Here is a 61,990-nt window from a genome sequence, read left to right as displayed (position 1 = left end):
TCGGCCTGTGTATTTCAAAGCCAGCAGTTGGATGGTTATCCCGCCATCGGTCGGCTTCTTAAGTTCCAAGGTGGTTGTGGAACCTTGTTATCCCTTTGTCGCCTCTTACGACACCCACGGGAAGAGAGGGGGTGGCTAAATTCTTTAGTGCCGTAGCCACACAGCACATTGATTTTTAACGAGTACTTAATACTTTTGCATTATTTTTTTACTTTCGTTTCTTTTAATTTACGTGTCTCAAGAACGAGAATTTTTGAAGAGAAACTTTTTTAGGCGTTGAAGGGAAAAATTTTTACGGATGAAGCGCAATAATAATAATAGCGTCACAAAAATGTACAACGTTTTTGTCAAACAACAGAGCCACCTAGCGCGTACTATAGAAACTACAAAGGTTATTACATTAATATCGATACTATTACATTGCAAACTAGATGGTGCTGGAACGGAAATCTAAAGCTTAAGATTTGTATAAGTATAAACGAGACTAAAAATTAGTTTGCTAAAAAAGTTTCACTTTTGACATGTGTACTTTGGACGCACGTAGTTTTTTTTTTGTGGATTATACACACTTAGCGAAGGTAGGCGTCTGTAATGTCTGCAACACCAGAAGAATGCCTGGACAGCTGCTTGCGAGCAGAGGTATTTATCTATGATTTTTAAGGTCGATGTGCTTCCCCAGTCGGTCTGATCTTGATATTGAACAGGATATTTTCTGTTGTGCTGTACATTAATCTTAAAAAATAATGTTGCGTAAGCGCATAACTCGAGAATGGCTCGACCCATTCGGCTATTTTATTGTGTTCCTTAAGGCCCACGGGACGTTTTAATAATTTAAAAAAAAAAAATTAAAAAAAAATTAAAAAAAAAATTAAAAAAAAATAAATAAAAAAAAAATAAAAAAAAAAATACTCTTAACTTTTGACAGAAACTCTTAACTTTTTGGAGCGGGAAACTTAAACGCGCGCGGTTGTGTTTTTTCTTGTTACTGCTAAAATTATTTTAAATATAGTTCAGATCAGGTGTAAAGTGTATATATTTAGTTATTTAGTTTTAGTTTTGTATTTAGTTTGTTTTCCTTCTATTTTTGGTAAGTGTATGTAAATATTTATACAATGAACGAACCTCCGGACCCGGGTGGCGGGAATGATTTTAATTCACAATATATTCCGCAACCTAGCAATTTTATTACTATTGATTACGATGAATCGAGTATTGAAACTGATCACTCTATGACTAAAAAGCCACTTAAGAGATCTCGACTTCATAAAATTTGCAAACAATGTAATAAAAAAGTTAGAAAAAACGCGGGAAACCAAAAAGTTGGTTGTCATTGTTCGGAGTCTGAGAAATCAGATGAGACGAACAAAAATGAAAATAATAAAAATGTCCCCGTTTCGGTACCACAATCACAGCTCCAACCTGATAACACTGTATCTAAAAATTCCATAGGCAGAAATATTTATAATGAAAATGACGTGTCTCCATATTTAATTCATGTTCAAAAAATTACAAAAGGTGATAACGATGGAACGATTTTACACCCAATCACATTCGGAGATTTCCTTATGAAAAATAAAATATATAATATTATTAACGGCAGCTTGAAAAAGATAGGACGAAACCGAATTTCTGTAGCATTTAATAATTTTAAAGATGCGAATTCTTTTTTAAATAATAGCCTGCTTCTTGAAAATAGTTATCACGCTTTTATACCATCTTTTAATGTAATTAGAATCGGTATCGTTAGGGGTGTGCCAATAGAATGGTCCCCAGAAGAAATTATAAAAAATATTTCTACACCTATTGGTTGTGGTAAAGTTGTAAAGGTTAGACGTTTAAATTACAAAACTGTTGTTGAAGGCGCTACTGTGTGGAAGCCCACACAATCAGTAGTAATTTATTTTGATGGCAGGGTCTTCCCAAAAAGAATTTTTATATGTTACAATTCTCTTCCAGTTGAGCTTTACATCTTTCCCACAATCCAATGCTACAAATGTTGTCGTTATGGACACACAAAATTGCAGTGCAGGTCTAAGCCTAGGTGTTTAAAGTGTGGTCAGGAGCACACATCAGAATCATGCAATGCCAATGATGATAATTATTTTTGCTGTTTATGTTCTGGCAATCATATGGCAAATAGCAAAGCGTGCCCTGAATTCAATAGGCAAAAATCTATTAAATTACATATGGCTGAAAAGTGTGTATCATATGCAGAGGCTAATAAAGAGATACCAACGTCATACAAATCTTATTCAGAAGTTAGTAAAGAAATAAATATTAGCCAAAATCCTAATAAATCATACAAACAAAACATATATATCTAGACCTCGGGATCCTATTAAGCCTAGTATAGGTTATGATAAAATTGCTCATAAAAATATAATAAAAGAATTTTCATTCAATGAATTTGAAAAAAACTCAACTCCAATAGATATAATTAACTCTAAAAATGATTTTGCTAAAATTTCAGATGTGCTTTCACTATTACAGAGTTATTTACAAAACAACAAAAGTTTACCGTCCATCGTTGCCCCTTTAATACAGTGTATCGTAAATATAATTCAAAATGGACAGTTCCCAGATAATAATACAGTGGAACGCCAGAAGTGTAATTAATAAAAAAAACGACATAATTTATTTATTAAATAATTATAAACCTTTTTTATTTTCTATCTCAGAAACTTGGCTTAGGCCAAGTAATAATCTTAGGTTTCGTAATTATAATACTATCAGAGAAGTTAGACTAGATGGTTTTGGCGGAGTAGCCTTTCTCATTGAGAAAAATGTTCCTTTTAATTAATATTCCTGTACATAGTTCTGAACTTTCTATTTTAGCTATAAGTGTACATAACATATCTTTTGTGTCTGTATATATTTCTCATATTTCTAATAATATTTTAAATGAAATAAATAATATTTTAGCATCACTTCCAAAGCCATTAATAATAACAGGGGATTTTAACTGCCAGCATCAGTCCTGGGGTAGTTCAGTAAGTAACAGTTGTGGTAAAAAGCTTTTAGATATTCTTGATGTAAATAATTTGTGTATTATTAATTCTGGAGAGCCTACTAGGCGGACTCTGCCTTTTGAAGGTAAAAGCGTGGTGGACCTAACTATTTGTTCACCACAGTTTATGCCACAATTAACATGTTCTGTATTAAGTTCAACCTATGGAAGTGATCATTTTCCTGTAATCACTTCTTGTGCTTTTAATAATGTAAATATACCAAAACAGAACATAAAACTGCTCCCTAGATATAATCTTAATAATGTTACATCAGAAACATGGGAGCAATTTAGTAATAAAGTAGATACAAAATTGCTACAATTATTGTCTAATGATGCACTTATTGATGCTCCTGTTTTCACGGATGTCTTGATTGAAAGTGCTAATGAAATCTTCCCAGTGAAAAATGAAAGTTCTCATATTCCTAGTCCACCTTGGTGGGATAAAGATTGTACAGATGCTATAAAAAAAAGAAAACAGGCTGAAAAAAAATATAATAACAATATGTGTTTGGAAAACTATCTGTCATTAAAAAATATTGTAAACAGTACTAGATTACTTTTCAAAAGAAAAAAATGTGATGGTTGGAGAAATTTCTGCTCCTCCTTATCTCCTCATACTCCTCCATCAGATGTATGGAAAAAGATAAGAAGATTCAAGTCAGCATATAATACAACCCATTCTGTATCACTCCCCAGCAGTATAGCAAATGATTTTCTAGATAAACTTGCTCCTCCAACAGTTAACATAAATATTAACCTATTAGACAAAAATAGCATAGCAGACGAACATGACGAATCTCCAGGATTAAATTCTTCCTTTAGCAAAACGGAATTAAAAAATGTATTATCTTATGTCTCAGACTCTGCCCCTGGACCTGATGGTATATATTACTCATTTATTTCCCATCTTAATGACAATAGTTTGACAATATACCTAAAAATAATAAACACTATTTTTCAGTCTGGCAATATCCCATTAGAATGGAAATGTCAACTTATTATCCCTATATTAAAAACAAACAAGGATCCTTTCCTCCCATCCTCATATCGCCCCATAGCTCTTTCATCAGTCCTTTTAAAAATAATTGAACATTTAGTTAAAAATCGCCTTGAGTGGTTCGTAGAAAGTAACTCTCTTCTTTCTTCGTCCCAGTTTGGTTTTCGGCGAAATAAAAGCACGTACGACAATATAGGTATATATACTTCGGATATAAGATTAGCTTTTTCTGTAAATAAATTTGTGCTTTCAGCCTTCCTAGATCTGTCGAATGCCTATGATAATGTCATTGTATCAATACTAAGACAAAAATTAATCAGTCTTAAAATCCCCAGCAAAATTATTTCATTTATAATAAATATGCTTACTGATAGATCAATTATTTTTTACAATAATAACCAAAAATATTTAAGAATCCTCACCAAAGGTTTACCTCAAGGGTCAGTTTTAAACCCCTTGTTGTTCAATTTGTATACCCATGATTTAGATTTAGCAATTGACAAGAATGTTGATGTTTTGCAATATGCGGATGACTTACTTTTATACATAAAAGGTAATAATATTGATGATGCGTCTGCGAAATTAACGGAATCTCTGTGTTATCTTAAACGGTGGTTAGATAATCATGGTCTCGATTTATCACCATCAAAAAGCTCCGTCGTTCTTTTTCATCGAATGCGTAGAGTTCCATTACTTCATGTGACTTATGACAATAGTATTATACCGCAAAAAAACCATCATAAATTTTTAGGTATTATTTTAGATGAAAAGCTTTCAGGAACTCCTCACTTTAATTTTATTATAAATAGATGTGAGAGAAATTTAAATATTATGAGATGTCTGGCAGGTGTATGGTGGGGTGCCCATCCTTTTTACTTAAAATTGATATATAACGCATTAATACGTAGCATATTAGAATATGGCACCTTCTTGCTAAAACCTGGGTCAATGTCGGGATTTAAAGCATTGGACAAAATTCAAAGTAAATGTCTTAGGATCATCTGTGGGGCCATGAAAACTAGCCCTATTAATGCTTTACAGGCTGAATGCTGTGACCCTCCTTTGCATTTACGTCGTCAATATTTGGCAGACAAATACCTTTTTCGCTGCCTTCAAGTCACTGATCATCCAATTATTGCAAAGCTCCAACAACTTGCTTACTTTGTTTCTAATAGTTCGTATTGGACAAATAAACCAAACCCGTGTTTAGTTACAAGTTATTTTAAATTGAAATCTCTTTCCGCTCCAATTCAAAGCTCTTGTAATTTACCAATTTTCTCTTGTTCATACAATGCCCTTATTTCTATTCCTAATGTTGTAAACTTTGACATAGAAAAAACAAATTCTTTTAGGGCTGATGAAAAATTTAAAAGAATAATTAAAACACGATTTAGCGATTATCATTATATTTTCACAGATGCGTCAAAACATTTTGCCAATAGTAATGTCGGAGTAGGAGTTTTTCACTTTCAATATAATATTGTTCAAAAAATCAAACTCCCTCCTGAATGTACAGTATTCTCTGGGGAATGCTTAGGCATTTTAAAAGCTTTAGAATATATAAGGTTAGCTAAACTTAAAAAATCCATAGTTTTCACAGATTCATTAAGTTCTATTCAAGCTCTTGTCAAGAATCCTTTTAAAATTAAACAACAGCATCCTTATATATTTGGCATTAGACAATTATTAACGGAGTGCACTGAGAAAGGCATTTTAATAACGCTTGCTTGGATCCCTAGCCATTGTGGAATAGAGGGAAATGTTAGAGCAGATACTCTGGCTAGAGAAGCTACAATAAGTGGTGACCTTTTTCCATATAAAATTTCCTACCCAGATTTATTAACTTTGCCCAAAATTTGTATGGATAAGTCGTGGCAAGAGTCTTATGATCATAGTAGTAGGCAAAAAGGAACATATTATTATAGTTTACAATCTGAAATTTTGGTAAAACCATGGTTTTATAATATGGATTTTAATAGAAAAGGCTGTAGCATAATATCGAGACACTTGGTCACACTTGTTCTCCACACCATCTGGCTAGATTTAAAATTATTTCCAGTCCGTCCTGTTTTTGTGGTTATGAAACGGGGGATATTAACCATCTTTTATTCTCTTGTCCACTTTTCAACCGCTCCCGTTTCCTAGAGTCACTGATTGAATATAAAATTCCTTTTCCTACATCTATAAATTGTTTATTGTCTTCTAGAAAGTATGATATATATAAAATTGTATTGGATTATATATTTCTTAATAATATAGACATTAATATACTGTATATGTTTTTTATTTATTTTTATTTTTTCCTTTTCATCATAAAATATATTATTTTGTTTCTTCCTATCCTGTTCTGAATCCTCTCATAAATTCCTCTTGTCCGTTATCCACAATTTTTGAACATTTTTCTTAATTCCTGCTCGTCATTGGCAATGCACCAACGGGCAGTCCATAAAAAAAAAAAAAAAACTCTTAACTTTTGACAGAACGAAGTCTGTCCAGGCAGCTAGTGATAAATATTTGTGTAGTTTCAGAATTGAAATACTTACAAATTTTGTAGTAAAACTTCTTTACGTACGCTTGATTTGGGGAGTAAGCTGGTGAATGCGTGATGAGAGCGTTACGAAATGTGTGATCGGGCAAGGCGACGAAGTTGAAAGGGAGATGTGAAGGTAGAAAGACAGTTACGTTTCGTATACATATATTACTGTGTGGTCTAAAGCACACTAGTTTCTTTATTTAGTAAAAATATCACAGTCGTCTCATAATTGATGGTCAAAGAAATATTTAACGGTTTTATTATATACAAATAATATAATTTTGTGAAAAAAAAACCATCAAAATCAAATTCTGACTGACGTTTGCGTACAGAACTATACACGAATATTAATTTGCTAATCGTACGCACGGTCACTAACACGCCTACCTTGACGCGTATACAGATTGGTCACTCACAAAACTAAAGGCGCCGCGCGCTCGTAGATAGCAAGATCGATAAATGATTGGATTAAAAGCCTAATTTCATATTTCTTTAATGATTCTAACACAGCCATGACGCCTATGACCATATCATACATGATCAAATATAAAATTATAAAGAATTATACTTACCACAAAGTAAATGTACATTTTTCAGACAGTCAATCGTAAAATATAATCGTAATAGCATTGCCATAATACAATATTCTAAAACGAGAAAAAAATATATTTATTTGCTATCACAATGTTTGACTCCAAGTCCAATATCTAAGAATTTATTACTGTTTTAATTTTTAGAATATACTCTAATACTTCTCAAAATAAGTCATTTTTTAATGTGACATTTTTAAGATTTTTTTTTTTTTACATACAATTAACAGTCGATTTTGTACAATATAATAAATATCACAGGCATGTTTTACGCTAAATAATTTATGAAACATAAAATATACGAGAAAAAAAATTATAGAAAAATTATTGATTTAACTTTTTGGTGTACATTTAAAAAAAAAAAAACAAACTTTTATACAAACATCAACATTGTTATGACTTGTAAATAATTGTCATTACTCACAAAAAAAACAAAACTTGGATTACGTCGACAAGTAATACGACGTAGGTAGACGAAAATAATAATCAATCAGATAATTATGTATATACTATTAGAAACAATTCATTAAGTAATGGTCGATCGTAAATTTAAATGGCACCACACGTCAAAAACCAGCTTTTGAAAAAAAAAAACATCACAATCGGTTGACCATTTAAAAAGTTATCAAGTAACGCACGAAAAAGTTTCGATACACTCTTATTAGAAAATCTAGTCGTTTACTATTTGCTATAACAAAACAATTTTCTTTGACAGTCGTAAATGAAATACTCCTTTTTAAAAATCGAACGAATCGTTACAGAACAGCATACATCGTCACAAGTCAGGTACATGACAATATAAAATAAGCCAAAAAATATATGTACATAAATATAAATAATATCTTAAAAACTAAGTAAACAGTCTTCTTTCTTCAGGTACATTAAATAAAACTCCAATTAGTCTTATCTAGTCGTATTAAATTATATTTTAATACAATAAAAAAATACACTTACAGTAGCTTTGGAAGGGAGATAAGAATGGATGACAACAGATATAATGAAATATGGAATTCTTCGAATATTACTCAGTAATATTTTAAAGAATAATCTCTTTTGAAGTGAAAACTTCGTTTGGCGCACCGCGCACACATTTTTTTTGTAGGTAGTAAGCTAGGCTGATCCGTCACGCTCTGAGGTGAAAGGATCGATCGGATGAACTCGGGACTTATTGCGTAATAACGCTTGATTATGATTGCCAATGAAGTTTTCACTTGTCTTGCAGTCTTAAGAACACACTCTAAATTTTTTATTTGACACTATCTGTGCTTTACCGTTTAGTCGTCTTGTATCCTATGATTAACACTAATACAGTGTCTCCTAAGGGTTCGTCCACTAATCACTTGATGATTTTTTTACAATTTTTAACCCCATACCCTGCCTTGGTGATATGTGGTTATAGTATACAAAAATTGAAATTTTCAGATCATTATTTTTAAACACAGGTATAATTATGTTATTAAAAAAAATCTTATTAAATTTTTAAAAATTAGCATCATGATACAAATTTATATCCAAGCATCGAGGTAGTAGTGTTAAATTTTCATATCATTATTTTTAAACACAGGTATAATTATGTTATTTAAAAAAAATCTTATTAAATTTGAAAAATTAGCATCATGATACAAATTTATATCCAAGCATCGAGGTAGCAGGCGGTTTGTCGGTTATTTTTCTTGTGGTTAAGATTTTGCAAATTCGACGAAAAATAAACACGTGACATTTCAATATAGCGTCCCCTCTCCTTGTGATATTTAGTGATTTTTCCGAATCCCTCCCCCCTTACCTACCCTAAGTGATTAATGGACAATTCCTAGTGTTGTAGTGAAAGTTTATAAAAATTTGAGTTTACTCCTTAAGAAACGATATAAGAAAATACGAAACAACATTGACGCCGTGAGTGACCCTTTACAGCGCTTTTATCAAGCGCCTTTACTGTATTGATACAAATAGTAAGCATCTATTTATATTTTGATTTCAATTTCATTACTTTAGTAATTATTATAATTCACTCACTTATTTCAGCCTATTGCAGTCCACAGCTGGACATAGGCCTCCTAAAGTTCCCGGTTTCTCACAAACCTCACATAGCCCACACCGGCAAACTTACGTAGGTCGTCAGACGTCCATATTATACTTAATTATATTTATTTTATAAAACATTTCAACTTTAAAATACTATGGTAATGGTTTTAAGGAGTAAACAGCATTGTTGGTTCACTCACAGTTTATTTACTTCAAACGAACCCATATTTCTCCATCCCTCCCCTCGGCACTACTATCTCACATATACACAAAATTAAATCTACACAAGCTCTGAGACAGTGACGATATTATTGGTCCGTAGCCCTGAGCGTTGTCGTACAACTCAAAAAGTGGCGCCGCTACTAACTTATAGTTTTTGGGTACAGCGAAAAGAGCTCTGTCTTGCAATTGCACTAGGAACAAACGTTTGTGTTCTTTGGGCTTCGTTATGTGGGGTGGAATGTACGGATATTGGGGGGGTTCGAAGTTTGGCCGCCACCAGTTACCTGAAATTTTAAATTACGTATATATATCTTATATATAAAATTCTCGTGTCACAATGTTAGTTAAAATACTCCTCCGAAACGGCTCTAACCTAACTTTTGTATCGTAATATTCGTTAAGGGATCACTGTGCGACTTAGAATTACAAGCGCGAAATGGATTTAAACAAAATTGACATACCAATGGTGTCTTCGATGAGCCATTCTTGTTTGACGCCGTCTTGCCTACCGAGCGTCTCTGTTAACAGTCGTTTCAAACCTTCGATTTCATCCTGAAAGATTTATTTGAATTATATACGAATCGATTAACATCGATAAGTGTAGTACAATACACTTTATTAGGAATCATTCAAACACAACACCAGCTTTCGTACAAAATAATTGTGTTTGCTCGCAAGACAAGTAATACAACGTAAGTAAACGAAAAAAATTAACAAACGCACTCGTCGTCACTACGGTTTTCGAGGGTTTCCTTATTCTGGTACCAAAATTGGGATATCTCCTTTCCAACAAAAAAAGAAATATCAAAATCGGTTCATAAAAGAAGAAGTTATCTCCGAACATACATAAAAAAATTATATACGGTCGAATTGAGAAACCTCCTCCTTATTTTGAAGTCGGTTAAAAATGTCCCAGCCAAATCGTTTGAATCATAATATATGAGGACGAAAACACAAATGTACCAATATGTCATATTAACATTTGCGTTTCGTCACCTAAAAATAATACAAAAAAAAAACAGTCGAATTTATACCTCTTCCTTTTATTTGGAGTTGGTTAATAATTAATACATTTAGAATATAAAATACACAATAACAAAATATTCTTAGTGCAAATTACCTCGCCAGGATTTAATTCACCGCCGGGTAACTTGAAGAAGGCAGTTCCGAGCTGTAACAGTAGTACATGCGGCAAGCCGTGTTCGTGGACCAACAATACACCTTCAACCGATCTGCAACATTCATTAATATAAATTGTGTTTGCTCGCAAACGAAAAAAAAACTGACTTCAATTACACCGACAAGTAATACAATGTAAGTAGACCAATAATAGCCGAGTGAATATGCGTTATCAAAGATTATTCAAAAAAGTAGTCATCAGACCTGAATCAAATTTAAATGAGACTACATGACAGGTATCAACCTGCTTTTTATTATCTATGCTTTCTGCTCCACGAGTTGCAGGTTCAATTTCTGCCTGAGTCTGTGAGTGGATATTTATATATTTACTAGCAGAGTCCGCGACTTCGTCTGCGTAGAATTTAACAAAAAAAGTTATTATTCAATTCGCAGTTATAAAATAAATTACTAAAATTAAAATAGCCCAAGTTACTCCTTATTACATCAGCTATCTGCCAGTGAAAGTCCCGTCAAGTTCAGTCCAGTCGTTTCAGAGATTAGCCGAACAAACAAACTGACAGACAGACAAAGAAAAATTGTAAAAAATGTTATTTTGGTATATGTACCATGTATACATTTATATGCATTTAGTAAATGCATATGAATGTATATATACATATTTCACTAATTGCAAATTACATCTTTGTGCCGTTTACAGTCGAAACACTTTGACCTTGGAGTAGCAGTGCTAAAAACTTTTTAAATGAGATAACTCCTTGCCTTATTGCCTCCACTGGTGACAAGAGGGCTGGTGCATTTTTTGCCCAGAGAATCGACATAGCGATTCAACGGGGAAATGCTGACAGCATTCTTGGCACAGTTACACACGGACATGATTTATACCAAACATCTTAAATATTTAGTTCTTAAGTTGTGAAATGTAAATATGTATAATTAAACATTATAAACATTGTAATATAAACTATTGTAAATAACTTCTAAAAAATTTTTAGTAAATAGTGGTTGTTATATATTATAAACAAACACTCCAATTTTATTTATTTGTAAAGATATATTACTAGTGGTTGCTCATTGTTAGAAATTAACATTAAATAAAATAAGATATGTGTGTGTCAAATACATAGTAGTGTGTGTTTAATGTTTGATTGATTGATTTATGAATATTAGAATTCTGCATTTCTTCTCTATATAAACTATATGTGCAGAATTTCATACTCCTATACATATTAATATATAGGTTATTTCTAATTTGTAAAAAAATTGTTATATTACCTAGTTGGCTGTTACCTATAACAGAAGTGTTAAGTTCCTTACTATAGGAATAGAATACTGTGTGTGCATATTAAAAAAATGTTAATTAATTATTAGCCTTCCAGAAATTAATTACAGTTTTAGGAATTAATATACAATACTATAAAAACTTAGTCAATAACCTATTACACTAACGTCTGAGATAAAAATTGTAGAGTATATCACTAAAATAGATCATTTATATATTCAAAAATGTAATTTAATGAACGTAGGGCATAGCCGAAAATATCCTGCTCAAAATCTTGAGTTGCCCGACCGGGAAAGTACCTCAACTTTATAGAAGACCAGCTTCTGCCCGCGACTACATCTGCATGGAGTAAGAACACTTCAGTCATACATGATTTTTCTTTCAACTGTTTACGCAGTACACGCAATGGAAGCTCTCAAAAGAAAAAAACTCCGATTTTGAAACATTCTTTATTGGTGCTCTGCTTCTATTGGTCTTAGCGTGGTGATATATAGCCTATAGCCTTCCTCGATAAATGTGCTATCTAACACAGAAAGAATTTTTGTAATTAGATCAGTAGTTCCTTAGATTAACGCGTTCGAACAAACAAACAAACTCTTCAGCTTTATAATATTAGTATAGATATAGATCAGAGCTACATAATATTGCTTTCAAACTATATAGTCGTGATAAACATTTGGCCCGCCTGATGGTAAGCGGGGTAACCTTATCCTATAGATGCCTGCAACACCACAAGTCGCGCAAGCGCGTTGTGATCCACCCCCTCGACTGTCCAGGTGCTCTCTACCTTACTCGCACAGGTTCCAAACACTGCTTGAGAGCAGTCTGAGATCTTCTGTACGGTTAAGGTACTTACATTCGGGCTGCTCCAGATTTTAAATATTTCCTGCTATCCCCTATCTCAATGTAAAATCCCATACAAGTACACAGCAGTGTATAAAACACGAACCATAAGACAAAAACAATATATTAAATATAATAACAGCAATAACCATAATTTAAAGTACAAAACTTACCGTCTCATCCCGATTTTTACGAATTCCTCTCTCATTCTCTGAAACCTTGCAGGTACTGACGCGTCCTTTTCAAAAAGCGGTTCTTTAGTGCCGAATGTGTAGTTCGTTAAGGGATAAAGGTTTATCGATCTATTTAGCGTTAAACTTGCATTGCTTTGGCTATTTTGATGCTGAACCCCAGGTCTGGCAGGCCATTGCTTGTTGCCGGTAGCTTGTACTGCCGCCATTTTAACTATGTAACTTTAGTACACCTTGTAGTTTGTAATTAGTACTAAAAATGTTAATTTTTAATAGTGCTCTAATTTTGCTTAATTATTTATAAAAGTAAGAACAGTCAAAGCTTTACATTAAAGTAAATTAATGAACACAAAACACACGCTACTATCCACCATTTATAAATATACAGATTAAAAATATATAACCAAAAAGTGCACACTGCACAATTTTATTTGTCCAAAAAGTGAAAATATTTATCGTGGTTATTATTTAATATAATAATAATATTATTATATTAAATTGTAATTTTTTTATAAATTATAATTATTTACTATACAGTAAACATAATGAAGGAAATTAATTTCACATTGCTATAATGTTTTTTTTTTTTGTAAAAAAATCGTTCCACTAGTATTAGGTATTATTATTATTACTACTATCATTTTCCATTTTTTTTTAAATTCATGACAGTCTGTCTGAAATCTGAATTTTGACGTTTGGTGATCACAATTGACAATAAATGTCTATTTTAAAAATTTATTAAAGAAATTTTCTTGTTTTCGTAGAAAAATGATATCACAACAATTGGAATTACTATCGGATAGCCCTTCGCAATGGACAACAATCGCTCATGTTACACCGGAAATTCAGAGAAAGGAAATCAAACCATTTGTTCTGCGTAAGTTTAACAAACTTTTAAGAAATAAGTAATTGTGTTTGCTTGCAAACGAAAAAAAAACGACTTCAAGTACATCGGCAAGTAATACAACGTAGGTAGACGAAAAAATAGTCAAGTAAATACGCGTTATCAAAGATAACTCAAAAAGTTTTAATCAGATCTCGATGAAATTTAAATGTGACATGATAAACATCAGCTTTCGATTAAATTAAAAATCATCCAAATTGGTACACCCAGTAAAAAGTTATGCGGTTTAATACAACGTAGGTCGACGAAAAAATAGTCAAGTCAAAAACGCATTATTAGATATAACTCGAAAAATAGTTGTTAGATCTCAAATAAATTTAAATGGGACCAAATGACACGCACCTTTCGATTAAATTTTTTTTATCGAAATCGGTCCACCCAGTCAAAAGTTCTGAAGTAACCGAATTGAGAACCTCCTCCTTTTTTGGAAGTCGGTTAAAAAACAGAAACAACCTAATGTTACGTTTGTTACATATCACGTTATTATTAATAATTTTATTGTAATATTTTTGAAGTACAACTTCTTTATGTTTGGTTCGGGGAGTACACTGGTGAATGCGTTACGAAAAGTGTGATCGGGCGAGGCGAACAGAATTTAAGAGGGAGATATAAGTTAGAGGGAGCTAAAAAAGTTTTACTTCAGTCGTGTGATCTAAAGCACAGTTGTTTAATACTATAAAAGTGATTTTCAACTAATTTATAATACAATTTTTTCTTATCTTTTCTACAGTCGCTCTAAAAGAATTGGAGGGTAATCCTGATAGTAGAACATCAAGCCTACAAAATGCTAATAAATTTGCAGCAGTCAGATCTGTGGTTAGACATATCTCAAGATTACGCTCAGCGACTAAGGAACCGTGGAATGGAAATGATATACAGATATTCTTGGAAGGACTCAGGTAACAAATCAGATGAACTTAAATGTATCGAAATATAAGTTTTTAATTTTGTTCTTTAGTGGGTAGAGTAGTTAATTTTATAGGCTAAAGGCACAACAGTCTGTGATGGGCCATATTTTGCAGTAGCCATCTGTACGTCATTATCACGTACATGGCTCTTTGCTGCCTGACAAAACACTTGCAATGTACATACAAGTAATTTTGGTTAAATAATACTTTCATGTATTATAAAATATATACAATGTATAAAAGTGTGTACCACAACAAAGTTATTAAGTAATAAAATTATAATTATGACAAGTTCTTGCCATCCTAAACCATTACCCACTGTTATGCTTCAGCCTGTAATATCCCACTGCTGGGTACAGGTCTCTTTCCTCATGTAGGAAAAGGATCAGTGCTTAATCCACCACACTGTTCCAATGCGGGTTAGCGGATATATTCCCAACTATGAGTAACAATTGCTATCAGATGTACATGATAACAACCGGGACCGACGGCTTAACGTGCTCTCCGAGGCACGGTGGGGAGACAAGGAGTGCACTACCTACTATCACCTGCCATTACCTACTGCATGAGAAATAACGTGAGATAAACAGCAGTATTCAGCTTGTAGTAAATATTTTTAATTTGTTGTATCTTACATAAATTCGGTTTCATAATTTTCAGTTTCTCACCAGAGTGTGCAGCGGAGCTGACGACACTACTATGCACAGATAAAATATATGAAAATATTCCGAAACATCTACGAGTGAAGCCGGGCGTCGTTGATATGCAATGGAAAATTGATTTATCTTTAAGGTATTTATTTAATACTGTTATTCACTTAGCTCAACTACCAAGAACCCTAGAAGAGCCCCAACCTTACAGAGTATCACTGCTAAATAACTCAACTAGTGTTGTGTTCCCATGTGAGTAAGGTGGAGAGCTGCTGGACCGGGTGGGAGGTAGGGTCGGCATCGTGAAAAAGGCCGTAAGCGCCATGTAAATCGCGTCGCTTACGCGTTTTGAGTATTCTATCTCATTATCGTTTATACATTTATGTGTTTGTTTCTCTATCGTGACGAATTTTCGTTTCATCAAATCACAACGATTCTAAATAAATATTTAAAATAAAGTTATGCTCGTATACGTTTCAGCTATTCATTTGATCGCTTCAGCCTGTAATATCTCGCTACTGGGCATAGGTTTCTTTCCCCGTGTAGGAGAAGGATCAGAGCTTTTTTTCTATCCATTTGATATATATGTCATATGTTTTAACTGGGGTACAGCAGGAAATATCCTGCTCAAAATATGGAGCAACCAACTGGGGTAGTACCTCGACCTTACAGAAGATTACAGCTAAATAATTCTGTTTTCAAGTAGTTTTGTGTACCTGTTGGTAAGCGAGGTGACTAGAGGTCCTGGGGGGAATTGGGGATAAGCAACGGGGCTTCCAATGCTTCTGCTGTTGCAGATGTCTATAAGCTGCGGTAATCACTTAGCATTAGGTGAGCCATACGCTTGTTTGCTGATATAGTTTATATAAAAAATGTTTTTTATTTTTTTATTGTTTCAGTCAATCAAACATACAAACAGAAAATGCAAATGAACAGCGTATAAAAGAGATAATGTACAGAGATACACAGATTATATTAATTTTTAACCTAACAGATGGACAGATGAAAACTTTTAGGTTATCTATAAGTAAATTTCAAGAACTGAGGTTTATTATAGCGAGCGCGTTGAAGAGTATGATCATTTTAGAAAAGAGAAAATGTATGAGAAAGGACTGACGAATGTTTTTCTGGGGGTAAATAGAGATTTGAGGGGGTTGTAACATGTGTTGTTGTAACATCTCTATGTAGATACTATGAAAGATATAGGGTATCCAACAGCTCTATATCCTGTATTGTATTGTATTGTATTGTGTAGTTGTAAGAAAGGAAATTAGATTAGGATTAAATAAATATTTGAAACTATTAGATAGATAGAATATATTAGAAGATATAATAAAGAATGGCTGTTATCAACTATGTAGACACCATTAAAGAGCTCTGTATCCTCTATTGTATTGAGTAATGCTAACAGAAAAGCAGATGGGGGTGAATAGAACTTTAAGGAGATTCTAACAACTCCATATAGATACAGTAAAGAATACAGGTGGTTGTCACAACTAAGTATATATAAAATATTATATGCTGTAATTGTAAGGCAAAATAGTTAAGTGATTACACATTTCCAATAAAAAATAATCTGTAATTAATGTTATTTAGTTACTAATTAGTTTAAATAGAGTGTTGATCAAGTTGTAATATAGAATAAAATTAAATAAAAAATTATTAGTTATGTTACAAGATATATTTACTAAGAAGCATTAATGGGCGTGGCTGGCGAGAAAAGACACAAGGAGAGGAGGGGGCGTTCTCGTTCTAGAAGTCTTTTCTAGATGAATTGTTGTCTTAGAAGAAATTTCTTTGCTTGAGCCCGTGACCCCTGACGAAATTTTTCTGTTAAGTATATACCCGTATGACGCTGTAAATGTGTAGTGTGTTAGTAATTGTGCACCTAAACCTGCTGTACTTAAGTTAATACTTCTTATACTGTTTGCCTCGCTATATTAAGCACTTACTCATGACCATGGGTTGATTGGAAGAAATCTCTTTTCAGAGATAAGTCCACTTTTTGCCATAAACATTATTATGTTGTTTTTATATGTATTTTTTGAGTGCAATAAAGTATATATAAAAAACACAAAAAAGGTTACTCCTATTACGCAATATCACTAGGCTAATTTGGAATTAGGTGGACTTAAAATTCTCGAAAATTCTAGAAAAAGTCTTTATGTACGTCAACACAAGTGTCAACATTCAATATTAATAGGATGTGAGATTCGAAAGGATTATAAGTCTCGGGTCGCAGACCAAGTGCTAAGCTAAGTTACTTTAGTCTAGCTCGCATCCGCTAGCGTGCTCGCAGAGGGATCCTGTTGCCTGCAGATCCGGGACCATCCAATTAAAGCGGCTGAAAGCTCCCGCAGGGGTTTGGTCTGTGGCGACATCTATCACGCGGCATATAAACTAGAGAAAACTGAAGTATCCTACATCGCGCTATTAAAGTTATCAGAGTGATTGAGTATATATACAAGATCCCGGCAACAACCGTTGGGCCAGTAGCCCGCCAGACATAACAACCGTCTGGTCGGAGGATCCTCCCTTTTTCTCACGCTCCCTCAAAGGTCGGTACTGCATCCCCAAGTGCTGAAGCCGACATACGGTCTAGGATTGCCTATCTGGGCGTCCTGGATAACACCCGTAAATGGGTTCCCCTGAGATAAAAAAAATTTCGCATAGCATACGCAGTTTTTCTCACTTGTGTGCAGACTGCAAACTATGCAAACTGCGTCAGCTAACTAAAATACGCGAAGCTAAGTAAGTTGTGTATGCCGATGCGCAGCTACACGTGCTAAGCTGATCCCCTCCCGCCTACCCCGCACCCCCTTCTTGTGTGCCGAAATTGTTTGTGTTGACATTTCCAAGGTCTTGTCTGTTCTTTACCCCCCCCCCCCCCCCCCCCCTCGTACAGAAATCATCTCCAGTAAAGGCAGAATGTGAATATTAAAAAAGTAACTTGCTAGTAACATGTAATTGAATCGATTATTTTGGGAAGGTCACATGTCCAGCTGAATAAACTTTACAGGAGGCACAAAAAACCTTCTGTTGGAAAAAAAAAATGTATGTAAGGTTATTAAACTTTATAAGTTTATCTAACACAAGGTTGCCTGAGTTCTTGTTTTTTGTTTTTATTTATTGGAAGGGACAGAAAATCGCAAAATAAGGTGCTGGACTTGTGCCCTTACCAAAATTTACAAGGATATTTAAATAAACAACTACATTATTTTTTATAAAACACGGGATTTATTGTGATATAAACCTCAATCATGGTAAAAAATACATATTTTTGTTACGGAGCATCTTCTTCAATAGTTTCTGTCTTTTTGGTGGGCCAACTTGTAATGTGATTATAAAATTCCTGATATTTTGATGGAATGTGAACAGACACTTTCTTTATATCTTCTATTTTTTTTTTCATTTATAGGCACACAGGTCATATAGGCCTTTTTGACAGGCAAGACTACATCTTCTCTTCCGTGACAACTTGAAGTCATATGTGACATTATTATCAATGAACTCCCTCGCTTTAACATACCCTGGTTTCTGGGAGTCATAATGAAATTGACTGAACAAAGACACATTGAAGTTCATTTTTTTGTCTCTAGGGACTATCTTCCCTAGAGATTGGATGGCCAGGCAGTTTTTTTTATAGTACCTACGCCACCAAGTTTTGTATTCTATTATATCTTCAGTAGTTACTTCATATACTGAAAACTTGTCTGAATTTGTACTTTGAGTAATCATTTCTTCGTATTGTTCAGGCAAGTAAACACGATCATGTCTTCCTATCTTTTTTTTTACAAGGCCAAAGTCCCTGTCACATGGCAGGAACGAATGACCACGTTGTGGGAAGTAATGGGTTATAACGTTGAACTTTTTTAAAGTAGTCAATGTGAGAAGAAAGCGCACTACTGTATTATTTTTGTTTTGACCAGCACATCCGTCAGAAAACATGTGCAGTTCCTTTATATCTTCAGATATAAAATTATCAAAGTAATGCTTAAGAAATGAACAAACCTCATTGGGTCCCTTGTTGGCAATGCCTTCATGGTAGGAGTAAAACATAGCCTTTTGTGTCTTAAGATTGTGAACACAAAACTCATTCACCCAAAGCTGACGATAGTAAAATATTTCCTGAACGGGAATATGCGGCAATGGTAAGTTCTGCATATAATCTATACAAATTGCCCCAACATCAGGTCTTGTTTTACAGAGTTCTGTGATTTCTTCAATTTTTTTGTAGAACTTTTTTGCTCTAGCTTTATGAATCATCAGGTCACAAACTGCTGCTCTCTTTGCAGATTCGCATAAAAAGGTACTTTTAATTTTGACATTTAACTCCTCACACTTAGAGCAAGCATCCACCTGTGGTCGCCCAAAACGTAAACTTTAGTTGTCTTTAAAAAAACGTCTATAGAAGGCATATGTTATTTTACTACCAGGATGTTTTTCTAGAAACATTTTATGCATTTTTTTATGTCTAGTGAAGTATACAAATATTTTTTACTTACATCACCATAGTGCACAATCTTAACATCAGATGAGTCTATGTGTTCTTTAACTTTTAAAGTTTCTTCTGGTTCAACAGCACGCCTCGATTGTATTGCAGTACCACGCTTATCCTTTGGTATGATTCCATCTCTTTTAAGAGCAGCTAAACGGCGGACTCTCTTGTTTGTCAGAGCATAGATGGATATAAAAGCTTTTTTACATACTTCTATATCATTTGAATTTACTTGCACATGGTACTTGTAGTTTCCAACTCTATTAAGATGTTTTGCAACATCTGGTCTAAGTCGCTGTCTCTTTTTTTCTAGAGGCTTTATTAAACTTTGCAAATATATATCTTGCTCGTTTTTGGACTCATTATTGTGTAACATAGCAAAGCATTCATTACGATTTCCTTCAAGGATTTTTTCAAAACACTTCATTTTGCACCTGAAATTAAGTAATATATTGTTTAAAAACATAACCCTTAAAAATTAAATAATTCAATAAATCCCATTTTATTAATAAATCGCTCAGAATATTCAAAACATTATAACTAACCTGTAATCGTCACCGACAACTTTAGCTGGTATATTTTTCTTGGAATAAAAACTGTAATACTCTTTCCCACTCAATCGCTTCTTTTTTACAACATTCTGCGCGTATTTTTCATCATTTCTTACTCCTCTCTTGCGTTTTTTCACTTTATTTTCCTGATTTTCAGTCTCACTCATATCACTTTATTATTATTATTATTCTTGAAATGGCTCCCTTGCGGATTTGCCAATATCAGAGTATTTAAACTTTGCTTTATTTGGAGTTATAGTGGGAGTACAAGTTCGGTTCCAATTCCCGCACAAGTTTACCTGAAAGAAAAGTTAACTTGCCTAAGACAAAAACATACAAAGATATATAAAAATACAATAGTAAATATATACTTGGAATAGTTAACTTTTGTTAGATATCTCCATCCCGTTATAGTTTTATATTGTTAGTTTCAATGAAAGTGCATAAAGAAGTAATAAACGGGGAGAAAACACACATTAATAAGGATTTTAGGTCAGTAGGACGTGGAATCTCAGGGGGAAGAGCATCATACAAAGAGAATCGTAATTTAGGACAAGAAAAAAATATATGTTCTGGGGTGCCTTCGTCTAAACCACATTCACAAATAGAGGAGTCTTTGATTCGTATTTTGGCCAGGAATACAGGTGTACACGAGTGGCCCAACCTTAGACGACATATAGTTGAGGTAACGGCTTTGCTTGCATCGCGATATTTGAAGAACCACGGCTTGACTAATATTGATTCCTGGATGCTAGCATAGTACTTCCCTTTAATAAGGCTACTACGGGACCAATGTTCACCCCAGTCTGAGAGCATGCGGGTTTTAGAAAGGGTCATGAGATCATAACAGTAAGCCCTATATTGACACAATATTCCATATGCAGTGGCTTCCTTCGCATAGTAATCTGCATCTTCATTCCCTTTAATACCTGAGTGACCAGGAATCCATACCAGTTTGACATGGATCCCCTTTAAGTGACACTTAAAGAGCAAATGCTTTATCTTTAGGACTAAATAGAATTTGACTTTCGATTTAAATTGATTAGAAAGGATGGCTTGAAGTGAGCATTGGGAATCCGAGAGTATAACAGATTTATCTAAATGGTGCGACTCTATGTAGGATACTGCTTCAAAAATAGCCAAAAGTTCACCAGTAAAAACAGAAGAATGTGGAGGCAATTTAAAATTTAGCACCACATTAAATTTCGGAATCCACACTGCTGACCCAATACATCCCTCCTGGGTTAATTTTGAGGCATCTGTAAATACATGTATCCAGTCCTTACAAATTTCATTAATTTTATAATTAAACTGGAAGTTAGCGAGGGAGGAACCTTTTTCTATACCAAGATTTAATACAACTTCGGGGACGCTAGTAATGGCTTCATATGGGATCTTATATAAGGGATTTAGCTTACACTGATAAATTGGACAGGGAAGACTGGTCAATTTAAGGAAAGATTTGATTAAACATGGCAGCTCCTTGTGTCTCCAGTAATTAGAAGAAGAAGTAAGTTCAGATAGGATAGATAATTTTGGAATAAGAGGATGAGAAGAATACTGATATGCTTTGAAAAGAAAACGGTCAGAAAGGTATTGTCTCCGAAACTGAAGAGGAGGCTCCCCACATTCAATCTGAAGAGCGTTGATTGGTGAGGATCTCATGGCATCAATAATTATTCGTAGCGACTTTGACTGAATCTTATCAAATAATTTTAAGCTAGTTTTATTACTGTTTTGAAGTAAAAACGATCCATAGTCCAAGTGGCTGCGAACCAGGGCGTTGTACACCAGTTTTTGGGTGTATGGATGTGAACCCCACCAGACACCAGAGAGCGAACGCATAATATTAATGTTTTTTTCACATTTTTTTACCTTCAAATTAATGTGAGTTGATCCTGACATTTTCGAATCTAGTACAACTCCCAAAAATTTTACACAATCCTTAACCGGGAAAGCTTGTCCGTTAAAAGTGACACTTATATTTGGAGTAAATCTACAACGAGAAAACACCACAACACTACTTTTCTCAATAGAAATTGACATGCCATGGTTATCAAGCCAATCTGTTAAGTAAAATACAGCTCTGTTTATTCGTTCAACAGAGTCCGAGAGACTCTCAGAGGAAATATATAAAGCCAGATCATCCGCGTACTGAAGAATATTACAGAAACTAAGAACAGAGAGATCTAAATCGTGTGTGTATATACTATACAGAAGAGGACTGAGAACGGAGCCTTGAGGGAGTCCTCTCCATATCAGTCTAGGAGATAGATCCAGATTACGCGTAGAAATAAGGAGGGAGCGACAAGAGAGATAATTGAAAATGAAATTTACTATCCTCACTGGGATACTCAGATTGAGCATTATTTGCCTGAGTACCGGAAGTAGTACATTATCGTACGCGGAAGAAATGTCCAAGAATAATCCTATGAGGGTCTCACGTCTGGAGAAGGCGATCTGGATATCAGTAACTAAGGTCGTGAGACTATCCATTGTTCCCAGGCCTTTGCGAAATCCAAACTGACTTTTTGAAAGAATGCCTCTGCTTTCCATTAGCCATTCTAGTCTATTTTTAATGAGGTGTTCTAATATCTTGGCAAGCGTACATGAAAGAGCGATAGGGCGGTATCCACAGGGATCGGTAGAGAGTTTTCCCGGCTTAAGAATTGGCAAAATTACTTGAATTTTCCATTCCTCGGGAGGAGTTCCAGTCAAATAAATGGCATTAATAACATCCAAGACAATTTTTTTAGTTGATGGACCACTTTTAACAAAAAAGGAATATGGTATGCCATCAACCCCAGGGGAGGAGTCTTCAAGGGACCCTAGTACCAACTGAAATTCCTCCCAAGAAAATGGGGAATCAAAACTTTCTGAAGTAGAAAGGGGAATAGAGGAAAAAGATTCGGATTCTTCTAAGGAAGGAACATAAGGAGGAGCCAGTCTTTGTGCAAAGGAGTTTAGCCACAGTGATGGATCATTTGATATAGGGACATTGGATGAGAATGATCCACAGAATTTTCTTATATTTTTCCATACTAAAGAAGGAGAGGATGATGGAGATAGAATTTCACAAAAGTGTCTCCAACTAAGTTTTTTCTTTTGTAAAAATAATCTGGTTGTTGCGGCAGCTACATTTTTATATTTCATAAAGTTTTCTAGAGTCATAGAAGCTGAATATATCCGTTCTGCCTCTTTTCTACTCTTGCATGCTTTTGAACACTCACTATCCCACCAGGGTGGGGAGGAAATCCTTGTACTCCCTACATTTTGAGGTATACACAAGTTGGCACTCCTGAGCAGACAATTTTTAAAATTATTATAAAGAGAGTGAACATTATAAATATTTATGGGGGGAAAATTTTGGGTTTCAGCATCAGTAGTTGAGTAAAAAAGTGACCAATCTGCCTTAGATAATTTGTATTTCAATCTGGGAGAGTTGGGTAAAGAAACAGGTAATGATGACAATGAAATGGAAATAACAATCGGGAAGTGATCACTTCCAAATGTATTTTGGAGGATGTTCCAAGTAAGATGAGAAGACAGGGATGGAGTGCATATGGATAAATCTACTACACTCTTTGGATTTTGAGCGGGGGAAACTCTACGAGTAGGAGATCCATCATTAAGAATCACCAAATTTAAATTATCTATAAAATCAAGAAAGGAGGAAGAAAGTTGGTCACAGTAATAGGAACCCCAGCTAGTATGGTGAACATTAAAATCACCTAAAATAAAAATGGGAGGAGGAACAGAGGAAATAATAGTTTCAAGCTCAAACAGAACAGTCACATTTGGATCAGAAATGTACACAGAAAGAAAAGATATATTCATAGCGCGGACAGCAACTATGTTTAGTCCTACACTATGGGAAGGAAGAGAGATATAAGAATAAGTGGTATTACCGGAAACCAAAATGGCAACACCACCTTTACCATCATCTCTATCGTCCCTGAAACATGAGTATCCCCGGACCCCAAAATGAGACCCAGGTCTTAACCATGTCTCCTGAACGGCAAAGACAAGTGGTTTATAATAATTAGCAAAATAAATGAGATCTTGTTTTTTATTTCTAATGCTACGACTGTTCCACTGAATCACATTGTGCGCCATTGCTTTGTGACAAGGAAATTAAGTTGGATAATGTGGTCATGAGGTTGTTCGGTAGACCGGTGTCACTAAACCGGGAGACTAAGTTAATGACTATAGAGAGTAATTGTTCAATGAGATTATCGTTTGATGAAATATTGTTGGGATTTGATGTATTACTGTCAGGGTATGCTAAACCGTTTTGGGTATTAGTTTGGGGGGTATGAATTATATCATAGTGTGCCTGTCTGTCATAACCTGGGAGTGGAGGAGGAATTGGGCGACGAGGAGAAAATGTAGTTTTGCGATAAGAAGTAGTAGTGGGAGTGGGTCTAATTTGTCTGTCAGGAGTTGAAGGAGGTGAAGAAATAGATGAGAGTCTAGTTACATCAGCAAATGATTTTTTAACTTGTGGAAATCTGGCAGATGCTTCCAAGTAGGAAATGGATTCTTGGGACATCACTACTTTAATTGATTTCTGCCTTAAGTGTTCTGGACATAAAGGGTCATTTGCTGGATGATTTCCTGAGCAAAATAAACATGTTGGGGTTTGAGTGCAACTTTCTCCATCATGCATTTGACCACATTTGAAACATCTAGGTTTGGATCGACACTGGGATTTGATATGACCAAACCGGCAACAATAATTGCACTGTATAGTGGGAAGTACATAGGTTTCCACAGGAAGGGAGTTGAAGAAAAGATAAACATGTTTAGGAAGCCTTTGTCCAGAGAATGTTATGACAACAGATTGGGTAGGTATCCAAACAGGTGTGTTATCATTAAATGTTTTTCTACTTAGTCTCCGGGCTCGAATAACCTTACCATATCCATCAGGGACAACCAACTGTGACACAACATCTTCCATTGACCATTCAGTAGGAATGGTGCGAACTACTCCCATACGTGAGACACTATACATGGGGATAGAAGTTACATATCCTCCTGATGATAATACTGACAGTTCAAGGAAAGAGTTTGCATCTGAAGCAGTTTTGAATTGAACTGATAATCTGTTCCTTCCTACACGTTTAATACCATCCAGCATAATGTTTTGAATATTATTTTTAAATAAAAAATGTCCAAATTGTATTGGTCTTAGTATTGTACCAGAATTAGGTTCTTGCTCTATTTTAGAAATATGCACTACAAAGGGTCCAATATCTTCTGTAGAATATTTATTTTTCTCCTTGTCAAATTCAGGATTTGTGAAACTAAGTTGGACGGAAGGTGTGACATTATGAGGGTTTATTACAGTTTTTTTTGGATTTTGTGATGCTAAGGTGTCAGAATTTGGACGTTTGCGCCTATTTTCTGTATCCACCTCCATGTTGGATGTAGATGTTATAGGTGGAACATAACCTCCACCAGGATCTGGAGGTTCGTCATCCATTATTATAAATAAAACTACAAAATACTTACGTTAAAACAACACACACAAAACCTTCACCAGGACAACAACACAAATAGGCAATTTAACCGATAACAAGATAACTAAAATTGAAAAGAAAACGCAACTGAGTTAAAGCACTTGTATACAACACTCAACCCAAAAGCAAAGTCCCTCATATCACTTGTTGACGACATTTTGAGGTTATGTCATCTGTCAACATGACATTGATTTTGGGAAGGGCACTAGTCCGGACTAGTGTCCTTCTCAAAATAAACACAGAAAATGATAGTGATTTTTTCAATGAACAATTCGTTGGACTAGAGCCGTTTTCGGTGAAAACACGCGTCTCTTCATGTAAAGTGTTGCCTCATACTTAACTCGATTACGAAAAAAAATGGACTTGTGCCCTTCCCAAAATAATCGCTTCAATTATGTAAAATTCAGAAGTAATGAGTATTTTGTTTTCTTCAAATTTTTCGTAATCATAAATGAATTCCTAATTAAATTTAGGTAAGAGTTATTAATAAATTAATATCTGTAAAGCAATAATAATTTAATTATGTATAATAGTTCTCTGTATATAAGATTTTTTGTTATAATTAACTATATAATATAATAAAGTTATATAAAATTCTTGAAATTGGTTTTAATGACCCCTTTTTTATATAGTAAATAAAATAGAAATGGCTATAAATGTATGATTGAATAATAATTATATTAGTCAGCCAATTTGTGTTGAGAACAAAGATATTAAGTCAATCAAAATTGAGTACCCCGTTGGCGCATATATACTCGTATATAACACAAGCATTAAGTTGCTTACCTTTGGAACAGACAACCGTGTGTGTATGTTATAAGATATTTATTTATTTATTTTATAATAGGCTAGCTGACCCAGCCATGCGTCGCTGTGGCTCAGGAATTAAAATTTATTGAAATACTAGCTGACCCGGCGAACTTCGTATCGCCTAACAGTCGATTCTTTAATTTTATTATTATTATTTTTTTTTAGAATTTTTCTCTCCGTAAGAACCATCCTCGTACTTCAAGGAGTATTTTAAAAAAAGAATTAGCGAAATCGGTCCAATCGTTCTCGAGTTTTGCGCTTAGCAACACATTCAGCGACTCATTTTTATATTATAGATATGCGCTTAGCGCGTGGATTAAGTTTCGACCCTTTTACATTGAGAAAGAGCCTCTTCCCAGCAATAGGATGTTACAGACTGAATAGTGATTGTGATAATATACCTACCTACCTACTTTTAAGAGCTTATCACTTAAACTTGCTAATATAAGAAATTACTGTGGTCATACAATAATACCTAAAATATATTTATGTTGAAGGAAATAGGCTATTATAAAGCATACCATGTTAAGACTCATGGAAGATCTTTAGTGTTAATAATAAAACAATATTGACGTGATAAAAATTTAATTATTATTTTTTCATCCATATCCTGGCATTCGTTCGTGAGGTTCAACTATGTGTGTAGGTCTGAAAATGTATCAAGTTAATAATTATTGTATTGTCCAATATAATGAACATAATGTAATGTCTCTATCTCTAGACAATACGCGCATGCATGACACCAGAGCATGGCGTTTATGCACCTAAACAACGTATTAAATTCGAATGGACATTTTTATTTAGCAAATATTTGTTTGGGGCCGTCTTGGTTTTTGTGTCTCCCCACTGTGCCTCGCAGAGCACATTAAGATGTCGGTCCCGGTTTTTTCATAGACACATGACAACGACTGTTACTCATAGTACGTAATATTTCCTCGAACCCACAGTGGAGCAGTGTTAAACTCGTATCCTTCTTTTATACGGAGCAAGAGGCCTATATGCCCAGTAGTTGGTTGTTACAGGCGGAATTAATCATTCAATATTTGTAATCAAATTGATTAACTGAGGTAGGGCACAGCAGGACATTTTCTACTTAAATATAGAGTAGCCCGACTGGGGAAGGTCCTCGACCTTCCAGAAGATCACAGCTAAATAATACTGCTTTCAAGCAGTGTTGTGTTTCTGTTGGTGAGTAAGGTGACCAGAGCTCCTGGGCGAATTGGGGATAGGGTCGGCAACGCGTTTGCGATGCTTTTGATGTTGCAGACGTCTATAAGCTACGGTAATCGCTTACCATCAGGTGAACCATACGCTTGTTTGCCGACCTAGTTATATAAAAAAATCGACTTAAGAATGGAGGTTTTTAATTCGATTTTTTTCATTATTTTATGTGCAGGTGTTACCTCATAAAGGTTTATCTATGTCATTGCCAACATTTTAAATGTGTAGCAAACTTAATTTAATTGTTAACGGACATATGGTTTCGACCATGACGCCTTACTGTTCACACTAAAAATGTTATTATGGATAATTACTTTTTGACTGTTACACTGGCAGTCGCGGGTTCGATCCCCGTGTACGACGGATATTTGTATTTGCCATATATGGGTAATTTACTCACTCACTTCAGCTTATCGCAATCCATTGCTGGACATAGGCCTCCACAAGTTCCCCAAGGTTCCTAAATTATTACCAACATTTTTAGCCTTGATGTTATTTTCCAGCTTATCATATAAACTTTTAGGACAGGAAATTCAAGCTTTTATGAAAATTACCCATATATTTTGTGGTCTGAGCGTTTGTGCTCGTGTAATGTGCATGTTTCCGGACGTCTTATTGGAGGCCGTTAAGCGTAAATCGTTTATCTATCAATTTAAAACAGCTTACTTAAAATCGCCAGCCAGCCATCCATAATGTCCCATCGACGATGTCATCTCTGTGAATCTCGCGAACTGTATGTACCTGAGATATTAAAATAATTGTAAAATAACACTTAAAATAATTTTTTATAATATGCTGTTTTTAACTTTATGACGTAAAATATTTTGAATAAAATAATGATTTAGTTTTTGTGGTCGTGGCGTTTTTTTTTTATATTTGGACCTTTATCATACAACTAGGTAGTTATGCCCCGCTTTGTCACCCGCATTAATTTGAGAAAAAAATAAAATATAGCCTATTCCTTGGTAAATGGGCTTTCCAACTAAAAAATAATTGTGTTTGCTCGCAAACGAAAAAAAAAAACCGACTTCAATTACATCGACAAGTAATACAACGTAGATCGACGAAAAAATAGTCAAGCAACTACGCGTTATCAAAGATTACTCAAAAAGTAGCTATCAAATCTCGATAAAATTTATATGTCACCACATGATAAACATCAGCTTTCGACTAAATTAAAAATTATCAAAATCGGTACACCCAGTAAAAAGTTATTACGGATTTTCGAGAGTTTCCCTCGATTCCTCTGGGACCCCATCATCAGACCCTGGTTTCCTTATCACGGTACCAAACTAGGGATATCTTCTTTCCAACAAAAAAAGAATTATCAAAATCGATACATCCAGTAGAAAGTTATGCGGTATAATACAACGTAGGTCGACGAAAAAAGCGTCAAGTAAAAACACATTATTAGATATAACTCGAAAAGTAGTTGTTAGATCTCAAATAAATTTAAATGGGACCAATTGGCACACACCACCTTTCGATTAAAACAAAATTTGTCGAAATCGGTCCACCCGGTCAAAAGTTCTGATGTAACATACATAAAAAAAAAAAAAAAAAAAAAATACAGTCGAATTGAGAACCTCCTCCTTTTTTGGAAGTCGGTTAAAAAAAACTTCGATTCGGCGAAACGAACTACAAATTATTGCTAATGTTGCTTGCTTATTTTATTTGTTTGGTGTACAATAAAGTGTTAAATAAATAATAAATAATAAAACTTTTCAAAGCGCTCTAAAATATTACCATAGATAAAAGATCACGTGTGTCACGCGTTGGCGCAACCGTCACAGCACTGGTTTGCGGCTGTTGCTCTGGCGGTTGCGGGTCCAATCGCCGAACATGACAAACTTTTGTATTAGCCATGCAGATGTTTGCCGTGGTCTATTTGTCTCAAAGAGCACGTTAAGCCGTCGGTCCCGGTTGTTATCATGTACGCCTGATAGCTATTGTTACTCGTAGTAAGGAATATATCCGCTAACCCTTGGATACCCTTGCATTGGAGCAGCGTGGTGGATTAAGTAATTAGTTCTGATCCTTCTCCAACATGGGGAAAGAGGCCTATGGCCAACAGTGGCATATTCCATGCTGAAGCGAAGATAAAAGATCAAGTTATAGTTACTGCACAATTGACAGATATATTAAGAATTATTTGAATGGGCAATTTAAAAAGTATTAACTTACCTATTAGCCGCGCAGTATGACCAGCTCAACGGCGAACTTTTCACCATTTCATCTTCGTCGGGAGGCGGACTGAATTCTTGGAAAATAAGAAAATTATAAACTAATTGAAAGGTATTAGGACCTTCTCCTACATGGATAAAGTGGCATATGCCTAACGTGGTCATTTTTAACCGACTTCCACAATGAGGCGGTTCTCAATTCGATTGTATTTTTTATGTAAGTTAACTCAAAACTTGACTGGGTGGACCGATTTTGATAAATTTTTTTTAATTGAAAGCTGATGCTTGTCTTGTTGTTGTCCATTTTAATTTATATTTATTAAAAATATGTATAGCTATCTATATCAGCCGGCTGTCACCTATAACTCATAGATTAGGTAAGTTGCTTACGGTAGGAACAGACGATCGTGTGTGTGTTACAAGATATTTATTTATTGCTATTATTCTTTATTTATAAAATTAATTAATTTAATAATCGTGTTTTGTGCAATAGATAATATTTTATGAACCTACACTATTTCTTCAATATAAAATATATATTATGTATGTTCGGGGATAACTCCGTCGTTAATGAACCGATTTTGATAATTCTTTTTTTGTTGGAAAGGAGATATTCCTAGTTTGGTACCATGATAAGGAAACTAGGATCTGATGATGGGATCCCAGCGAAATCGAGGAAAACTCTCGAAAATCCGCATAGCTTTTTACTGGGTGTGCCGATTTTGATGATTTTTAATTTAATCGAAAGCCGATGTTTATCATGTGGTCACATTTAAATTTGATCGAGATCTAATAACAACTTTTGGAGTAATCTTTGATAATGCGTATTTACTTGACTATTTTTTCGTCTACCTTGTATTACTTGTCGATATAATTGAAGTCGCTTTTTCTTCGTTTGCCTGCAAACACAATTATTAAATAACTACTTATGTAAAATGAAAAACATGTTGCCGATTTGGAGGCTGGTAGGTATATTTCTGATTCTGACACAGTAGGTACCTATTATTACATTTATGTCTCTTCAAAACAAGTCCAAGAATTAAATAATATCTATGTTTTGTCTCACTTAATACCTAATATGAGCTGCCCGGTGGCATTGCAGTCAGTGGAACAGTCACGTACTAATTTAACACGGAGGTCTGGGGTGCATCTATAAACTATCTACACGTATCTTTTGTTTACAAAATACAAGTAACATTAAATAAACAACGATTTTATCTTTGCAAACAAGTAAGTATATAGTCTTGTAATTAAAGCAATTACTTTCACAATTAGGTACATTCAATTTAATTAAAGTTAAAATTACAACTTTCGATAAATACTAATGCATTTAATCGCTTTTTACGTCAGCCTAAAATCCTTAAACATTTTAAAAATGAAAAAATAATCTTTAATAAATATTCAAGATACGAGCTCACTATTACATACTAGTCATATTATACATACTTTTGAGTTCCAATAACGCGGAACATAATATGATACCAAGCTTAAAATAATTAGGAAAAAAATTCTAGCAGAAAATTTTAAAGACTTACCCCTCCAATTTTTACAATAATACAAATCGCCAGCACAATGGTTTACAAACGTGAAGAACTTGTAATACATTCCATGTCCTCGGTTGACTCCAATACACACTGGACTATACACATTTGGACATGAAAAGGGGCAGATGTGGTAATCAAAGGCTGTGTCTATTTCGTAGACAGTGCTAAACGTTGTTTCCGCTCGCATTACTGGTTTTGTCGTAACTTGGAAAAAAAAATTAAGTTCTTGAATGGCATATTTGCGTATTTTGCCTGCGGTTGATAAATATCATGTACGTAAGTAAGGCTTAGACTTTTTGCAGACTTAATTTGTATGAGGTAATAGGCGATTAGGCCTGCTTCGTCTCAATTGAAACCTATTTATATCCTATGAATAAATTTCAATTCGATGGTAAAAAATAGAAATAGGTACTTATTACGTTTATCTGTTGAATATCGTCATAGGTTATTTAGCTTTAACGGTAACCGGTAAAACGGGCCCTATATTTTAAGAAAATAAAAAAAACTAAAAATATAGTATTATAATAATACATAGATAATAAACGACAACGCCATCTATCGGAATTCAGTAAAATTACTTCCGTGAATATTGATCAAATGATGTAACGTGGCCACATCTACTATAATGTAGTGAGCTGTATTATCCACTAGGGTAGTAGTTTATTCTTTATAAAAAAAAAATTGATGATTCTTATTTTGACCGAAACTTTACGCTTATCTTGTGGTCCCATTTAAATTTGATCGAGATCTGATGACTACTTTTTGAGTACTCTTTGGTGATTCGTATTTATTTGACTATTTTTCGTCTACTTACGTTGTTCAGATTACTTTAGCTTATAGACGCTTACAACATCAGAAGCATCATAAGCGCGTTGTAAACCCCATCCCCAATTCCTCCTAGGAGCTCTGGTCACCTTACTCGCCAACAGTAAGACAACACTTAGTTGTGATCTTCTGTGAGATCGAGATACTTCCCCAGTCACGCTGCTCCATGGTTTGAGCAGGATATTTCCTGCCCTATTTCAGTCATTTAAAGATTTATTTTTAAGGTTTGTATCAATGAAAAAAAGTGGATGTATTCACTAAAACAAAAAATATGGCCATACAAAGTTGAAACATTCAGTTAAAGCGAATCTCGTATTTTCAGGATCTTACAAAAGAGAACAAAATGTAATTTCCATAATTATATCTATACTTACCGTTTTTCGAAGTACTTGAAATGGTAGACGTTGAATTATGACTATTAGTAGCTACAGTTTTGTTGTTCATATCAAAATTTCTTCTGATTTTCAAGTAATCTGAACAAAGTCCTGCAGATACTATGGAGAATTCTAAAATGTTTACATAAATTGTCATAGGAATGCATAATTACAATTTCAAAGTATAAAGTATTAAACAATCTCTTATATATACCAACATCTATACAAATATTATAAGGCTGAAAAGTTTCGCACGCGCTAATCTTAGGTGTTACTAGGTCGAATTACCAAAATTTACCTTTTATTTATTTATTTATTTATTTTTTGTTGGACAGCCCATTTACCGAGGAAGGGTATATAATAATTTTGTATGGGAGGAATAAAGAATAATATTGCTCAAAGTTTGAGCAGCCTGGGAAAGTACCTCAATCTTACAGAAGATAACGTACGCAGCCAAATAATACAGGGATCAATTAGTGTTGTTTTCGTGTGGTGGGCTATCAGTAACTCTTGAGCAGTATTGGGGGTAAGCTTAGCATCACGCTTATAGTCTATCTAGCATTGCAAATAAGGCTACGGTAACCACTCACCATCAGGCAGATAGTACATTTATTTGGCACCCTACGGGCTATAAAAAAAATCAATTCACCTTTTCCATAATCCTGACACATGTTATTAATAAATAAAAAACACGAATTTTCAAAATCTTTATAATCCGTCTCGTTGTTATATAACCTCATTGCACAAATATTTGAATCGTTACTTTTGCAAATGGTAACACTGTTGTAACAGATTTTTCGTATGTGTTCGAAATTCAAATGCGTGTCAATTTCGTATCTATTCTCCGTTTTTTGAAAATTAAATTTTATTGAAAGACAATTCACTTTTATTGTAATGTAAATAAGAAAAAAATTGCTAATTTTAATCAAACAAAGCATTTTTAGCATGAGTTAAAATAACTAATAATAAAATGTAAAGTTTACGATCTATGAAAATAATTGGAAATCTAACTTTTACGAGCTTATCTAAAGATTAAAAAGTAACATGAGCTGTCGTGATGTCAGGGTCATTTTTTTTAAATTGAAACATATTTTTGAGGTTCCAATGAAATTACTAAACAAATATAAAATCGAAAATTTAAAACGATTTTTTATACTCTTTTACGCAAAAATTACTAATTTATTTACAATGAATTTCAGTAAATTCATAGAATAATTAAGATACATTGATCCAGAATAACATATTGGCTATTTTTGAGGATATTACGTTTGTACAACGACGCCATACCTACGAAATACTTAAAAGACGAGGGACATGAATAAATAGCCATTTTTTAAAATATTTTTATTAAAAGCCATACAAAATAGTACACTCGATACGTTTTACATAAAACATTATATATCTTTGCATAAATATATAAATTTCATATTTAAGATTACATTATCAGGATTTCGTATAAGTAATAAAAACTTTGAAAGATCGAACACGCTACTGAATTTTTATTCTTAGAGCTATTTCATATACGAGGAAGAATAAAGAAGGTACAATTAAAAAAGTATCAAATTTACTTTCTCAATCATGTATAAACTGTATAACAAAAAATATGAAAGTTCTAAATTAAAAAACACCAATCAGAATTCAGAAAATGCGTGACGTCATAGTTTATTTCAATGGAAAAAAAGTCTTATAAACCTAATAAAAACACGAACAAATGCAGACAAAATTATGATAAATCTAATAGCCTCTCATTAATTTTATTGGTCTGAGAAAGGAGAATTTTCTAGTCAACTCTCTAATCTATGAAATTTTTTCCATATGGATATTGTATATCTAGCAATGAAAGCACTCCAAAATGATATGATACTGATTCAACCTCAGCGCAAACGCAAGAATAATAAAACACTAAAATAAATAAAACACACATGTACAAACAATTCTTATGGCTTATCAATTACATGGAAGTTTGATTATTTTGACATATATTATTACATACTATTTTAAAGAATAAAGGTATATTCAATGCAGTTAAAATTGGAATTAAAATATGGATAACAATAAATATGATAAGTCGGCTCGCTAATTATTCGAAGTTATCGCAAAGTCATCGTACAATTGATTGCTTTAAGTCATCTACAAACGTATACACAAGATGTCAGTTGTTGATCGCTTGCTGTCAGACAATTTAAGCGTTTAGTTTACCGATTGCTCACTAGACGCATCGCTATTGCTATTTGATAGCAATAATTGCACAATATAGCAATTATTCGATAATCTATTGGAATTATGTTGATACATACACTAAAATTATTAGCTATACAGCTAGTTATACAGGACTAATCGCTATTATTTTTAACTCCCGAAGACCCCATATTATTGTTACTCGCGAAGATGGCTTCTACAATGTCGCCATAATATCGGAACTTTCAAAATAAGAAACGCGTATGTCACGTAAAATCAAAATTGTTTGTAGTGAACGTGTAAGTTTGAAAACTTGGGTACAACAAATTTTATATCAATATCGGGTCACTGATTGTAAAAAATTGGCATTGTTTTTACATAAGCAATTTAACAGCGATTATGGCACATTTCTTGCTAGCTTTCAGTTATTGCATTATATACATAGTTCATAATACACAGCCTTGAGTTTAGACTCGACTATATTTTCCAGAATATATTATTAAAATAGAGTTTAGACTCCATTATATCTTCCTGAATATATTATTAAAATATAATTAAAAAGATATTAGTATAAATTTAATTTTTAATACATAAAAATTATTTAGATTTTTATATTTAATTATTGCATAAGATTTTTTTTTATACAACTTAATTGGCATACGTCTCATCTAATGGTAAGCTGTACCGTAGCCAATAGATGCAACACTACAATCGCAAGCCCGGTCTTGAAAGCAGTTTTTATTTATGATCCATATTTTGAGCAGGATATTTAAAATTATAGGAAACATTTAACTTTTTATTACAAAACTAATCTCATAAAAAATAAATTAATATTTTTGTAAGTTTTTTTTTATTACGTCAAAACACGATACAATAGTTTAGAAAAATATTCTTATTCGAAATTTCTAGAAAACTCTGATTACAAAAACTTTACAAACACGGCGTGTACATCTTTTCTGTTTATATATGAAAATATTGCTTTAATATCGTTTGTGTATCGTGTATCACAAGGACGAAAAGTTCTGCGCGTAATCTCTGGGAAGATTCTGGAATATGATTAACTTTTATAAGAATAATGTTTCAAGTTTGTTGGTAAAACATTTTTTTTTTTGTAATATTTAATATACGGATCCAATTTTAATATATATATTTTTTCGTATCTTACCTTGAGGGTAGTTATACGAAAAAAAAACTACTTTGCTTTAGACCAAACGACTGCAGTAACGACGAACGACTTCTTGAGTAATAGACCCGCACTGTGTCTAAGATATACGGAACGTAACTGGCTTTGAGAGAAAGAGAGAAAGAAAATGTGTCCTCGCGCCTCTCTCTCTTGCTCCGTTCACCTCGCCCAATCACACTTTTCGTAACGTTCTCGTCACGTATTAACAGTTTACTCCCCAATTCATGCGTGCGAAAAGAAGTTTGACTTCAAAAAAGTATGTATATCAGTTCTATACGCGACTGGAGTTACTCGTTAAAAATAATTATTGTGTAATGTCAAAATTTAAAATTTCTGTTAAATGAATCAAATTACAATTAAAACAATAAAACTTTAAAATCAAAACATAAATAGACGCTTGCTAGTCGTTTTGTGCAGTAAATACTGGTTGGTATACTGTTGGTATACCTGTATCATGCTACAGCTAAGCGCTGTAAAACATCTCTCAGCACAACTAGTGTCGTTGTTTTAGACGATTTCACTCCTAATCCCTAAGGAGTGCATTAAGGAGTACACTTCGAAAAAAAAAATTGCATGTTTATAACCTTTCGTCCTTTGTGCACACGATAAAAAAACTAATAATTTATTTATTTAAATTTTGCTGCCAGGTAATATTCTCATAGCTTCCCTATAACCGGAGTCGCTCGCACCGTGGACGGTAGAGAAGTGAGTCAGATCTGTCGCTTCACCCGCAAATAACACTTTGGGAGTCCCCGCTTCGTCTACGAGGGGTTCCCCGAGAATAGCTCTCGCGTTCGGATACTCGTGGACTAAGATATTGTCATATGTGTAACTACCTCTTGTGTATGGATTCGAATACCAAGTCGACCTGTAAAAAAATAAAATAGAATAAAACTGTACAATTAGTATATAATTACGATTCACGATTCAGCCTGTATCATCCCATTGATGGATATAGGTGGTTATCTCCATGTTTTTTTTTAATAGATTAGCGCTTGACTGCGATCTCACCTGATGGTAAGTGAAAATGCAGCCTAAGATAGATGGAGGAGAAGTATTGGAGCTTAATCCACTACGCTGCTCTACTGCGGGTTGGCAGATATATTCCCAACTAGGAGTAGCGATCGCTATCTCGTATTTGTGATAACAAACGGAACTGACAGCTTAACGTGCTATCCGAAGCACGATGATGAGATCCACAAAGACACACACCCAAATCGGAACGAAACATTTGTACAAATACAAATATCCATCCCGAGCGGGAATCGAACCCGCAATCGTCAGTGTTAGGGGCGAATATGGCACACCCACCACCGCACCGGTGAAAATTGGCGAATCAAAAATTAAATGAACACTTCTATCAAACATACCTGATCATTCCGGTTGGTTCTGGTATAGTCATATTTTTACCCATGAACTTCCTGAGTAGTTCCATCGCTTTCCTCTTGACTACATCTTCTGGTAATGTTTCTACCTGTTAAACGTAATAATATTATACAAAATAAGTTTTTTTTTGTATTTTCGATAAAATTGATAAAAATGGGTAAAGATAGGGTATATATAAAACAAAATTATATAAATAAGCACATAGAATAACAACTTAGAAATCATTTCTGCGACAATTGCTATATTAAAATATATCCTATGCCATTTTTTGATAATGTAACATTTTCCTGGTTTTCCTGGTTCCCCAATGCATGCATGTCACTTTAGCTTATATTTAACATTCAAACGCATATGCAAGCCCAATTCATGCAATACCGCTATAGAAATTTAATAAATCAAATTTAAAATCAATACTTATATTAACTAGTAGAAAAACATATCTGGATATTCATTATCTATGGAAGATTTGTTTACGGGCGCGCATACATTTTGAGACAATTATTTATTTCGCTTCAGCCTGTAATATCCCACTACTGGGCATAGGCTAGCGCTTGACTGCGATCTCACCTGATGGTAAGTGAAGATGCAGCCTTAGATAGATGTAGGAGAAGGATCAGAGCTTAATCCACCACGCTGCTCCAATGCGGGTTGGCGGATATATTCCCTACTATGAGTAACGATCGTTATCAGGTGTATTTGATAACAACCGGGACCGACGGCTTAACGTGCTCTACGAGGCACGGTGGGTAGACTCACAAGGACTGCACAAACAACCAGACCACGGCAAACACCTGTATGGCCAATACAAATGTTTGTCATGTGCGGGGATCGAACCCGCAACCGCCGACGCAACAGGTACAATCCATGGCTGTAACCGTTGCGCCAACGCGGCGTCCATTCTTTATTTATTTAAAGGAAAAACCATTCGTTTATCATTAAAACACTGTATTTATTATACACCAGATGGTACTTTTCAAAAGTCAATCAACAATTTCACCTACGAGTATGACATTCAGAAGTAAAGTCGTTTTCGGGATGGGATAATTTTAAAAATATATCAGAAACTGATACGTTATACTTGGTTTGAAGGGAATTAGGATTGGTTCCAATATTCATAATACGTATCTGAAATAATTTATTTGAAACACAAACTCGGAGTTTAACACTTTTAAAAATGATCCCCATATGTGTCCACAGACAATTCAGAATGTTTCGTCCATGTTTGTGTGAATCGTTTTCGTTTTAAATGTTTTTACTAATTAATTTTTGTGTTACCCAAACATTAGGGAATTCAAAACATTTTTTTTAAAATATCATATCAAAAATCGACCGTTCCAGGGGGATCAAACCTGCGCCCGCTAGAACTGTCGATTTTTGATATGATATAAAAAAATAAAAAAAAAGTTTAAATGTTTTTGTCCAATGAAAGTATATTTTGCATTTGGCTCAGTATTTACTATCATGATGAGTTAAAACACAAATAAAAGTGTAATTTCTGACTGAGTGACCCACGGCCAATGTTGTCGATACTATTATTATAAAGAGTTTTGAGAGAATTGTTTGTTTGCATTGAATAGGCTCCAAAACTACTGAATAGATTTGGAAATTCTTTCACTGTTGGGGAGCTACACTATCCACGGATGACATAGGCTATATTTTATTTAAAAAAAAAATAGTTTTTTTGTGAAATTTTTGCTCGTGCGAAGCCGGGCGGAATGCTATATAAAGTAACAGCTTGTTAATCAACAATTTTGTTCAATATATTTAGAATGGACACACAAGTCGAGGAGTTATATTTTAATGTACAGTTATGTAATCTAAGCATTACATTTATTTCGTTAACCAAATAAAAAAAAAAAAAAAAAAAATAAAAAAACAATATTACACACCGTTTTCCCAACTTTCCAGCTCTTCCAGAAAGTTAAGCCAATTTCTAACAAATTGGGGTCGAAAAACCAAAAATTTTAATCGTAAAGAAAACAAATAAATACAAAAGAACAAACGTGTCATTGCTATTATTTTTTAACGTACCATTTTCCCGACTTCCCCACTCGTCCAGAACGTTAAAGCAGTTTTTGAACCCATCGGGGTCGAAACACCGAAAATCCTAGTCATCCAATAATCATCTTTACTAATTTTTATCTTATCTTCGCCCTTCCATATAAAACCGAAGAATGTACCGTTCGGTAGCCATTCCTTCTCGAAATTTATTATTACTTTGTCCATCACACCGATAGAGATATGTTCGATTACTTTAATTTTTTCCTGCGGCAATGGCGGCGAAAAGAGATTCGAGTGTCTGAAATCGAAATTTTCGGAAATTTCCAATTAATTTTGCATTTGACTGTTTGCAAGACATTATAACGTCTATCGGATCAGCTGGAAAATAATAAGGCTGCAACTTTAAGAGATCGATATTGAAAAAAAAATTGTCAATGATGCCAAATCTATAACTACGTCAAGTTCCACTAATAGTGGCGGACTGATTTTGTTGAAATTCAATTACAGTAATTGTTTTTTTCTAAAAAAAATCGACTTCAATTAGGATCGATAAGTGTACCTAATACATATTTTAATAGATAGCTCTAGAAGATTCGAAGGGATCTACTCGTCAGATTTCGATCAAATTTAATGTGAACACACAACAAGGCCCAGTTTTTGAATTAAAAACGAAATATCAAAATCGGTACAACCTAAAGTAGGCTGTTTATGTTACAAAAGGTTACGGGGTACGGATAAAAAAAAGAAAAAAAATCGATTTAATAACGTCTTTTTCTTTGACATCTCTCACAAAAATACGGAGTAATCCAGTGCGGGCTCCATAGATGCGTGAAAAGTTTCAAAGTGAGTTGATAACCTACAAAGTGTGTTTGTAACCTTGGATGGACTACGTACTGAAAATGCAATATTATACATAGCAGTAAATATACTGCTCAAAGATTGAAGCAGAACAACTGGTAAAGACCACAACCTTACAGAAGATCGCGGCAGAAAAATAATGCTCTGAATTAGTCTCGTGTTTCTGTATGAGTAAGGTAGCTGCTGGACAGGGTCGGAAATAGGTTCTGCAATGCGCTTGCATTACTTTTGATGTTGAAGGCGTCTATAAGCTAGAGTAATTACTTACCATTAGATGGGCCGTATGCTTGTTGGCCACCACATATAAAATAAATGGCAATTTTTTTTGTAAATGTAGTCATTGAAGATCGTGAAATGAAAAATTTAGAAGCAAAAAATTTGAGTAATGAAAATATTTTATTGTATGACCAAATTGTTAATAATCGAAGTCCATGCGTGAATTTAAATACTTTTTATGGAGTACCAATTATTCCAAAACATGTGCCCGACCAACACCATGCATGCTGTTTAACCATTCTTTGGAAATTAATTTTTTCAGACCAATGCCCTTTAATACGATTCAAGGTATAGCTTCAGATATACTGACCAATTTAGTCGTATCTCCTGACGTCCAAAAGGTTATTGCAGTATTGCAACCCATAGGGGTTGAAAAGCTAGCTACTTTAGTAACCCAATAGTCATCTTGGCTGTACAGTTTTTTGTCAGCAGATTTCCACATAAACGTGGGAGATTTTACTGGCCACCATTTTTCGGTAAAGGAAAAAATAATTTTTCCTATAACTCCAAAATCTATTTTGTCTATTGATGTGACTTTAGTATCAGGCAGCGGTGGTGAAAATAACGACGAATATCTGTAATACATTACTATTTGTCACAAGAATTAAGTTTTTTCTTAATAGACTTACAAAATAAGGTTACCTCATAACTTTTTACCGGGTGTACCGATATAAATAAATCTTATTGTAATCGAAAGTTGGTAATCGTCATGTAATAAAAATTTGATCGAACCATTAAAATTTGATCGAATTCCAACGAGTAATTTTTGAGTTATTTCTAATAATACGTACTTAAGTGTTTAATTTTTTGGACTACCCTCGCTTTGTTACTTATCGATGTACATTGAAGTATATTTTTTTTCGTTTCTGAGCAAATAATTATAAAAAGAAATAGAACTAGAAGATGAAACATCGAATATTTGAAGCAAGAATAATATAATCCTACATTAGAAGGAGATAAACTCATTGTTTCTCAAATGAGTAAGGGGGGGGGGGGGGAATATTATTTATTGTGCACTGCAGTTGATCTTCTGTAAGGTCGAGGTACTTCCCCAGTCGGGCTGCTCCAGATTATGAGCAGGATATTTCCTGCTGTGCCCTACCTCAGATTTCAGAAACTTTAATATTTATGTTTATTTTGAAAAAAAAAAAAATAGAAACAAGATATCTTGATTTAAGGCAATAAAACTGTACAGTGATAGATCTTGACAGCTGCTGTATTCTACTCATTTATTAATTTATTTTGGGTTAATAATTTTCAATGTTGCCAGACTAGCACGGTTGATTTCGCTAATGTCACGTAGAATGGAGAAGGCATGGATGAGAATTTGCTAATTCAATGGTCATAATGACGATGTCAAACTACAACTGAGGTAGGGCACAGTGAGAAATATCCTGCTCAAAATCAGGCGCAGGCGTCTAGAGCCGCTTGTTTATCGAGCTCGTCGTAAAAAAAAAGACTAATCTATCATTGTGACAATAGCTGTCATTATGTACAAAACTACAGTTTGACCTACGTTTGAATTGCAGGTCAAAAGAAAAAAATATATAGCTACTTACCTCTCCTTCAAAACTCCAAGTGACACAGTAACTATGACATTATTAGCTTTGTAAACGTCTCCATCTTTGCATATAACTTCAACTTGTCCTGTTGAATTTCTCGGCCATTTTATTAACGTTACCTCCTTGTTTAATTTAATGTCTAACGTTGGTAGGCCTGGGCCATTGTTGTATGTGTTCTGTTGGTAGAATTGATTAGATTAAAAAAAAAACTTTTTTCCATTATAGATAAAAAAAATTGCTTTTAAAAATTCATAGGCTTTAAAAAAATTATATTTAAATTATATTAAAAATTTATAGGCCTTATTATTAAGTAGCTTCAGTCTGTAACATCCCGCTGCTGGGCAAAGGCCTCTTTACCCATGGGTAATTCCCTAGTCATGTTACTCACCAAAAGTATATCAAAAAAGGTCTTGTAGCCGTGTCTGTGCCAGCTCATGTGCCTATGGCCTCCCAGGTCTTCGTAATTCGTTTGAGCGCTGACATCGTTCCAATCATTTGAGGCTTCATAATTATTCATGAGGAGGTTCATCATTTCTAGAAATTCAGCTAGGAAGTCCTTGTCGTTTAGGACATGTGGGTGTTTTTCTTTAATGTAGTCCATTAATCTGAAATATATATTTAACAATTGCTCAACAATATTGAGACGGTAGTTGCAGGTTCGATCCGCCGCACATGACAAACATTTGTATTGGCCATACAGGTGTTTGTGCAGTCCTTGTGGGTCTCCTCGCCGTGCTTCGGAGAGCACCTTAAGCCGTCGGTCTCGGTTGTTATCATGTTATACACCTGATCGTTACTCATAGTAGGGAATATATCCGCCAACCAGCATTGGAGCAGTGTAGTGGATTAAGCTCTGAACTTTCTTCTACATGGGGAAAGAGGCCTATGCCTAGCAGTGGGATATTACAAGCTGAAGCGAGCGCTTGAGGCCGACACGTGACTATCTATTGAGAAGTTGAACACGTGGCTGTACTGAGAAAGTATTGAGGTCAACAATTAGTTTTGAGAAAAACGCATTCATTAATGGTTTTCAGCACTTAACGAAATGAAAAAAAATAATAACTTACTTTCTAGTAACAAAATGCCCTAACGCCTCGGGTTTTTCCGGCGGATGTTCAACAATATCAAGGCAGAAGGACATTAAATCGTTCACCAACTCTACATCACCAGTGCTGCCGTCCGACATGTACACCTCGAAGTCCAAATCTTGAGGCAGCACAGTGATGTTGTTTTTGACCGCACTCTCGTAGATTCGAGAACCTACTGTTCCGTGTATCCTGTAAAGGTAAGATTTGATTTTTTTTATACCTACCTTGTTATGTAACTTGTCCCATTTCAAACAATCCTCATTAATATTCCCATCTTGCATTCGGGTTAAGACGAGACATCGTTGTTCAAAGCCTACTTGCACAAGTTTTTAATTGTGCAATCTGTCGGCCAGTTATTGGCAAAAATATTATATCAAATTAAAATTACATATAATATAATGTATAGTATTTTATTGATTTAGGGAACTGAATTCGTTTTTGCAGTGCATGTCCTATAGTAAAGACCTATGTGCAACAGTTGACAGCGATAAACTGATTTATGATAACCACGATGTGGAGGCTTACTTTCTGGTCCCAATTTATCTCGTATTATAAAATGACAACGTCACTATATCAACGTCACACTTACCATTCAGCTCCGACTTCAACGACCCCATCCCCAAAAGGCACAGTCTTGACTCTCCCTCCTATCCTGTTGTCAGCTTCTAAGCCGAGTACCTTCTTACCAGCTTTAGCTAGTGTAGACGCAGCCGTACATCCTGCAGAACCCAAACCTACCACTATTGTGTCATAGGATTCAGACATAGTGGTGCTGTGGAAAGAAAAATATGAACAAATTACCAAGTAAATTCTAAAATAATCGTCTGTCACCGCTTTCAATTGTCTACCTTAGGAATAGACGATAGTGTATATAAAAAGAAAGATTTGATTTTTTGTTTGTTTCAATGGATAAACTCGACTGTTTTGATTTATTGATAACTGTTTTTATTTTTTGTAATGTGGCTCACTCTTGATGTACAATAAAGTTTTTATTATTATTTTCCTGAATGTCACTCCGCCCGCCCAATATATAATAGATACATAATAGATACATATATAATAATAACTACTTATATAAATAATATAGTAAATTTACTTATACTTACATATATAAATATAAGCGGGTGGAGGAATACGCCCCGGCAGGGAGATCAAACGGCCGGGGGTTAGGGCTGTAGGCTGAGAAACCGGCGGACAATCCTAGCCGAGTCAAGTAACACCGCCTTCTGCATCCTGGCTGCGAGCGAACCGTCCCGGATCCCCAGTTGCCTCAGATGGTGAGCGAGGCTAACCGGGATCAAACCGTTGGCAGATATTACGATAGGGATTATTTCAGCAGACCCCACACCCCACATGTCGACAATCTCGTGCGCCAGATCCAGATATTTACGTTTTTTCTCAGTCTCGGCTTTCACGAGGTTCTCGTCATGCGGGACGGTGATGTCCACTAAAAATACCCTCGACCGTGCCCTGTCCATCACCACGATATCAGGCTTGTTCGCCAGTATCGTCCTGTCTGTGGCGATAGGCAGGTCCCAGTAGAGCCGGACTCCGTCGCGTTCGAGTACTGGCACCGGTGAGTATTGGTAATACGGCATCCTCTGTTCCAGGAGACCGTACATAAGAGCAAGCTCTTGGTGGAGAATCTTGGCCACTTGGTTGTGTCTGTGCAAGTACTCAGTATTAGCAAGCGCGGAACAACCCGAAAGCACATGCCTGAGTGACTCACCGGGATGACGACAGGCTCGACAGAAGTCGGGAGTGCCATCCTTCAGGACGTGCTTTCGGTAGTTGTTCGTCTTGACCACCTGATCTTGTATTGCACAGACAAAACCTTCGGTTTCCCCAAAGAGGTCGCCGAATCGCAGCCACTGCACGGAGGCCTTACTGTCCACGTGAGGCGCGTGAAGCGCCTTGTAGAACCGTCCATGCAGTTCCTTCTCCATCCATACGGTCTCCCGGTCAGAGGTGCTCAGTACGACCGGTTTCTGCCAGTTCTCTTTGGCCAAGGCTAGGGGGGTTAGTCCTTTGTCACACATTGAAACGTCGCCATGCAAAGCGCTGTCCCGTCTCGTCTCAAAGTAGGCCCTGAGGCTGCACACCTCGCGGTTATGCATGGTCTTAGCGCTTAACATGCCTCGACCACCACACTTCCGCGGGATGTACAGTCTCATGACCGACGACTTAGGGTGATGCACGCGATGGTACGTCATAGTTGTGCGGACTCTTCTGTCCAGGGCGTCAAGTTCGGTCTGAGTCCATCTGAGTATGCCAAAGGTGTACAAGAGAGTGGGCATGACCCAAGCATTATAGGCTCGGACCTTGTTGGCTCCAGACAAGTAGCTCCGAAGAACTTTTGTCAGCCGTCCAAAAAAGATTTCACAAACTGCCTGTTTCATGTCCACTTCCTTCACCCCTATGCATTGTGACATGCCCAGATACCGGTAAGATTCAGCTTCGGAAAGGGTCTTGAATGATGTTAATTCGAGACTAAGCTGCGACGATTGAGTCACCTGACCCCTGTCCACATGCACGACCGCACACTTATCCACTCCAAGCTGCATCCTGATGGAACTGCTGAACTCCGTAGTGATTTTCAGCAGTTCCTGCAGGCGTGCAGCGTTAGGTGCCAGCAATTTGAGGTCGTCCATGTAGAGAAGGTGGGAGACTTTAGTACCTCCTCTCCGAAACTGAAAGCCTGTCCCCGAACGCTCCAGCAGGGTGCTTAGAGGGTTCAAGGACAAGCAGAACCATAGCGGACTCAGGCAATCACCCTGGAAAATACCCCTCCGTATCCTGATTGGGTCACCCGCACCCGTCAGTCGCTCGCCCTGGAGACACAGGATCGTGCTCCATTGCCCCATACATACTCCGAGGAAGTCTCGAACTGCCTGGTCAATCTTGTACAGCTCGAGGACCCTCAGGAGCCATGAATGAGGCACCGAGTCGAAAGCCTTTTTGTAGTCGATCCAGGCGGCCGAAAAGTTCCGACGGTTGCGTCTGACAAGCTGGCCCGCCACAGAGTCGATGAGAAGGAGCTCCTTTGTACCGCGACCGCCTCCACGACATCCGTTCTGAGCTGCAGACAAGATATTAAACTCACCAATATGTCGTGAGATCTTACAGCTCAGAACGGACGTCAGTGTCTTGTAGATGGAGGTCAGACACGTTATGGGGCGGTAGTTGGTGGGATCTGCGGTGTTGGTGGACTTTGGAGCTAAGTGAGTGATCCCGGTAGTGAAAAGGTTCGGGAGTGTCTTCCGATCTATTGCCTCTTGGTATTGTCGAGCCAAGGTCGCATGGCAGACCGAGAGCCCTTTCAGCCAGTAGTGATGCAGACCGTCGGCCCCCGGACTTTTCCAGTTCGGAGCCCGCCGGACCGCGCCACTGACGTCCTCCGTAGAGATGGCGATTGGGTTCATCGGTTCGATTTTAGCACATGCGTCCTGAACCGCCGCAATCCAAGGGCCCTCCTCGTGCTCCACCTCCCCTGACCATATGTTGCGCCAGAAGGCGACGAGGTCAACCGTACTCGGTTTTAGGGAAGCAGAGCCCGATATCGGGTTCTCCAGCTTTCTATAGAACCTTTTCTGATCACTCACGAAGAGGCGATTTTGTCGAAAGCGCTCAACTCTCTCAGAGTACCTGCGAATGCGCTTTCCCCATGCCGCGATTCTCTGCTTCAGGCCGTCGATGCGCTCCGTTAGTTTATCGGCTATGTCAGGCTGATCGAGGCTGATGCCTAGCCCGTTGAAGACCATTCTAACAGAGCGCACAATCCTTGGCCTTGTGTTGCCCGACCTGTAAGCTAGCAGCCTACCAATGAGGGCCCTGGCCAGGTTGATACGGCGTTCTATTCTCCTCTTCCAGGCTGGTACGTCGCTATTCTTATGAGTAGCGCGTCCAGACTCCTGGGTCTTGGCTCCGACAAGGCGGTGCACCGCTAGAGCGGCGCCGAAGAGAATAGAACCCGTATCCTCCAAGCTGAAGCTGGTTTCCAAATAAGGAGGCAACAGCCTGTTAGCTGCCTCAATGGCATGCCGCGTCGCGGCATTGAGGGGGAGGCGAGAAAGTCGCGGTCTCATTTCCAGAGGAGCGCCTCGAGTCTCGGAAATCGCCTCGTGCAAGATCCCTCTCATCTGTTCTACTTTTTGGGCGACTGCTCCCTCAGTGATCGCCTCCACAGGCGCTTCGCTACGAACGCTTTCTTGTTGCGTTGACACTTCGTTGCGCACCGTGGACACGGGTTCGACTTCAGGAGCAGCCTCACGTCGAAATCGTTCGAGCTCGGCGGCGTCAAATATGCCCTTTCGTTGGATGTACCGAGCTCGATCTGCCAGGTTCTGTTCCGTGACAGTTAGCGTAGGCTCAAGCAGTAGGAACTCGCGGTGCATTACTGCCCGGTAGCCAGTCCGCCCGGTCTCTCGTCCTACAGCCCTATAGTACGCACGCATGACATTCTCATTCATCTTCGGTGTCCATCTCATGCGACGTACTCCACCAGCGGCGGGCAACGAATGCTGAGTCCCTTGGGACTCTGTCGTCGCCAAGCCAACTGGTAGGGATGGTGGATAAGCCGACATGTCAGGTGGTGGTGCCGGTCGGCGGGGTTGGCTGGCGGCCCGCATGCTGCCACGTCCAGCGCCAGCTCCAGACGCGCCCTGGCGTCCCCCAGGCAGCGGCCCTATGCGCCTTTCTAAATTATCCTCCATCATAGTATTTTTTTGAGTGCTAATGTACTCACTTGGAGAGGCACTCACGCTCTCCAAGGAGGCTGCGCGGGTGTTATGCAGCTTTTGTTGCCCTTAGTCGCCTTTTACGACACCCTAGGCGTAGGAAGGGGTGGTCCTATTCTACTCTGCCGGGAACCACACGGCTTTTATTTTATTTTATTATTATTATTATTATTATTAACTATTAATTCAGATGGGCAATTGTTGTTTTAAATTTAGTTATTATAGAGCAAACAAATTTATCCCACAATCATTACAGCCTATACAGTCCACTGCTGGACATAGGCCTCCACAAGTTTACGCCAAAAATAACGTGAACTCATGTGTTTTGCCCATAGTCACCACGCTGGGCAGGCGGGTTGGTGACTGCAGTACTGGCTTTGTCGCACCGAAGACGCTGCTGCCTGTCTTTGGCCTGTGTATTTCAAAGCCAGCAGTTGGATGGTTATCCCGCCATCAGTCAGCTTCTTAAGTTCCAAGGTGGTTGTGGAACCTTGTTATCCCTCAGTCGTCTCTTACGACACCCACGGGAAGAGAGGGGGTGGCTAAATTCTTTAGTGCCGTAGCCACACAGCACATATCCCATTATCCCACAATATGATTTTTTTAATATATATTGAGTCATAAGCAATAATGATTAATTACAATTTGAATATTTGATCTTAAGTTATGTTATTAATTAATATGAACAAGTAAACCCATATATGTTGTATTGTTTATAAAATAAGTAGCGACAGCAGTACATACATATTTAAAACATTTTATTCATAGTTTTAAGTGTCCAATAAAGACTATTGACAAGCATAAATTTATTTATTTTTATCACTAGGTCGGCAAACAAGCGTACGGCTCACCTGATGGTAAGCTATTACCGTAGCTTACAGACTTCTGCAATACCAGAAGCACGTTGCCGACCTTAACTCCAATTTCCCCCAGGAGCTAGGTAGGGATAATGTTACAATTTCATCACCTCGGCTTTTGGGACTCACAGCATACACACAGCATAGTTAAGTATACTTTACTCTTACCTTTACAAAAAAATATCTTTTATAATGTACTCAAATTTCAATTTGATACAACAGTTAGTAATGGAATGGCAGAGAAAAATATCAAGCAAGTAAAAATGTTCAAAATCAAAAAATCAAATATTTCTTGTTTTAAGTAGGCTTCTAAAGCAGGGATGTCAACGATCATCGATGATACGGCCCGTGAGCTGTATCCTTGCTCCTGGGCTGTATCAATATGGCCTGCATTTGGCCATGATTCACAGCAACTGTCTATTATATACTAGGTATATAATTAAAAAATAAAATGTTATAACAATTCAGTACATTTTTTTAATTTGAATCTGGCCCGCCTACACATTCTAAATTTAAAATATGGACCTTTGTAAAATTGAGTTTGACACCTCTGTACTAACGCCGTCAGTTAATTCTGTAGCTAAGGACGCCAGCAAAACGAAGTCATTGGCAGCTTGTTGCCCATGCTATAGGTACCCGATCCTTTCAGCTCTGGCTACCTCACTCGCCTGCTGCTCCCGCTACTCCAGATTTTGAGCAGAATTATTTTAACAAAATATTTCAATCTATGCTCCTAAAAATGCTTGTTTCGCAAAGAAATAGCATCGCGAAAACCACTCTCTGGTTTATTTATGTTGATAACATTTAAAGGCCTTTATACCCATAATTTTATAGAAGTATATTAGAACAGAATAAAGTTTATTAGAGAAGTATATTAGTAATTTATAGAAGTGGTACATAGCATTTCTTATTAACATTATTTCTTAAGTAGTAATATTCGCGTATTTTACCTCCGAAGACACTCCCAAAAATACTGGAGCCTCACGAAAATGTTCTATGAAACAAGTACTTGTATGTCTTGCGTAAGAGTTATAAATACAATAAAATAAATATACCACTTTTTTATCTCGTTAAATAGTTAACTCTAATGATATTCTTGACATAACGTTATCACATGTATTTTGATAATTTGATTAATATAAATTGTATTATTTGACGTAAGTACACGCGTTTAGAATTGACAAAGTCAAAACCACTCTGCGTATTTTATTAAAGTATTTTTTATTATTATTTTTATAATAATGACTGAAATACATAGTATGATCCTACTTATTTAAGAATTTAGAAAATAAAAATAGATAATTTTTATAATATATTATATGATAGATAAATATTGCGTATACATTTTGAAATACTCTTCCAAAATAAAAAGTAAGTGAGTTTGATTTTGCTAATCACGGAAATTATTTTTCTTTTGGAATCTATTAAAATAAAGGGCCTTTATCATCGAATTTCACCACATTTATATGACGTTTCTTTTGTAATATGCCAAAAAAATACACCCAAAGAAATTTAACTGAGGCAAGGCACAGCAGGAAATTTTTTGCTCAAAATATGGAGCAGCCCAACTGGGGTAGTTACTCGAGTCTCGACCTTACAGAAGATTAGAGCTACAGAATACTATTATTATTATGCCTGTAATATTAGATGTAAGAAAATAAAATAAATAAATAAATAAATATTTTTAAGCAGTGATGTGTTCCTGTTGGTAAGGTAACCAGTGCTCTTGGGAATAGGGTCGACAACGTGCTTGCGATACTTGGTGTTGCAGACGTCTGTAAGCTACGGTAATCGTTTATCATCAGATGAGCCGTACGCTTGTTTGCATATATTTAAATATAGTATAACTGTTGCAGTTTCTTAATTGAAGAGAAACAGTGCCTAATCTTTTATTCTTCCTCCTGCTTTTAATCTATTCGTAACTTATTTGGAGGATTAAGTTTATTCAAAACTGGTGAAACCGGGGCCAGTATAGGATTCAGGATTAGTATAGGATTCAGGATTCATTAATACGTAAGCTACTCTTAATTCCGATATTTCAAGGGCAGTTACGAGCTTCGCGTGCGATAGGTATATAAAAAATGATATAATATACTTTGGCAACAGGTGGTCTACTGTCAATAATTAAACTAATTAAAAAACTTTGTGTGTGTGTGTCTGTAATTCACACACGGAAGAAGTGAAACTACTGAAAAGTCGTAGGAAAGTAGGCCGTTGCGATTTGTTCTATTGATGATGATCACGGTCTCGTGAAAAAGTTTGTAGCGCCACGGAAAACGCGTCGCTTACGCGATAATGTATTCTATCTCATTATTTTCTATGCGTTTATGTGGTTCTTTCTTTATCGTGATGCATTTTCTTTTCATCGAGTTTCAAATCACAAACGATTCTAAAGAAGTTTCACATCAAAATTAGGAAACAGTAAAATTGACCTTTACAAACGTAAAGTGCAGAAACCAGTAGGTTAAAACGACCCTGATAAAATTGCGGATGCTACTCTAGTAAAAATGTTTGATTGGTTGATTTACTACTTTGTAACATCCCACAGCTGGGCATAGCCCTTTATCTACGTGTAGGAGAAGGATCGGCTCTTAATCCACCACGTTGTTTACTCTGGGTTGGTAAATATAGGAGGGTATTTATGATGACTATCGGGTGCTTATGATAACAACTGAGTCAACAACAGCTTACCATGCTCTCAAAGACACGGTGAGGAGACCCACAACGACAGTAAAAATATTATGTTGCCTTGCGATCCAAGTATGTTGTTTCAACGTTAATTGATAATCATATGTGTGACCTCTGACATATTTATCTACATTATAACGTATTATACGATGCAGATAATTATTTATACATTAGCTTATCTCTAACATGTCGACCCAGTAAACAGAACACGACGACATAAAACAAATTATTTCTAAGACAAACAGATCCTGTTTTATCGGTTGCTGGATAAATGGAAAAAAAAATGTAGAAATTCATAATTTGTTGGATACTGTCATAGATCAGATAACTTTATCAGCAACCAGCTAAACAGGCCATTAATGCGTGAATTTTGTTATAGGCAGAATAATTGTTGTTCCTTTATCTGACGTCAAGGGTTCACGGGACGATTTAAAAGAAATTAAACAGATATGTCTAGGAGTATCTGTCAGTGATAATATGATATAGAAGTTTACTCTCGTTTTTGAGTAAAACTGTATTAGTCAATTATTTTAATATTCATTAATAATAGTGGAAATAGTACCTAGTTCTTAATTTATGAAAAAAATTGCAACTTTTTGACTATTTTTACAATCCGCCATTTTGACGTTTGAAAGCAATGATGTTAGAAAAAAAAAAGAGAAGAGGAGAATCTTTTTTCTAAAATCATTGTTTGAGAGAGTAATTGTTTGAAAACTAAAATATATATAATAAACTCACACGAAACAGTTTGCGCCTCCCAAAAGCCCCAATAACAAGCACCACTTGAATATACGCGTCCCCATGTTTATGAAATAGTAATAACATAATTAATCCAAGAACCTTATTATATATACTCTTATCTAATCTGTTTAAGTCAAAAAACAATATTTTTTAAATTTATTTTGTTTACAAACAAGTGTAGTTATCTTTTAAATAAAGTACATGGACCACACGATGCTAATTTTTTAAGGTACATTATATTTATTAATTGTTTTACGTTGTATATGCTATTAAATTTATTTTACATGTTTTTACTTATTAAATATCAACCAATAATCACAAATATCGTCAAAACAATTTTTTGAGACGTTATACTTCCTTCATTTAAGTTTTTTTTTACCGACAACTACAAACAAAATATTTCAGAGGGAACTACAGCTCAAAATATAATTCAACTGTAAATATACTTAGGTAACCATATCTTAAAATATAGGTAAATTTTATTTTGTTCCTTTAATGAGCTTTACTTAATTTAATGCCACGCCCTATTGCATCTCTTAGCAATTCCACACATGGCGGGGATTCCCGCGCGTCGAGTTGAATAAATTTTGCACGCAGCGGCAACGTCTCAGAGTTGTCAGTAAAACATCTTTATCAGTGTTGCCAACTTAGTGGATTTTCCACTAGATCTGGTGGTTTAGACACCCCTTTTGACGGGAAAAAATTGGTTTTAGTGGCTAGTGGATTTTTTAGTGGTTTAGGTATGTTCCAGTTAGTGGTAAGCTTCAAAGCTTACCACTAAAGAATGATCTAGTATTTTTCTAGGATTTTTTTTACAGGCACACACAACACGCAAAAATGGTATATTTTTGTTGTGTAGGCAACACCGAACGACTTCAAGCCTGTCGGCTGTTGGGAATTCCCCGAAAATTGTTTATGAATTCTTGAATGAACCTTTATATGTTCAACTATTGGGTTAAGTTTGATTTGATTCGAAAGACCAAGTTGTTATTTATTTACTCAGTCGTCAATCAGTTCAGTGAACAGTACAGTTCGCTATTGGTTCGCTATCGTTCTCTAATCTGTAAATAATACCTACTTCTCAATCTTGCTTTAATTTGTTTTTAAACTGTTTAGCGCTGTAAAATTATTTTTTAAATAGTTTTAAATAGTAGATAATGCCCAAGCCACAGTACACCCAAAAGTTTCGAGATTGTTGGTTACGTGACCCAGGATTAAAGGATTGGTTGTAAGTTGTGAAAAGCACTGGTGGTCCAGTAGCTAAGTGCAAGATGTGTGGTACGTTATTAAGGAATCAGATAATATATACATCGCCGGCAAGAAATTGATAGGGTTGGGGGGAAAGTGGGGGTGGGGGGTAATAATAATAATAATAATAATAATAATATTCTTTATTGCACACCATTAAAGGATACAAACAAAAGTAGTATAATTAGAGGAAGATGTACAAAGGCGGTCTTATCGCTAAAAGAGCGATTTCTTCCAGACAACCTTTGGGTATAGGACAGCGCATAGAAAAGCGGTTAGGAAGTGTACAAATAATTGTTATAGAAATTAGAATACATGACAATAGATTATATAATTATACATACATATATACATACATACATATGCTTACACACTTAAATTCAAATATACACATATACACAGATAGGATATAGGTGGGAGGAAGTGTGGGTTTTTCACCCCTCCGGACAACTATTTTGGTGTAAACCCCGCTGTTACAGAGATATCGTGGTTGAAGTTTTGTGGTTCCATTTTTAAATCGGAAAAGATTAACCTCCAAAAATTAACCTTTTTGTTAGAATAACGCTTGGCTCCGGCGCTGCGGGAAGTGCAGCCCTTCCGAAGGCTGCCCGCCCTCCGTGCCACCGGCTTAAAAAAAATACTTTAGGAGTAAGGCAGACCAAGACCACGTGGACATTGGAGTGCTCTGATTCGGTTTTGGGTAGCACACAATGTTACTAATTTTATTAGAATATTATGTCTGACGCGTTATTTTGTTTAAAAGTGTCTATTTGTCAGTCGCTATAGGTAAGTTCGAATCGTATTTTGATCTTGCAGTAAAGATCGTTTTTACGTAAATTTGTTTGAAAATAACTTGGTTAAATTTTGTGATGAAAAATATATTAAAGAAAAAACTAAAATATAAAAAATATATATATTTTAAAATTCTTTATACAATAATTAATGATTTTTTTAATAGAGATTTAAAAAAATTTCATTGTGTATACTTGTTTTTTAATTGTTAATTTCGCGCTCTCACAAGTATTCGCTGCACTAGCCTCTCCGTGTCCTGAATCATTATTTATCCTTTATCTTAAAAACTTTAACTTTATCAAGATTGTTAAAGAGAGCAATGTTATTAATAATTAAATTCTCTATAATTTGTTTCTAACAATTTTTTATCCGGAATCAATTTAACAAAAGTTATTTAAGCATGAATCGGAACATGTAATTAAAATTATTCTTTTATCTTTATGTTTATATTACTTTTTTGTTACTAAAGCAGAAAGTAATTACATTACAAATTGCAGATGAAGCTGATTCATCAGAAGACGATCTTCTTTAGTAGTTATGTACTTACCTAATTGTTTCCTTTTTTTCTGTAGTTACATTAATTATTGTTTCCTGTAGTACGTAACTTAAATAATTATTATTTTATTTCATGATAATAATTACGTTGTTGTTGTTGTATTTTCAAATTATATTTAGGTAGGTAGCCGTTGTCTTTGATTTTTTTAGTGGAATTCTGGTGGTTTTGAGAGGCCAATAAGTTTTAGTGGTTTTTGGTGGTTTACACGGCTTCATTTGGTGGGTTGGTAAAAATAAAGTTGGCAACACTGATCTTTATTTAGTGACATCAGAGGTAACGTTGTCGATACCGTACCTAATACCTGCTTTATAATAAAAAAATATTTGAATTAAAAATACAACCAAATGTTTAGGCGCGATGTACGACTGATCAATCATTGTTCGAAAGAATGATTACGTGGCCCCTGTGCCTGACTTATACCGTCAAAGAGAGCCAAAATTCGTTTCTGCCCTGATCGGCGCTAAACAAGCTAATGATAATAATAATTGATTAATTACGTTAAGTGACTCAAAATTACTTAGCTATACTTACATAAGCTTAAGAACTTAGTTATTAAGGTTAATTAAAAACTCAACTATTTACAAAAATATATACTTAGATATAGTTTCATTACTTTAAAAAGTTAGTTATTAAGGTTAAATAAACAAGGTTTATTATTTTTTGCTTTTCAGTTTTTTCGGCGGTTTAATGTTTTGTTAAAAAGTTTATGTTTTATATTTTTTGTAGTTATAATCCTCTAATTAAGTACTACATGCTTGATTACTTTTAAAATGTCTAACTACCTTACTTAAGCTATTAACGTTCATATAATACTCCCTTAACCATTATTTGTTGTACAATATAAATACTTTAAAAAAACAGGCTTTATATACCAACATGGGTAGGCCTACAAAAAATGCGGCGCGAATGAGAAAAACCTTACAATCAGTGAGTGAACAATCAATCATCTCCTGTTTTCCTACCCTTACGGTTGGATTTTTATTTACAAATTTATATGGAACCAACTTCGGGATATACTCTTTCCAATAAAAAAAAGATTTATCAAAATCGGACTACTCTGTAAAAAGTTAGGCGTGTTCATACACAAAAAAAAAAAAAAAAATTATACGCGTCGTCTTGAGAACTTCCTCCGTTTTTTCGTCGGTTAAAAAAAAGTATCGTGTGGTTTTATGAAACCACGATGCAATCGAAACTTTAGTAAATAAAAACATTAATATTAATACACAGATCAAAACGCACAAATTCTGCGGACCACTTGCACGAATAAGTGAGAATATAAATGCAACACAGTCAGCTGATGCGAGCTATGAGCGCCGCCATATTGACCTTGGCGACATGTGTTATATAAACGTAAAATTCTAGGTCTTCAGAATAATTTTTGTACAATATTTAATTACAATAATTGTCATTAGTAAACATCAAACATCGGTAAACTATTAATAATTAATATTATAAGGTAATTCTTTTTAATCGAAAGCTGTGGCGTAGCCCCATTCAAATTTGAGCAGCTTTTTGAGCTATCTCTAATAATGCATATTTAACTATTTTCTCGACGACCAACTTCGTATTACTCGTCGATGTAAATTAAAGTCGCTTGCGAGATTTTTTTTTTTGTTACATAACATCATTTAATAACAATCATACGTCTATTATCTCTGACATTTGAACTTTAACCTTTTGACCGCCACGCCTCAAAACCATTCCCGTGCCCTGTACGCCAAGGCATAAAATAAACAAAAATACCTACGAAAAAAATAGTGCTGCCAAGAGTCGTTATCGAGTACCACACAGTGACTTGTTTTTGCTGGTTTTTATGCAATAAATGACTACTTATATAATCTAGGAAGGTTTATTTTTTAATATTTTTCTTGTGTTATCTTGCACTCGTTATATATACTTACAACAACATAAATAAAAAACAAACATTACAAAAATAATCGTAGTAAAGCACAACACTCTTTTCTATCGCCATGACGTCATTGTCACGACTGGACGACTACGGCGCAGCTGGCCTACGGTTTTGAAACTCTTTAGAGACGTGCTGTGTCGCACGCAAGGAAGCCGCAGGCTATATATCGATTTCGAATCGAATCGATATATACATGAAAAGTAATTTAGAAAAAAATTAACCTAATTCAAATTTGTAATTTTTTACCCGACTTCAAAAAAGGAGGAGGTTACTCAATTCGACCGATTCGATATATATTTTATATTTTTTTTATTTATGTTCGGGGATAACTTTGTCGTTTATGAAACGATTTTGATAATTCTTTTTTTGTTGGAAAGGAGATAACCCCGGTATAGTACCATGCTACGGAAACCAGGATTTTATAATGAGATCTCGAAAATCTGCATAACTTTTACTGGGTGCACCGATTTTGATGATTTTTAATTTAATCGAAAGCCGATGTTTATCATGTAGTCACATTTAAATTTCATCCAAACCCGATTACAACTTTTTGATTGATCTTTGATAATGCGTATTTACTTGACTATTTTTTCATCTACCTACGTTGTATTACTTGTCGATATAATTGAAGTTAGTTTTTTTCGTTTGCCTGCAAACACAATTATTATCTTATTAGATAATAGTTTATTATTTAAGGTTCATTAGAACAGTATTCCACTGTGCCCCGTTCCATAGTGCCCCATAAGGCCAACGTTTTAAACGAGTTTTATAAAAACTTAGGTTATTTTTTGAACTTTCCACACAATTGTCTCAAATGATTAAAATTAATGAAAAAAAAAAATCACTTACCTATTCTTTAAACTTTTTTACTAAAAAGAAAGTACTTTGAAAAGAAATCTCAATGAATTGAACAAGAATAATTGTGTTTGCTCGAATACAACGTAGATCGACGAAAAAATAGTCAATTACGCGTAGTCAAAACGCGTTATCAAAGATTACTCAAAAAGTAGATATCAGATCTCAATGAAATTTATATGTGACCACATGATAAACATTAGCTTTCGATAAAATTAAAAATTATCATTAAATCGGTACAACCAGTAAAAAGTTATTACAGATTTTCAAGAGTCCCTACGCGCTGTAATTGGTCGAAGCGTTACCACACGGATTAGTTTAGAATTCAAATTTTTATCGACACTGTTCCATAGTGCCCCGTATTCCACTGTTCTCCAACTCAGTAGTTGATCCGATGAAGCAAATTAATATAATCGGTGCGGTCGATGCCAGCCTTAGTTTAAAAGAAATATTTACATGCGTTAAATATTTTTTTGCTTAGGTAGCAAATAGTACTAAAACAGTACTGAGTAAGTAGCAATATTTCAAATCAAATATTTCACGACACACGACACGACATGGGTCTTAGAAAAAAAGCTTTTATGAGAGTGGGGGTTAGAGATGATATTGATGCTGCCAGATGATTTTGAGAATGAGAAAGAAAATCGTAATTTCGATTTTAACCTTAGATAAACAAAATGAAAAAAATATATTTTTTTTTATTGTATATTATTAAAATCATCGACGCCTTCCAAAATGCGACGATGTTCTAAGGTATCGCTCGTCTTGCACTTCACTAGTTTTCTCGCTATTCGCTTATGACGTCATCAGCGTGTCATCTATACTTGACAACGGCGTGTAGAGAACGGATTAATGACTACGCGCTAGAGATGCGCCAGATTTGAGATATCAGATTTATTATGGCGATTTGATTGATTTTAGTTGATTTGATTTTTTATTCATTTGCTATTTATGTGTTAGCTGATGATAGTTTTATGTTTTTTACCTTTTGTTTTATTCAAATATTAAATTATTTATAGAAAATATAACACGTTTCAGTTGAATTTTGAATAGCTAATTGCAAAAATGACTTGTAATTATGATTTTTTTAAAGTGCAATAAAGAATATATAACACAAGCATTAAGTTGCTTACTTTAGGAACAGATGACCGTGTGTGTATGTTGTAAATATTTATTTATTTATTATTTATTTATACCTCTTGCGTCACATCCCTAGCGGTCAACTATAGACGACTTCGGCGTTCTAGACATATCATTTACGTGGAATAAAAATGCATGTTTTTATTTCAATGTTTCTCAGTACGTGTAGCTCTAAAAGACTTGTTTTTTATACTCAAATGTTGCGGGGATATTCTATTTTCATAAATGTTGAATTAAAATACTAGAAATATTTTTTTAATTATTTTATTTAATATTTTTGTGGTCCGGGTTTTTTGTCACCTATAGACGTCGCTGGCGCACAGGACTCGCGAGCCCTTGTCAAGTATAGGTGACTACGGCGGTCAAAAGGTTAATAGTACCCTACACAATCGCATTGCCACGAAGCTGGACTATCATGTGATCAATTCCTATCGAATAATTGTAATCATATTTAAACAATTTAGAATATATTAATTAAAAGCTCGCATTTTATTAATTATTCATTTATTTATTTACATTTTAAAATTTACAAACATCACAATTTTATCCTTAAATTTAACTTTAGCTCTGACCTGAATAAAGTTTTATCAAGTAACAGTCTATGGTAGGCTTATTAATCTTTTCTAAAAACTTAATTTACACCAAGAAACAATTATATTTAACATAATAGGAGATCAATATAATTAAATCATTGTTTTATAAAAAATATATAATTAAAACATTATTTTATTAAACTCGCTGACAAGTCGAATTTCGTACGGCCACATATTTTTTCTACATTGATTTTTTTTTTAATTTTTTACAATACATATAACTCGCGTCAAGTAAAAAGAACGCTGAAAGAAACTGGAGGGGGTGTGGTGTACTACTGTTTTATTTTTTAATTAGGCTTTCACTCGCGGCTTCGTATAATAGTTATTGGTAGGTACGTTAAAAAATACTAGAAATACCTGTGCGAATATAATAATTCGCACTAAATAACTTTAATAATTATCACTTTACAAAATAACATTTTTTTTTAAACAAAAGCAATAACATTTTTTTTTTGTTATTGAAATGTCATATTTAAAAAATATTAATTATCTTTACTCTCGACATTCGTATTTTAATATTTTTATGTGTTTAAAATGATACCTTGATATTTGTTTTTAGTGAAATAAATAGTAAATGGAGTTTTACCAATGTCTAAGCTAATGTTTTGTGAAAATGTGTGACAAATAAGGAAAAAACGCGAATTACGATTGACAGGAGTTTGTTTACCAAATATGACTGGGCCAAAAAAATTGACAGTGGGGAAGTTTTTTAAGAGTTGGCAGCACTGTAAATCGCCTTTGCGCATCTTGACAGCCAGCGTTCTTTTTACATGACGCGAATAATTATGCGTTATAAACAATTTTTCTCACTTCTCTATGTAAAACTATTTTGTAATTTAAAACTTTTGTGCGCGATAGCATTTTGAGTCGACGTCGAACTATCCAACCAATACCGTCAGCAACACACCGACAAGCATACACACGCCCCGCGCCCTAGATCTCACCAAATAGACCGATAAATCGCCTTTGCACAGCTTGAAGGCCAGCGTTCTTATTACATGACGCGAACTATACCTTTAATATTTCGACTATTCTTATTTATGTAGATAACTAACTTATTATTTATTACATTTAGGAATTCAGTTTAATATTCGATGGTCAGTCCCATTTTTTTGGAGTTTACTCCTTCAGAAACTAATCAAGGACTATAGAATAAAAAAAATATGGGGAGTAGTATAGTTCGCGTTATGTAAAAAGAACGCTGAAAGAAACTGGAGGGGGTGCGTTTGCGCATGGGTATACTCGCGCACAAAAGTACTACTGTTTTATTTTTTAATTAGGCTTTCACTCGCGGCTTGGTATAATGGTTATTGGTAGGTACATTAAAAAATACCAGAAATATAAGTGCGAATAATTCGGACTAAATAAGTATAATAATTATCACTTTACAATATCACAATTTTTGTTTAAACAAAAGCAATAACAAATTTTTTAGTTATTGAAATGTCGTATTCAAAAATATTAATTATCTGTACTCTCGATATTCGTATCTTAATAGTTTTTATGTGTTTGAAATGATAAATTGATATTTGTTATTTAGTGAAATAAATAGTAAATGGAGAATTTTGTAATTTAAAACTTTTGTGCGCGATAATATTTTGAGTCGACGTCGAACTGTCAACCGCTGTCAACCAATAGCACACCGGCAAGCATGCGACACGTGATAAACACTCCCGTCCCCTACCCCGTACCACCAAATAGACCGATAAATCGCTTCTGCGCAGCTTCAAGGCCAGCGTTCTTTTTACATGACGCGAACTATACCTATATAGTGAGAAGTAGTAACGCTCAGACCTAAGAGATAGTAACACATTATAATGTAACTTTTTCGTATTTTATCGCGATTTATCAAGTTTTTTAGATGCCCGAAGTTTCTGATATTTTACAGCAACCATGGTCACGGGCAAACTGGTGAGACATGGTTGCTGTAAAGTATATGATTGCTAAATTATAATGAGTAAAATTCGCTTAAACATTACAAAACGATAGAAACACGTTTTAAAACGCAACGTCTCTTGTGATAAAGATATCAAATATTTATAACTATCACGATAATCATAAGGAGTAAACTCTGAATATAGCTGACACACACACATTTGTTTTTTTTATTTGTCAAAGCGGCATCTTGATTCTAAACGTCGCCAGGCGGCTGCCAGGTAACGGCTCTCATTTTGCGGTTGATCTCGGACAGGATGAGGGTACACCTGGCTAGTTGAGCTGGTCGTAGCTGAGGAGTGGGGTCTCTGGTTCGGTCCGCAACCACGGGGGGGCGCTGCGCCCTCCGGAGCGCCCGGCGACGCCGAGCCCGAGCCGTCGCTGAGGACATCATCATGGATTATAAATGCGATTTCATTTATATAAGATATGTCTGGAGTGTTAACTTTAAATTGACAATATGGTGGGTAGTTCTACAAAATACGGTAAGTATGAAATGTTTTCATTCGATGTAAATGCGTAAAAAAGGGTCCTGTACACGGTCAAATTTTGTTTGTCAATTTATTAGTCAAACTTCATGTTTTTATCAAA

The 61,990-nt window shown here is 35.2% G+C and overlaps 5 protein-coding genes and 1 long non-coding RNA gene across 6 annotated transcripts in view; 2 read left to right on the top strand and 4 right to left on the bottom strand.

The window, feature by feature from the left end:
- Positions 1–9,296: 9,296 nt before the first annotated feature.
- On the bottom strand, positions 9,297–13,036 carry LOC123665927 (cleavage and polyadenylation specificity factor subunit 5). Its single transcript, XM_045600156.1, has 4 exons — positions 12,810–13,036; positions 10,495–10,606; positions 9,836–9,926; positions 9,297–9,658 (listed from the first exon to the last, which is right to left on the bottom strand). The coding sequence occupies exons 1-4, from the start codon at positions 13,034–13,036 to the stop codon at positions 9,411–9,413; spliced, it is 678 nt and encodes a 225-aa protein (XP_045456112.1). The 3' UTR covers positions 9,297–9,410.
- A 464-nt stretch (positions 13,037–13,500) lies between these two features.
- On the top strand, positions 13,501–16,963 carry LOC123665929. Its single transcript, XM_045600158.1, has 4 exons — positions 13,501–13,704; positions 14,462–14,630; positions 15,300–15,431; positions 16,189–16,963. Exons 1-4 carry the CDS (start codon positions 13,596–13,598, stop codon positions 16,403–16,405), a joined length of 627 nt encoding a protein of 208 aa, XP_045456114.1. The 5' UTR covers positions 13,501–13,595; the 3' UTR covers positions 16,406–16,963.
- A 10,275-nt stretch (positions 16,964–27,238) lies between these two features.
- On the bottom strand, positions 27,239–34,147 carry LOC123666071. Its single transcript, XM_045600279.1, has 7 exons — positions 34,105–34,147; positions 33,467–33,700; positions 32,818–32,949; positions 31,610–31,822; positions 30,076–30,151; positions 28,558–28,632; positions 27,239–27,318 (listed from the first exon to the last, which is right to left on the bottom strand). Exons 1-7 carry the CDS (start codon positions 34,145–34,147, stop codon positions 27,270–27,272), a joined length of 822 nt encoding a protein of 273 aa, XP_045456235.1. The 3' UTR covers positions 27,239–27,269.
- A 2,607-nt stretch (positions 34,148–36,754) lies between these two features.
- LOC123665924 (spermine oxidase-like) lies at positions 36,755–52,449 on the bottom strand. Its single transcript, XM_045600153.1, has 8 exons — positions 52,369–52,449; positions 43,939–44,121; positions 43,329–43,538; positions 42,650–42,866; positions 42,259–42,437; positions 39,596–39,863; positions 37,549–37,652; positions 36,755–37,046 (listed from the first exon to the last, which is right to left on the bottom strand). The coding sequence occupies exons 1-8, from the start codon at positions 52,431–52,433 to the stop codon at positions 36,809–36,811; spliced, it is 1,464 nt and encodes a 487-aa protein (XP_045456109.1). The 5' UTR covers positions 52,434–52,449; the 3' UTR covers positions 36,755–36,808.
- Positions 43,366–49,409, top strand: LOC123665938. The gene is made up of 2 exons (XR_006745128.1): positions 43,366–43,540; positions 49,165–49,409. It is a non-coding gene; the product is annotated as an uncharacterized LOC123665938 (long non-coding RNA).
- A 9,034-nt stretch (positions 52,450–61,483) lies between the features above and the next one.
- Positions 61,484–61,990, bottom strand: part of LOC123665931 (UPF0547 protein C16orf87-like) — a 4,149-nt gene continuing 3,642 nt past the window's right edge. Inside the window, exon 4 of the mRNA XM_045600159.1 lies at positions 61,484–61,780. Within this exon, the coding sequence (XP_045456115.1) occupies positions 61,596–61,780 (185 nt within the window). The 3' untranslated portion in view covers positions 61,484–61,595. The remainder of the gene's footprint in view (positions 61,781–61,990) is intronic.

This window comes from Melitaea cinxia, chromosome 25 (assembly GCF_905220565.1).
Source record: "Melitaea cinxia chromosome 25, ilMelCinx1.1, whole genome shotgun sequence".
NCBI classification, from domain to species: Eukaryota; Metazoa; Arthropoda; class Insecta; order Lepidoptera; family Nymphalidae; genus Melitaea; species Melitaea cinxia.
This window is presented reverse-complemented; position numbering and strand designations above follow the sequence as displayed.

Excerpts from the sequence above, each read along its gene's own strand:
- LOC123665929 (XM_045600158.1), top strand. The coding sequence starts at position 13,596 with ATGATATCACAACAATTGGAATTACTATCGGATAGCCCTTCGCAATGG. Across the intron at positions 14,631-15,299 it reads ATATTCTTGGAAGGACTCAG|TTTCTCACCAGAGTGTGCAG; the intron begins GTAACAAATCAG and ends CATAATTTTCAG. Across the intron at positions 15,432-16,188 it reads AAAATTGATTTATCTTTAAG|TCAATCAAACATACAAACAG; the intron begins GTATTTATTTAA and ends TTATTGTTTCAG.
- LOC123666071 (XM_045600279.1), bottom strand. The coding sequence starts at position 34,147 with ATGGCTATTTATTCATGTCCCTCGTCTTTTAAGTATTTCGTAG. Across the intron at positions 31,823-32,817 it reads TTCAAGTACTTCGAAAAACG|TTACGACAAAACCAGTAATG; the intron begins GTAAGTATAGAT and ends TTTTTTTCCAAG. Across the intron at positions 30,152-31,609 it reads TTATTGTAAAAATTGGAGGG|AATTCAGTCCGCCTCCCGAC; the intron begins GTAAGTCTTTAA and ends TTATTTTCCAAG.
- LOC123665927 (XM_045600156.1), bottom strand. The coding sequence starts at position 13,036 with ATGGCGGCAGTACAAGCTACCGGCAACAAGCAATGGCCTGCCAGACCT. Across the intron at positions 10,607-12,809 it reads GTAAAAATCGGGATGAGACG|ATCGGTTGAAGGTGTATTGT; the intron begins GTAAGTTTTGTA and ends TGAATGTTGCAG. Across the intron at positions 9,927-10,494 it reads GTGAATTAAATCCTGGCGAG|GATGAAATCGAAGGTTTGAA; the intron begins GTAATTTGCACT and ends TAAATCTTTCAG.
- LOC123665924 (XM_045600153.1), bottom strand. The coding sequence starts at position 52,433 with ATGGGGACGCGTATATTCAAGTGGTGCTTGTTATTGGGGCTTTTGGGA. Across the intron at positions 44,122-52,368 it reads GGAGGCGCAAACTGTTTCGT|CACCACTATGTCTGAATCCT; the intron begins GTGAGTTTATTA and ends TTCTTTCCACAG. Across the intron at positions 37,047-37,548 it reads GAACCAACCGGAATGATCAG|GTCGACTTGGTATTCGAATC; the intron begins GTATGTTTGATA and ends ATTTTTTTACAG.